This window comes from Podarcis muralis, chromosome 2 (genome assembly GCF_964188315.1).
Source record: "Podarcis muralis chromosome 2, rPodMur119.hap1.1, whole genome shotgun sequence".
NCBI classification, from domain to species: domain Eukaryota; kingdom Metazoa; phylum Chordata; class Lepidosauria; order Squamata; family Lacertidae; genus Podarcis; species Podarcis muralis.
Genome location: NC_135656.1, coordinates 121,205,721 through 121,277,049, shown reverse-complemented (window position 1 = coordinate 121,277,049; position 71,329 = coordinate 121,205,721). Strand labels below are relative to the sequence as shown.

At 43.7% G+C, this 71,329-nt stretch overlaps 3 protein-coding genes across 3 annotated transcripts; 2 read left to right on the top strand and 1 right to left on the bottom strand.

Moving 5' to 3' along the window:
* Window positions 1–22,232: 22,232 nt before the first annotated feature.
* On the top strand, window positions 22,233–25,108 carry LOC144326812 (vomeronasal type-2 receptor 26-like). The gene is made up of 3 exons (XM_077923651.1): window positions 22,233–22,289; window positions 23,109–23,235; window positions 24,201–25,108. Exons 1-3 carry the CDS (start codon window positions 22,233–22,235, stop codon window positions 25,106–25,108), a joined length of 1,092 nt encoding a protein of 363 aa, XP_077779777.1.
* A 4,766-nt stretch (window positions 25,109–29,874) lies between these two features.
* On the bottom strand, window positions 29,875–38,909 carry LOC144326811 (vomeronasal type-2 receptor 26-like). Its single transcript, XM_077923650.1, has 6 exons — window positions 38,683–38,909; window positions 37,962–38,253; window positions 35,861–36,655; window positions 32,169–32,396; window positions 31,232–31,358; window positions 29,875–30,785 (listed from the first exon to the last, which is right to left on the bottom strand). The coding sequence occupies exons 1-6, from the start codon at window positions 38,907–38,909 to the stop codon at window positions 29,875–29,877; spliced, it is 2,580 nt and encodes an 859-aa protein (XP_077779776.1).
* Window positions 38,910–45,327: 6,418 nt separating this feature from the next.
* On the top strand, window positions 45,328–52,812 carry LOC144326810 (vomeronasal type-2 receptor 26-like). Its single transcript, XM_077923649.1, has 6 exons — window positions 45,328–45,539; window positions 45,936–46,227; window positions 46,691–47,500; window positions 49,095–49,322; window positions 51,122–51,248; window positions 51,914–52,812. The coding sequence occupies exons 1-6, from the start codon at window positions 45,328–45,330 to the stop codon at window positions 52,810–52,812; spliced, it is 2,568 nt and encodes an 855-aa protein (XP_077779775.1).
* The last annotated feature ends 18,517 nt before the right edge of the window (window positions 52,813–71,329 follow it).

The following is a 71,329-nucleotide window of genomic DNA, read 5'->3' as shown; positions in this document are numbered from 1 at the left end:
GAGAGAGAGAGAGAGAGAGAGAGAGAGAGAGAGGCTGTGATTGCTGCAGGAGTCTCGGCTGCTTCAAAGGGAGTGGGGAAATGCCCCTTTCCTGAAACAGAGAACTCTTGTCTGTGGAATAGGGGATATAAGGCTGCAATCCCCACCCTGCTTATCTACTGCATCCTTAGCATTTTCTTTTCAGCAGGCATGGATTGCGCTGTCAACAAAAGTCCCTTTTAGCCCCACCAATGATGGGCAGGGCAGCTCTTTTCTGAAGCAAGCCATCAAGATACACTTCCTGTTCCCTTTCTCTGAGACTGTCTTGGGTCCATGAGATTAGCTGGCAGACACAGAAGTGAGGAAGGATCCTTAGGAATATGGTTCCATGCCCAGAGCCAAATTCAGTCCCAAGATGCATTGCACTTGACTGCATACATTACTTTGTATTGGGGCATTGGGGCGGGGGGAGTTCTTTTAGATTTGATAATGTTTTAAGAGCATGTATATAGTAGCTGTGTAACCAGCGGATTCCTGCAGCAGAACTTCAAGATCATTACTCTTTACCATTCCCGGCCATTTCTGAGTTGACAATGAAGAAAATTCGTTTCCCATACAGTTCTATTTACATGTTGTTTTTTATTGCCTCGGGTAATAATTCCTGCATTGCAGGGGGTTGGACTAGATGACCCTTGGGGTCCCTTCTAACTCTACAATCCTATGTCTCTATGATTATAAGAAGACAGTTATTAACAGTATATGCATAAAGTTAGAAGCTACTGTCATATCATGAGCTACACACTATAAACTAAGTCAAGTAGATTAAACCTTGTCTAAGTATTAAGTATGTATTAGAGTCTGCAGTCAATGAGGATTTTGTAGTCAAACTGCAAGCTTGACTCAGTCTGAAGGCTGAAAGGCTAATGGATGCAGCAGGCTATAAATCAGCCAACACACCCACATAGACACACAAACACAGACACACACACACACACACACACACACACACACACAGAGAGAGAGAGAGAGAGAGAGAGAGAGAGAGAGAGAGATTTATCCTTCAACGAGAAAAAGCTGGGGGGACGGACCCTTTCATAATGAGTCATGACAGATGTCTATATCCTTGACCTGTTTTCAGGAGGTCCACAGCTGGCCTTCTAACCCTGAACAGGAATCAGAGGATAAGCAAGAGACAGGCCCAAGCACAACTGATGCAATTAACACCCATATTTAAATGACACTAACATGACTAACATTGCTTTCAGCTACAGATAGGTAGCCGTGTTGGTCTGCCATAGTCAAAACAAAAAATTCCTTCCAGTAGCACCTTAAAGACCAACTAAGTTAGTTCTTGGTATGAGCTTTCGTGTGCATCTGAAGAAGTGTGCATGCACACAAAAGCTCATACCAAGAACTAACTTAGTTGGTCTTTAAGGTGCTACTGGAAGGAATTTTTTGTATTGCTTTCAGCTATAAAGGAGGGACCCACAGAAGGAAAGTTGCCTTGTAATTCATTTTTTAATCCCTGAGGAAACTGTTCTCTTCTCAATCTCATTATAGTTTTACACTAATTTTGCCAACAGCTTCCAGGAGTAAACTCCAGAAGGCGGAAGGGGAAAAGAATGACAAAGAATCTAATGCTCACCCAAATATCAGGAGAATATATTTGTAACTGTCACCCAAGTTCTTACACCTACCAACACTGTCTGGGTACCTGAGGGAACTTGATCCATTTTCTTTCCAGCTATTTTCCTATTAAACTTGGGGGTGCGTTTGCCAAAAATAGTCACCTTTGATTTTGCGTAATTAATTCTGAGTTGCTCTGATTGGCAAAATTCGTATAGTTTGTTCAAGTTTGTTACAATACTATTAATATAGAGGTTGAATAGGGGTGATTCTAGCAGACAACCTTGTCTGACTCCTATATTAGTCCTGATTTCCTTCGTCAGACCTCCTTCTGTACTGATCCTTACCCTTATGAACGTATTACTGTGTAACTCTTGCACATGTTACTTTTATATTCAGCACTTTTCCTGAAGACAGAAGGGAAACTTCACAGTATAATTTTTGGAAGGCCACAGGCTCTTCAGCCCTGAAATAGGGGCTATTTCCCTAGTAAATAGGAACCCATGGAGTGGAGATCCAGAAACATGACACCCACCAGCAAATACTTACTTACCCCTCAAGTCTGGTTAGCGGGGTGTCAGAAAATACATATGGAAGTTGCCTATGATAATTTCTTGGGGATATGATTCCGCTGATGAGGAAGTCTCCAGGCCGGTAATAATCGTGTGCTTCATTTTCATCCTTGATCAGATTCAAGGGGCATTTTGCCTCTGGGTTCTCACAGACTCGAAAGGGCATCAGCAGAAGCAGCAGAAGCAGAAGCAGCAAGACTCTCATTTTGGCTCTGCCTCCTAGACCTCCCCTGTGAGTGGCTCCTCTCTCCCCTAGAGCTAGCCAATCAGCAAAAGAGAAAAAGAGTTCTTACTCCACCCAATCTGCTGTGGTTTCACCAATACAGTTCTTCTTCAGAACCATTAAGCTACATGCATATCAATCTTGACTCAATCACACTTTTATTCTGGGCAATTATCTTCCTGCTCCCACCAGTACAGTGCAATAAGTAACCTTGTGCTACCCTTGCTTCTGATGTTTGTGCAATCCCTAGAAATATCTCTTGAGCTTTGGCAAGAATAAGGATAAATTACCATGATTTTGATAATTATAAAGGGGGAAGTTCACTTCTGCAACATCTTGGAGTCCTTGTGTGACTCAGGGGGTTGGGGCAGAGCTGGGAGGTGGGGGGAAACATGTTTGTGAGAAATCAGAGGTGTAGCTCCCAAGTTTAACAAGAGTCCATTGGAGTGGGGTGAGTTTGGGCTGAATTTAGTGTGGGAATGTTCAGGGTGGAAGAAGAGGACATCTTGTTTATTAATATCCATCCTTACTTGCACTAACAAGTTCCTTTCCTTATCAGAGTTTACATTCCCATTCTCTGGCACAGCAGAAATCTGGTTGCAGGCTCGTTAGAACCCCTTGTTGTTGTTGTTTAGTCGTTTAGTCATGTCCAACTCTTCGTGACCCCATGGACCAGAGCACGCCAGGCACTCCTGTCTTCCACCGCCTCCCGCAGTTTGGTCAAACTCATGCTGGTAGCTTCAAGAACACTGTCCAGCCATCTCGTCCTCTGCCGTCCCCTTCTCCTTGTGCCCAACATCAGGGTCTTTTCCAGGGAGTCTTCTCTTCTCATGAGGTGGCCAAAGTATTGGAGCCTCAGCTTCAGGATCAGTCCTTTCAGTGAGCACTCAGGGCTGATTTCCTTCAGAATGGACAGGTTTGATCTTCTTGCAGTCCATGGGACTCTCAAGAGTCTCCTCCAGCACCCTAATTCAAAAGCATCAATTCTTCGGCGATCAGCCTTCTTTATGGTCCAGCTCTCACTTCCATACATCACTACTTGGAAAACCATAGCTATAACTATACAGATCTTTGTTGGCAAGGTGATGTCTCTGTTTTTTATGATGCTATCTAGGTTTGTCATTGCTTTTCTCCTAAGTAGAACCCCTTACTATTATGCAATTCAATACCCCTCAGATTGAATTGTATGTTCCTGGTAAGATCCCTTTTCAAATCCCTCCTAAAAAAATAAAGGCACCACAGTCTTATTCATAAGCAATAAAAAGAAAGTTTACTCACAATCAGGCAGAGCACAGTGTGCTCCCTGAAGGCAGGCGTAATGTTACAAGCATATACAAACTGTTTTACCCCATATGTAGGTTGAACTAGTGACTGCAGTTAGCAGTCTGGGAAGTTTGCAGGACAAAAAGAAGATCCAAAAAGAGAGAGAGAGAGAGTGGCGGCATTCCTTGGCCTTTTACCAGGTCTGGAAAGGTCATGGCCACCCACTAGTCACATGCAAGGAAGGATGCTCCAGGCCAGGAGGAACAGGAAGGTTTGACTGGCTGGACCAAACATTCTTTTGCATGTCCACTCTAGGAAAACAAGGAATGTTGTATTTGACTGCTCCCAGTGGATTTCTTTATTTTATCCTGGGAAGTTTTGATATTTTTATGTGAAGTTCTGTCCTGCATTGAAGTGTCCACTCCATTCCTGACTTTCATGAGGGACCAATTTTCATATGCAAAATCCGTCAACCTTTCCATAAGTCCCTTATAAAATACTGGTTTGTCTTCCTTGAGTGCATGTACGCCTACAACCAAAATTTAATTTCCTTGGATATTAACTTCCATCTCAACATATCTACTTTGTTCATCAGAGAATATCCATTTGGGGCAGAACTGGGAATGTGTATATAAAGAACATCTCCATTTAGCCCCTTCAGTCCTGCAAAGATAAATTCCTCACCTAATCTTTTTTAATCAAATATCTGATACCCTTTTTCCTAATGTGTGTTTCTTGTAAACAAATTTGATCCAATTTCAGTGTCCCCCCCAAAAAAACACACGAAATACAGTGGTACCTCAGGTTACATACGCTTCAGGTTATAGACTCTGCTAACCCAGAAATAGTGCTTCAGGTTAAGAACTTTGCTTCAGGATGAGAACAGAAATTGTGCTCCGGCGGTGCAGCGGTAGCAGGAGGCCCCATTAGCTGAAATGGTGCTAAATACTTAACTTGAGTTACCACTGTATCTCTTTTCTCTTTTGAGGAGCATTTGCATTATTTATATTCCATGTTAAGTCTTGGTAATCCATAGCTGAGCAGAATTTTTTGTCACACCTGTACCTGCACCCCCCATGTGTGATTTGCTAGTGAAATCTCTTCATCCAGAAATGGAGGTGTAATTGAAGAGGTCAAGTATGGGAGAGAGGTTGGGGGAAATCCTTCTCAGCTTGAGATCTCAGGTAGCTCCTGTTGGTCAGAGCAGCCAATATTGATTTTTTTTTTTTTTGATAACAGCAAATTTATTTATATTATTTAATGCAGAAGAAAGCAGAATATTCATCCTTCCTCGGTTTATTTATTTTTTTAAAAAAGATATTTATTAAGATTTTACAAAAAGAAAAAAGAAAAAAGAAAAATACAAAGTAAGAGTAGTTAAAAAACAATTCCATCTTTCCATCACTTATTTTTCGTATGCTTGTTTCCCGGACCTCCTCACACTTCCCTTTTCTGTATTCCAATTCAATTTATTAGTTCAGCAAATCCTTTCCTTCTTTATTTATCCTAGTCTTTAATCTTAAAATATTATAACATTAAATTTTTACCTGTTAATAATCCATTTTTTCATATTCCTTATAGCGTTATAGCTAGCAACCACTTAACTTTTTATCCAACATCATTCTAACATTCATTAATTTTACAATATTTCTGTAGATAGTCTTTAAATTTCTTTCAATCTTCTTCCACCGACTCTTCTCCCTGGTCTTGGATTCTGCCGGTCATTTCTGCCAGTTCCATGTAGTCCATCACCTTCATCTGCCATTCTTCCAGGGTGGGTAGATCTTGTGTCTTCCAATACTTTGCAATAAGTATTCTTGCTGCTGTCATGGCATACATAAAGAAAGTTCTATCCTTCTTTGGCACCAATTGGCCCACGATGCCCAGGAGAAAGGCCTCTGGTTTCTTCAAGAAGGTATATTTAAATACCTTTTTCATTTCGTTATATATCATCTCCCAGAAAGCCTTAATCCTTGGGCACGTCCACCAAAGGTGAAAGAATGTACCTTCAGTTTCTTTACATTTCCAACATTTGTTATCGGGCAGATGGTAGATTTTTGCAAGCTTGACTGGAGTCATGTACCACCTGTATATCATTTTCATAATATTCTCTCTTAAGGCATTACATGCCGTAAACTTCATACCTGTGGTCCATAACTGTTCCCAGTCAGCAAACATAATATTATGACCAACATCCTGTGCCCATTTAATCATAGCAGATTTCACCGTTTCATCCTGAGTATTCCATTTCAACAGCAAGTTATACATCCTTGACAAAGTCTTAGTTTTGGGTTCTAACAGTTCTGTTTCCAATTTTGATTTTTCCACCTGGAATCCAATTTTTTTATCCAAATTGTATGCCTCCATTATTTGATAATAATGAAGCCAATCTCACACTTTATTTTTTAATTTTTCATAACTCTGCAATTTCAGTTTGTCACCCACTTGTTCCAAAATTTTCCAATATTTCGGCCATTTGGCCTCCATATTGGGGTTTTTCTGAGCCTTCGCTTCCATCGGTGACAACCACCTTGGGGTTTTATTTTCAAGCAAATCCTTATATCTTATCCAGACGTTAAACAGTGCTTTCTTGACAATACGGATTTTAAATGCTTTATGTGCTTTGACCTTGTCATACCACAGATATGCATGCCATCCAAATACATTATTAAAACCTTCCAGATCCAAAATGTCTGTGTTTTCAAGGAGTAGCCATTCTTTCAACCAGCAAAAAGCTGCTGATTCATAATAAAGTTTAAGGTCTGGCAGGGCAAATCCTCCTCTTTGCATCTGTTAATATTTTAAATTTTATTTTGGGCTTCTTGCCCTGCCAGACAAATCTAGAAATATCTCTCTGCCACTTCTTGAAACAATCCATTTTGTCCAAAATTTGCAGTGTTTGAAACAAAAATAACATTCTTGGCAATACATTCATCTTTATCGCAGCAATCCGGCCTAGCAGTGAAAGCTTCAAGTTTGACCAAATTTCTAGATCTTTTTTAACTTCCGACCAGCATTTTTCATAATTGTCTTTAAATAAGTTCCCATTTTTAGCTGTCATGTTAATGTGAGGGCGATCTGGCTGCGACATCTGTCACCCCATTGATCGCCAGGGTTGATTCGGCTGATCTGGCTGGCTAGGCGGGTGTCCCCTTCCTCCCTCACCGCTCCATGTGCGTCCCTCCCGAAGCTGCGCGCTTGGTGGAAGAGGACGACCATCCCAGATAGAAGGAGTGTACCGTTCTTCGGACAAGGGTATACGATAGCTGCGCTCCCCGGCTAGAACCTCCAAACAAGCAGCCAATATTGATTCTTGATGGTTCCATGTTCTTACTCAAGAAAGCAGGGCTGTGGAACCACTGGCCAAAGGTGGTCCTGCAAGCCTCTCTACCTGGTCCTCTGTAGGCCACATACCCCTCCCTAGCCATGCCCCTTACTGGCCCTGCTTTGTGACATTCTTGTGTGTTTTTGCATGACTGAAGTGCTGCCTTGAACTCTTATATTGCTCCTTGCCTGTCTGGATAAAAAGAGGATAGAGAGGGATGTGCATATGTATGTAGGAACTAGGCTGCAGCAGAAAAGGGCAAAGGGGGATATTCATTGTGCTTTCCACTTTTGCCTCTAGCAATACCCGCCATTGGCATATGCCCCCCATAAGGTTGCCCGGAAGGGACTGTGGCCTGGTTTCATGAGCTCAAAGTAGCTACTCCATGTTGTGTGTGTCTGTGTCCTGGCACTTATGAAGGTACTTGGTTAGTTCAAGGCCAAGCTGACCTTTCCCCCACACTGACCCATGTCAAAACCAGGGAGCTACATCTCTGAATTCTCATAAACATGTTTTCTTCACCTCTGCACCTGCGCCTCAAGCCACATCGAAAATCTATGGTGTTGCCAAGGTGACGTTTCCTCTCGTATAATTATCCTTACTCTAACCAAAGCTCTAGGGATTGAGCCAAAGACTGCCTGTGAGACAAGCCAGCTCAATATCAGAATCAAAGGCAAGGCAAGATAATTCATTGCATTATGTCTGAATTTCCTGGTGTGTTAAATAGCCCCTGTGCTGCTGAGAGTCTGTCTTGTCTATTCCCCAGTGCCACGAATGATCATGTTTGAGCATCTGAGGTCTAGACTTTGAGTTTTAATATTTCTTTTCAGATACATTGGGATGAGAAGTTTTCTTTGTTTCTGAATTTTGTCCCATCATATCCTCAGTAGTTATGCTAGTAAGAAAAATAAAGTACATGCTCTGTATCACAAACAAAAAGCAACCAGTGCTCCTCACTGCAAGTCTCACCCCTTGTTAGGATTGTGCTTGTCTTTAGGAATCCTCAAATGGGCTATTTTAGGGTGTCAACACAAACATTTTGGGGGGATCCATGAAGAAGGGGAGCTGGGTCATTCGAAGTGTCAGATCACCCACATCCACAGAGGGAAACACCACATCTGAGGAATGTCCACAGCGATGACACAGGCCAGATTTATTCAGGGACAGCCCCATGGAGGTCATGCTTTCCATGACGTCCTGAGCAGTCCCTTGTAAGATTGTGTCGGCATGCATGTTAAAATTCCCTTGGACCTCCAGATGAGGTGTTTCCAGGGGAACATCTGGCACAACCTGAAGCATCTCAAGCAGGGAGTCCTTGGTGCAGCAGGGAGGCTGGTACACCAATAGGAATCCTGCACTGCCCCTATTGCCAGAGTTCCAGAACATGCACTCAGAAAACTGTGTCCTCCTAATAGGTCGCTTGGTGAAAACTAAAGACTTCCTAAAAAATCACTGCAACCCCACTCCCCACCAACATGACCTGAGTTGCTGTGCGTAAGAGAAACCTGCCGGACAAGCAGTGGCAAGAACAGGGCAAGCTGCTGTGTCCAACCAAACCTGGGTTACTCATGCCAGGTCAATTCCCCCATCCATGATCAAGTCATAGATGGCACCAGTCTTATTGGTGGAGAAAAGGTTCACCTGCAAAAGAAGTATTAACTGAGGGTGGGTAGGGTGGGAGAAGCTCTGGAGCCAACTGACGATTCCCAGGTATTATCCTCCCCCTATTGTGTGGGCCTGGAAGCGAAAGGAAAGTCCAATGCTGTAAAGAAAAATATTGCATAGGAACCTGGAATGCAAGAACCATGAACCTGGGTAAGTTGGAGGTGGTCAAAAATGAGATGGCAAGAATAAATATTGACATCCTGGGCATCAGTGAACTAAAATGGACGGGAATGGGCGAATTCAGCTCGGGTGACCATCACATCTACTACTGTGGGCAAGAAACCTGTAAAAGAAATGGAGTGGCCCTCATAGTCAACAAAAGAGTGGCGAAAGCTGTACTGGGATGCAATCTCAAAAATGATAGAATGATCTCGATACGAATCCAAGGCATACCTTTTAACATCACAGTAATCCAAGTTTATGCACCAACTACTGGTGCTGAAGAAACTGAAATTGACCAATTCTATGAAGACTTACAACACCTTATAGAAGTGACACCAAAGAAGGATGTTCTTCTCATTATAGGGGATTGGAATGCTAAAGTAGGGAGTCAAGAGATAAAAGGAACAACTGGCAAGTTTGGCCTTGGAGATCAAAACGAAGCAGGGCAAAGGCTAAAAGAGTTCTGTCAAGAGAACAAGCTGGTCATCACAAACACGCTTTTCCAACAACACAAGAGACGACTCTACACATGGACATCACCAGATGGGCAGCATCAAAATCAGATTGATCGAAATCAGATTTCTCTGCAGCCAAAGATGGAGAAGCTCTATACAGTAAGCAAAAACAAGACCTGGAGCTGACTGTGGCTCATATCATCAGCTTCTTATAGCAAAATTCAAGCTTAAACTGAAGAAAGTAGGAAAAACCACTGGGCCGGTAAGATACAATCTAAGTCAAATCCCTTATGAATACACAGTGGAAGTGAGGAACAGGTTTAAGGATTTAGATTTGGTGGACAGAGTGCCTGAAGAACTATGGATGGAGGCTCGTAACATTGTACAGGAGGCAGCAATGAAAAACATCCCAATGAAAAGGAAATGCAAGAAAGCAAAGTGGCTGTCCAACGAGGCCTTACAAATAGCGGGTGAGAGAAGGCAAGCAAAATGCAAGGGAGATAGTGAAAGATACAGGAAATTGAATGCAGATTTCCAAAGAATAGCAAGGAGAGACAAGAAGGCCTTCTTAAACGAGCAATGCAAACAAATAGAGGAAAACAACAGAATGGGAAGAACCAGAGATCTGTTCAAGAAAACTGGAGATATGAAAGGAACATTTCGTAGAAAGATTACCATAATAAAGGACAAAAGTGGTAAGGACCTAACAGAAGCAGAAGACATCAAGAAGAGGTGGCAAGAATACACAGAGGAATTATACCAGAAAGATATGGATGTCTCGTACACCCCAGGTAGTGTGGTTGCTGACCTTGAGCCAGACATCCTGGAAACTGAAGTCAAATGGGCCTTAGAAAGCACTGCAAATAACAAGGCCAGTGGAAGTGATGGTATTCCAGCTGAACTATTTAAAATTTTAAAAGATGATGCTGTTAAGGTGCTACACTCAATATGCCAGCAAATTTGGAAAACTCAGCAGTGGCCAGAAGATTGGAGAAGATCAGTCTACATCCCAATCCCAAAGAAGGGCAGTGCCAAAGAATGCTCCAACTACCACACAATTGCACTCATTTCACACGCTAGCAAGGTTATGCTTAAAATTCTACAAGGAAGGCTCAAGCAGTATGTGGATCGAGAACTCCCAGAAGTGCAAACTGGATTTCAAAGGGGCAGAGGAACCAGAGACCAAATTGCAAACATGCGCTGGATTATGGAGAAAGCTAGAGAGTTCCAGAAAAACATCTACTTCTGCTTCATTGACTATGCAAAAGCCTTTGACTGTGTTGACCACAGCAAACAATGGCAAGTTCTTAAAGAAATGGGAGTGCCTGATCACCTCATCTGTCTCCTGAGAAATCCCTATGTGGGACAAGAAGCTACAGTTAGAACTGGATATGGAACAACTGATTGGTTCAAAATTGGGAAAGGAGTACGGCAAGGCTGTATATTGTCTCCCTGCTTATTTAATTTATATGCAGAATACATCATGCGAAAGGCTGGGCTGGATGAATCCCAAACTGGAATTAAGATTGCCGGAAGAAATATCAATAACCTCAGATATGCAGATGACACAACCTTGATGGCAGAAAGTGAGAAGGAATTAAAGAACCTTTTAATGAGGGTGAAAGAGGAGAGTGCAAAATATGGTCTGAAGCTCAACATCAAAAAAACGAAGATCATGGCCACTGGTCCCATCACCTCCTGGCAAATAGAAGGGGAAGAAATGGAGGCAGTGAGAGATTTTACTTTCTTGGGCTCCATGATCACTGCAGATGGTGACAGCAGCCACAAAATTAAAAGACGCCTGCTTCTTGGGAGAAGGGTAATGACAGGCCTAGACAGCATCTTGAGAAGTAGAGACGTCACCTTGCCAACAAAGGTCCGTATAGTTAAAGCCATGGTTTTCCCAGTAGTGATGTATGGAAGTGAGAGCTGGACCATAAAGAAGGCTGATCGCCGAAGAATTGATGCTTTTGAATTATGGTGCTGGAGAAGACTCTTGAGAGTCCCATGGACTCCAAGAAGATCAAACACATCCATTCTTAAGGAAATCAGCCCTGAGTGCTCACTGGAAGGACAGATCGTGAAGCTGAGGCTCCAGTACTTTGGCCACCTCATGAGAAGAGAAGACTCCCTGGAGAAGACACTGATGCTGGGAAAGATGGAGGGCACAAGGAGAAGGGGGCGACAGAGGACGAGATGGTTGGATAGTGTTTTCGAGGTTACCAGCATGAGTTTGACCAAACTGCGGGAGGTAGTGGAGACCAGAGGTGCCTGGCGTGCTCTGGTCCATGGGGTCACGAAGAGTCGGACACAACTAAACGACTAAACAACAACAACATTGTGTGGGCAGGTAGTCCCTCCCCCTACCTGGCCTGATCACCTTGGCAACGCCTCCCCAAGCGGGATTGGGCAACTGACTGAGGTAGGTGGATACCTCCAGGTATCCCATCTGGGGGGAGGCGAAGCCAAGCCTGTGCTAATGGTGCCATATAGGGTCCAGGGGGCTGCATGCGACCACCCAAAGGGTGACCCCCATTTAATGTGGGGAGCGGTCACTGGGGTTTTCACAAACCCTGTAGCCCTAACACATGTACTTTTATTCAGTTTTATTTTCCTAAATCGTTCCCGAAATATATGAGTTGAACAGGACACTCAGCCTCTATAAATTTCAGATACGCTAACTTTTGTCACCTTGCCGACAAAGACCCGTATAGTTAAAGCTATGGTTTTCCCAGTAGTGATGTATGGAGATGTATGGTAGTGATGTATGGAGTAGTGAGAGCTGGACCATAAAGAAGGCTGATCGCCAAAGAAATGATGCTTTTGAATTTATGGTGCTGGAGGAGACTCTTGAGAGTCCCGTGGACTGCAAGAAGATCAAACCTATCCATTCTGAAGGAAATCAGCCCTGAGTGCTCACTGGAAGGACAGATCCTGAAGCTGAGACTCCAATATTTTGACCACCTCATGAGAAGAGAAGACTCCCTGGAAAAGACCCTGATGTTGGGAAAGATTGAGGGCACAAGGAGAAGGGGATGATAGAGGATGAGATGGTTGGACAGTGTTCTTGAAGCTACCAGCATGAGTTTGACAAAACTGTGGGAGGCAGTGGAAGACAGGAGTGCCTGGTGTGCTCTGGTCCAGGGGGTCACAAAGAGTCAGACACAACTAAACAACTAAACAACAACAAACTTTTGTCACAGAGCATCTGGTTGTTCTTTGACAATGATCTCACAGGATCTGAAAGATTCCCCACCAGAGATTCATAATAATGATGATGATGATCATAACTGCGAGTCTCTGTTTCCCCCACAAATGTTTGGATATCACCAGCTTCCTGCTCCAGTGTCCTGCTCAGAATTTAAAGCCACAGCTGGGAGCTTTTTGCAAAGATGTTTTTCTCCAGCCCTGCACCTGTGCATGAAGAGTTTAGGATGCTGTGAAGGCAATGCGTCTTCCCCTTATAATTTTCAAAATCACAGTTATCATTTTCATCCTCTCAACAAAACTCCAGGTGTTTGTCCAAAGATCACCTTTGAGTCCATTAAAATGAACCTCAAAATTGAGAGCAATAATTGCATCTGAGCTAGAAATGCCTTCTTCACCTCTGGGATTTTGGGCTGAGATTTAGGTAGGTTGGACTACGTGGGTGTGAGGCTTCAGGTGTGAAGTCTTGGTTGGGCTCCATCCACATTAAGAATGCTACTGATCATTGAAGAAAGAGTTTGGCTTCATCTAATGAGTCTTTGAGAGGAGCAGTCACAAGGGAAGGGGCTGTTCCAGGAAGACACAGAATGGCACTGCTCCTGTGGCTGCTGCTGCTGCTGCCTTTTGCAGATTGTGTGATGGAGATGAAATGCCCCTTAACTTTGGAGAGAGATTGGCTAGACAGATTCAATTATTACAGGCCAGGAGACCACCTCATCGGTGGGGTCATCTCTGCCACAAGGGCTTTATTCAATCCACACAAATTCAATGAGCCTCCCTCAACCAGCTTTTACCAGTAAGTCGTTTTATAGGCATGGGTTTACTGCTGCTCCACTAGCCACCAATTACATGAGCCCCAAATACCAGGCTCTCTCCAGCTTCTCTTAAATCCCTGTACTCCTTTGGTGGATGCTACGACACCATCAGCCGCCAGCCTTTTCAGAAACTGCTGCTAGTAAAGTCCCTTTTCAACTGTAAAGCATAGTAGCATAGGACAATGCCATAAATTTCATCTGCAGAACAAACACCCAATTCATTGTTTTTCAGCCCAGTGAGACAGAGCCATGTGTCTAAATCCATTTTATATTGCTTTTGCGAGTAGAAAAATTCAGGGCACCGTAGGCTTTGCTGCAGTCCCTTCCTCCCCCAAATGCAATACTTCCATGTACCACCTATGTAAACAGTAAACTTTGCTCAATTCCAGCTTTTCTGTAGTAAAATAGGACCAGATTCACTATGAAGCTCAGACAGTGATCCCAGTTAATTTGACTGTTTTGCTGGAATCTTCTTCAGCACAACCCATAGATTAGAAAAATGACCACTGAATAACCGGGATCACTGTCTGTTGTTATTCACCTACCTCTTCGGCACCATGAACGCCTAAAAAAAGTTTTACCCCTTAGCCTACAGGATAGCGTCTATTACTTTGTTTCAACCATAGACTTATTATACTTCTGTGGACTTTCAAAGATTGGCAGACGTGTGTTCAATTGATTTCAAATATATTAGAGAATTTACAAGTGCACACATTTTGTTTTTGTTACTAAATCATGTATATTATGCAATAAGAATTACAGTGCTATCTAGTATACTGGTCTGCGTGTTGCTTGTATTGTTTGTTTGTTGTGTCAAGTTTGCAACACAGGGGGTTGTTGCTCTGTATTATATGACATTGCACCAAGCAATTGGGGAGTGATCCTTTCCTTCTGGAGGCATCACTAGCTTGATTTTTTTTAAAAAAAAGCAACACACCTGTACTTGGTCAACTCCTTAGACATGTAAAAAGGATGCTTAAGAGGCTGGGCTAGGATTACCAACTTAACAAAGCTACTGTTTTGACATCTTCAGCACTGTCCTCTGCTACAGTTTCCCATCTTACAGAAAAGAAACACAGGCTTGGAAGCAGCCCTGTTTAGAAAAGTTTTTAAGGTTTGATGTTTTATCGTGTTTTTAATATTCTGTTGGGAGCCACCCAGAATGGCTGGGGAAACCCAGCCAGATGGGTGGGGTATTATTAATAATAATAATAATAATAATAATAATAATAATAATAATAAGGACCAAAAGTTATTTTACGAACCAACTAACCTCCTGTCCCTGCCATCTCATGACATTGCAAAATAAAAATATAAAATAATTAAAAATAGGAAAACTAGAGGAAATATTAGCCAGAATGATCATCTGCCTTAGCTTTGTTTTCCGATGGATAATGACTATTGATTAGAAAAGGCTATCTGGCCTCCCAAACATTAAGTGAGGATTGGCTTTCACATTTACAGCTTTGTCTCTGGATCAGTAATATTCTTGAACTTGAATCCAGAAATTTATATTATCCGTAAAAGCTTGTAAAAAAAGAAAGAAAAAAGCCAGAGTAGAAACTTATCTATTCATTGAATGTTGGATGCTTAATATGTTGGAATATGTATGCTTTTGCAGGAAAGCATCCACAAAATATTGGCAACTCCTGTCCTTCTTGTTTGCCATTCAAGATATCAACCAGAACTCCAGGCTTTTACCCAACATCACTCTGGGGTACAGCATCCACGAGAACTTCTTTGATGGGAGGGTAACGTGCGAATCTTTGCTAGACCTGCTCTCCACTGGGCAGGCAAATGTTCCAAACTACAACTTTGGAGGACAGAATAACCTGCTTGCTGTTCTTGAAGGGGCTGACACTCAAAACTCCATCCAGATTTCGAACATGTTGGGCACCTATAAAATCCCTCAGGTAGGGACGGAGAGGGTGAGACATCTTCTGGCTGAGTGTGTGGTGTGGGTGTTAAATGAAAATGGAGACAGACACTTGCTTCTAAAACAGTATTGCAAAAGTAAATAAATTTATTTCCTTATTTGTATTGCAAAAGTGATTTGAGAGAGCTTTCACTGCTCCTGGAGGACAGCATACACCTTTCTTTTATCACATACTCATCATTACTCAAATGGGATACTCAGAATTTGAAAACAACACAAGGGAGCCTTCCACGTACCAGTTTACTGTGGACTTGATGCTTCTTATGCGTGAAAGATTTGTGTGCTCTTGACGTCCGGTTGTCCTCATCAAAATGATGAAGTCCTGGGATGTCAAGGCTCTGAATAACATCAGGTGGTTATGAGAATCAAAGGAAACTTATGAAACAACTATTATGAATATTGTAATGAAATGATCTGTGTTCCATTTCAGATAGAATCTGGAATAATAATAATAATAATAATAATAATAATAATAATAATAATAATAATTCTCAAGCAAAGACAGACACTGACAGTTTTATTTTAATCCCATTTCTTAATGATCCCTAGCATGGAATTTGTTTTTTCGCAGTTGCCATATGTTGAGTCAATATGAGCTACCTGCTAGGACCTCATGGTCTCCTTCTGTCAATGCTAGTTCAGACACCATGAGTGTATATAGGAGATAGTGGGTTTGGGATTGCAGCCTTGAGCCACATTGGCTTTTTTCATTGAATAAGAAAGGGAATGGAGAGCAATGCTGACCAAAGGCCAGCAGGGCTGTCTCCTTTGGGCAAAACAGCAGAATGGGAATGGTGATGACTCTAAGTATGCTGTGTGTTTGTGTGTTTGTAAAAGAGTAGAGCAGTGTTCCCCAACCTCGGGCCTCCAGCTGTTTTTGGACTACAACTCCCATCATCCCTCGCTAGCAAGAGCAGTGGTCAAGGATGATGGGAATTGTAGTCCAAAAACAGCTGGAGGCCCAAGGTTGGGGAACACTGGAGTAGAGGAGACCAGCCATAGTTCTGGTGGTTGTAGCCTTAATATTGGGGAAAATTGATACATTAACCCTAGTGAAACACTGAAAGTTTTGTAATAATAATAATAATAATAATAATAATAATAATAATAATAATAATTCACTAGATATTTTGGAAATCTCTGAATTATGTACAACATTAATATAGTAGCAAAATCATAAAAACAAAGGTACAATATAAATCCAGTGAAACAGTAGTATAAAAGTATGTAAAAAATAAATAAGAATAGGGATTTGAGGAACATGGTACTGCTGAAGAAAAATCTAGGCAAAAGAATTTGTCTTTACAAGGTAAATATTTGTTATTTGGGCTTTGATTCGAAATGTAACAAGCCAACAATCTTCCTTCTCTTGCCAGGTCAGTTATGCTTTTGTCTCTCATGTTCTGAATGATAAGAGGCAGTTTCCTTTTTTCTACCGGATGGTCCCCAAAGAAGAAGCCCTGTACCCAGGGATTGTCAAGCTGCTCCAGCACTTCCGATGGACGTTGATTGGCCTCCTTGCACCAGACACCGACAACGGAGTGAGGTTCATGAAGAGCTTGACGCCTGTGCTCATTGAGAGTGGGATTTGTGTTCCCATCTCGCAAATCGTCAAAGGAGGACTGAATTTTGCACCTATAAATTTTCTTTCATTCTCTAAGTGGAAACGAGTTAATCTATTTGTTTACTACGTAGACAATATTTATGTCTTAAATGGAATTTTTTTTATAGAACTGATGTACAAGTTGATAAAGCCCATTGAGGGGAAAGTCTTGATCACAACAGCAATGTGGGACATCTCATTGGAGTTGATGTATGGAGGCTTATCTTTCCAACCTATCCATGGTATTTTTTCTTTCTTAATTGAGACAAATAAACAGACAAACTATGCTGATTTCCCAGCCCTATTGTTCGCGATCGATGAGTTTGTGGAGGAAGGTTTTAATTGTTCATATTTAAAGCATGCACTGACAGTGAAAGGCTGGGCAAGATGCAGAGAGAGAGACAATCTGGAGATGCTGTCACAAGATGATTGGGCGGGAATCCTCTCTCTCAACAACCACAGGATCTACAACACAGTCCAAGCTGTGGCACATGCCTTAAATGCTGCAGATTCATCAAGATCTAGGCAAAGAGTGATGGGCAGTCTGAAAATTCAAAAGCTACAGCCATGGCAGGTATTTCCTTTCCCATCACAGATATCTCTACCAAATATGGAGATTGACTGTAAAGTCAATTGACTGTGGGGAGGTGAAATTTTGGAAACCCCTTTGTGAAGTGCCCTGAATTGGTCCCTCTTTATGCCCCCTTACACTGGCGTCTAAGGATGTGACCCCTCTGGCAACAAAGCCAAACATTGGCCTAACCACCTGCTTTGTCTGCTGTGACTCATTTTAATTAAGACCCTTGCCTTTTACATATATGTTCCTTTGTGAATGGAATATCATAACCTCAAACATTTCTCTGAGGAAAATAGGTAAAGGTAAAGGGACCCCTGACCATTAGGTCCAGTCGTGGCCGACTCTGGGGTTGCGGCGCTCATCTCGCTTTATTGGCCGAGGGAGCTGGCGTACAGCTTCCAGGTCATGTGGCCAGCATGACTAAGCCACTTCTGGCGAACCAGAGCAGCGCACGGAAACGCCATTTACCTTCCCGACGGAGCGGTACCTATTTATCTACTTGCACTTTGACATGCTTTCGAACTGCTAGGTTGGCAGGAGCAGGGACTGAGCAATGGGAGCTCACCCCATCACGGGGATTCGAACCGCCAACCTTCTGATTGGCAAGTCCTAGGCTCTGTGGTTTAACCCACAGCGCCACCCGCGTCCCCTGAGGAAAATAGGGAGGCCCTAAATAATAATAATAATAATAATAATAATAATAATAATAATAATACTCTGCCCATCTAACTGGGTTCCCCCAGCAGTTCTGAACAGTTTCCAACATATATGAAAACATAATTAAATATTAAATATTAAGAAGCTCCCCCATACTTGGGTGCATTCATATGTCTTCTAAAGGTTGTATAGTTGTGTACTTCCTTAGCTCCTTGGCTCCAGGGTCACATTCATCCATACCCTCCAACATTTCTCTGATGAAAATAAGTACATTCTAAGGGAAAGCATGAGGGACGCGGGTGGCGCTGTGGGTAAAAGCCTCAGTGCCTAGGACTTGCCGATTGAAAGGTCGGCGGTTCGAATCCCCGTAGCGGGGTGCGCTCCCGTTGCTCGGTTCCAGCGCCTGCCAACCTAGCAGTTCGAAAGCACCCCTGGGTGCAAGTTGATAAATAGGGACCGCTTACTAGCGGGAAGGTAAATGGCGTTTCCGTGCGCTGCGCTGGCTTGCCAGATGCAGCTTTGTCACGCTGGCCACGTGACCCGGAAGTGTCTCCGGACAGCACTGGCCCCCGGCCTCTTGAGTGAGATGGGCGCACAACCCTAGAGTCTGTCAAGACTGGCCCGTACGGGCAGGGGTACCTTTACCTACCTGACATTTGGAGATCAAATAAAAAAACCAGGACAGCTTCTGTAAATCCGGGACTGTGCCTGGAAAATAGTGACACTTGGAGGGTCTGGGATATGTCATTGCACTGGCTCTCCCTGAGCTATCTTCCCTCCTGACTGATGTGCTACTTGGGCACCTGCCAAGCTCCACTAAGCTCCATCCTTTCTCCTAATGGGCTGTGTGTTGCTGGAGCCTGAATCAAGCAAGTGTCTGGTTAGCTTAGGTTCTCATTATGTTAGTGTCTCATATATATGGATACAGTGGTACCTCAGGTTAAGTGCTTACCGTAATTCGTTCCAGAGGTCTGTACTTAACCTGAAACTGTTCTTAACCCGAGGTACCACTGTAATATTTCTGGTACCTTTACATTGTTGACCCATTAATATGCATTGAACTAACCTATCCCTCCTTTTATATATCAAATTTTTTTGTATTTGGTTTCATACCAAGCAGATGATAGCTATGTGCAGGGAATAAGTTTCGATCAAGGAGCACAATTTAATGTTGAAGCAAGAATGTCTGTCCCAACTACATAATAAGGACATCATATTTCACAGTGCAGGGATGCAGGTGGCACTGTGGGTAAAAGCCTCAGCGCCTAGGGCTTGCCGATCGAAAGGTCGTCGGTTCGAATCCCTGCGGCGGGGTGCGCTCCCGTTGTTCGGTCCCAGTGCCTGCCAACCTAGCAGTTCGAAAGCACCCACGGGTGCAAGTAGATAAATAGGGACCGCTTACTAGCGGGAAGGTAAACGGCGTTTCCGTGTGCGGCTCTGGCTTGCCAGAGCAGCGATGTCACGCTGGCCACGTGACCTGGAAGTGTCTCCGGACAGCGCTGGCCCCCGGCCTCTTGAGTGAGATGGGCGCACAACCCTAGAGTCTGTCAAGACTGGCCCGTACGGGCAAGGGTACCTTTACCTTTACTTATTTTACAGTGCTACCCTAAGACTTGTTACAGTGCTACCCTAAGACTTGTTGCTTGGCAGGGGGTTGGACTCGATGGCCCTTGTGGTCTCTTCCAACTCTATGATTCTATGACTTGCTCGCCAGAAGTCCCATTAAGTTCAGTAGGTTATGTTCTCAGATAAGCATGCGCGGGATGGGAGCCCAGGCTTTTTGACTGGGGTGTAAGCCCCATTGGGCGAAAACAGTGAAAAAGACACGGAGCTACTTGAGTCTGCGCAGTGTTGTTTCACATATTCTAAGCATGGCCTTTTTCTTGGCTATTCCAGCTCCACCATTTCCTGGGAAACGGTCAGTTTTACAATTCTTCCAAGGAGGGGGTGTATTTGGATGAGAATGGGGAATTGGCAGCCGATTTGGACGTTGTGAATTGGGTGAGGTTTCCCAATAAGTCCATCCTTGGAGTCAAGTTTGGGAATATCAAGAGACAGGGATCCCCACTCCTACCGTTGACCATCGACCAGGATGCCATTATGTGGCCCAAATGGTTCAACCAGGTGGGTGAAATAATCTCTTTCGTTTTATTGCATCTCCCATCTCCTAAGCTTTTATAATGATGCCATTTTTTTTTTTTGTGGGGCTACCTTCAAAGGCTTGTCAGCATCAAAATGCCATATTTCTTAACTATCTAATGGTGGGGTGCAATTTCAAGGGGGTTGTTTAATTTAGTAACTAGATGAGGTGTCCCAAAGCTTTCACACACCCTCTCCTATTTATACCGCAAAGAAAATATATCCCTCACACACACACAACCCCCCCCCAACCCTTTTCCCTTTTCTACCTCAAACACAGGTTGTGGGGGAACTTCACTTTATACTATTTATTCTTGAAGCTGTCCCAGAAACTCCAGCGGGTGCAGAATGCTGCAGCGAGGCTCCTCACGGGGTCTCTGCCATGGGAGCATATTCACCCAGTGCTTTTCAAGCTGCACTGGCTCCCGGTGGAGTACAGGGTCAGATTTAAAGTGCTGTTTTTGACCTTTAAAGCCCTTCACGGCCTAGGACCCTCGTACCTACGGGACCGCCTCTCCTGGTATGCCCCACGGAGAGCCTCAAGGTCCATAAATAACAACACTCTAGTGGTCCCAGGCCCTAAGGAAGTTAGATTGGCTTCAACCAGAGCCAGGGCCTTCTCAACTCTGGCCCCGGCCTGGTGGAACGCTCTGTCTCATGAGACCAGGGCCCTGCAGGATCTGATTTCTTTCCACAGGACCTGTAAGACAGAGTTGTTCCACCTGGCCTTTGGCTTGGAGCTAATTTGATTCCCTCCCTCCCTCCCTCCCTCCCTCCCTCCCTTTCTTTTCCTTCTCCTCCTGCAATGAGGCTACATTTTAATATTTTAATGTTCCATTATTTTAATGTTGTATTTTATTTTTGTTTTTAAGTTGTAATCATTCATCTTGTTTTTATTATTGCTTGTAAGCCGCTCTGAGCCCGGCCTTGGAGGGCGGGGTATAAATAAAAAATTATTATTATTATTATTATTATTATTATTATTATTATTATTATTATTAAGCGTGGCTAGCCCAGTACCCTTATCCAGACTTTTAGAAAGTTTCATGCGGCTCCCAAGAGCCCCCTCCTCCTTTTTTAAATAGCATTTATTGAAAAAGTCTTTATTAACTTCTCCAGTAGAACTACGGTTGCTATACTGCCCAAATGTTTTGTGATCCACGCCCAGCAAATAAAACTCCCTGGGTGAGTAATAAGGAAAGTAGAAAAATTAATTCCCATATTGGTGCCAATGCAACAGAGAAGGCCCTTCTCCATGTTTCAAGAGAAAATGCTATCCTATCCTACGTAGCTCAAAGATCATCTTTGCAGATATTGGGGAGGTCCTCCTCTAAGAATTGCGTTCTGGGCCATTGTGATCTTTATACGCACATACCAACATGCTAAACTAGACCGCAAGCATACAGTCTTTGTTTCTCTCTGGGTTCAGTTCTCCCCATTTCTCCATCAGCTTTACGTTTTTTGTTTGCCTGTTTGTTTTTAGAAAACTCATCGTCACCATAATTTTGGCACAACTTCCTCCTAACTTGCATGTTTTTATAGGCAATCCTAAAATCTCTTGGAGGATTGGTGATAAGTAATCCCATTTGGCTGCTTCCTCATTGAACAGCCCAGCAGCTGCATTTTGTACCAGCTGCATTTTCCAAACTGTCTTCAAAGGTATCCTGATTATAGGACAGCCAGACGGTTGTCAGAGCTTAGATAACAGAGACCAGACCTATCCTGTCCTGGAACAGCCATGGCAAGTGAAGCTGCCAGGCCCGGAAAGAGCCACTGTTTCCCACCGATACCATCTGGTCTCAAGCAACTATGCAGCATAGGTGCCATTTCACGCTGAAGATTGTGGGTGCCCACAACAAAGGGCTTCAGCTTTGCCCATTGACTTTGTAGCTGCCCAGCCCCGCAAATATATTATTGTGGGTGCTGAAGTGTCAGGAATGAGCCAGCTCCTAGTGGAACTTTACAGCCGGCTGCAGAACGCAGGCTGAACAGTGGTCAGTGCCCAGTGCTACTCCCCTACCCCTTGGAATGCCGGTTGCCAAGGGAATGACTGAGAGCATCAAAGCTCTCAGGAAGCTCAGACAGGTGGGAACAGACACAGAGATAGTCTGTCAGAACAGGAATAGGCTGGAGCTAATCCATTAAGTCCAAAGAGTTGGAGAATGGGAGGGCTGCTAGATAGGAAGCAAAACAAGAGACACAAGGGGCGATGGTTCAATATATTCTGCAGACACCGGAAGGAGTCTTCAGAAGGGTCATCTTGAGTGATAATGCCGGCGGCTGCATTAGAGCTGTCCGGAACTATCTGTTGGTTTTTGCAATAAATCCTCCTATTTAATTACCTATGCTTACTGTGGGTAAAAGCCTCAGTGCCTAGGGCTTGCCGATCGAAAGGTCGGCGGTTCGAATCCCCACGGCGGGGTGCGCTCCCGCTGCTCGGTCCCAGTGCCTGCCAACCTAGCAGTTCGAAAGCACCCCCGGGTGCAAGTAGATAAATAGGGACCGCTTACTAGTGGGAAGGTAAACAGCGTTTCTGTGTGAGGCTCTGGCTCGCCAGAGCAGCAATGTCACGCTGGCCACGTGACCCGGAAGTGTCTCCGGACAGCGCTGGCCCCTGGCCTCTAGAGTGAGATGGGCACACAACCCTAGAGTCTGTCAAGACTGGCCCATACAGGCAGGGGTACCTTTACCTTTACCTTTACCTTACTGTGTTATCAAGCTGGGAACCTGGACTCCTGCCACGAAGCACCAATGGCCCCCTGAAGTTGGCTCCAGTGCTATGCAGTTGTAGTTTTTAGTAACAAGCTTCAATTTAAATTGTGCCCTTCCCAACCCTGTGCCTCATTTCCATAGAAAAATTAGGCCTAACACATTTTCCTCGAAACCCCTTGTTTTTATATTCAGACCCTGCCTCCTTCCAGGTGTGTGGAAAGTTGTCGCCCTGGATTTGTCAAGATGGTTCAGGAAGGAAAGCCACTCTGCTGCTATGACTGCATTCCCTGCCCAGAAGGAACTATCTCTGCTCAAGAAGGTGGGTGGCTCCAGTGGCTTTTTATAGAGGAAATTTAGAACTGGCTATAATCCGTGCACAGAGTGTGACCCTCTACAACACACTTGTGCATTTTCCACCTGTGTGTGCATACATGCTTTCTTATTTAGAGTCACATTCCATGACCTTTAGAAATCTACACAGAGTTGGAGAGAATAATCAGAACTGGGAAATCGACAGCAAGGATGCAGAAGACTGTTCATCAAGCTTTTCACAGGAGGCATCATGCACTCCGACATGAGGCGTTATTTTCAGGCACAAATGTTTCATAGAATTCTGCCCCTTCCAGAATGTCATATTGGATATTTTTGGGATCAGGAGCCTATTCATAATATGGACATATTCTCAAGAAAGTTGACTTGGTGTTATATAATCATATCTTTCATATTAGAAACATTGGTGAATGCTGTGTGGAGAGTGGCAGTGCAGTCCACAGAAACTCAAGTTTTGATCTTCAACTTGGGAAAGCTGAGTTCTGCCCAAAGTTTCACGAGTTTCATAACTGTTCCATATTTTAAATTGTTGTCCTGATGATGATTTATGGTATTTCTTTGAAAATTGCTTGGAATGACAAGATAGAAATACATCAATATATAAATACCTGCTAAGCAAGGAACAGGGATGACTAGAAGACTTTAAAGCTAGTCCATTTTCCTTCCCTGAAACCACCTGACAGTGTTATTGTGACTTTAAAGGAGGGCCTTCTGCATTGTGGTGCAGGGAATGTCCTCCCTGTTGACTTCACAACTAATGCAAGACACACCTGTTGTCTGAGATTTTACCTGACACGTAATATTCGTAATACTGTTTCCTGATCCCATTCATCACATACGATTGTATTGGATTTTTTAATGTTTTCTAATAGTGTGAACCAGTTTGGCATTACTTTCTGAAAATGGAAAGCAATTTAGGAGGATATAAGATCGATCGTACTCTTGTTTTTACAGATGCAGAGCATTGTACCAAGTGTCCAGAGAATCAGCATCAAAACAATGACAAAGATCAATGTGACCCTAAGGTTATCACCTTCCTGACTTATGAAGGACACATGGGGATTGTCCTATCTTCCTTTGCCCTCTTCTTATCCATAACCACAGGTTTTGTGTTAGGAATCTTCATTACATACAAGAAAACTCCCATAGTCAAAGCCAACAACCGGGACCTCTCCTACATCCTCCTTTTCTCACTCCTGCTTTCTTTTTTGTCCTCCTTTCTCTTCATTGGCCAGCCAAGGAAAGTGACCTGCCTTCTCCAGCAAACAGCCTTCAGCATCATTTTCTCGGTTGCCGTCTCTTCTGTGTTGGCCAAAACCATCACAGTAGTGCTGGCCTTCCTGGCCACGAAGCCAGGGAACAAGGTGAGGAGATGGCTGGGGAAGACTCTCACCAACTCCATTGTCATTGCCTGCTCCAGTGTCCAAGTTGTAATCTGCACCATCTGGCTAGGCATGTCTCCCCCTTTCCCGGAGTCTGACATGCACTCCCAGCCTGCAGAGATTATCCTGCAATGTAATGAAGGGTCTGTTGCCATGTTTTATGGTTCCCTTGGCTACATGGGCTTCTTGGCGGCCATCTGCTTCACAGTGGCTTTCCTGGCCAGGAAGCTTCCAGGGTCCTTCAATGAAGCCAAGCTGATCACCTTCAGCATGCTGGTCTTCTGCAGTGTTTGGGTGTCCTTTGTGCCCACCTACCTGAGCACCAAGGGGAAGTACATGGTAGCCGTGCAGGTCTTCTCGATCTTGACCTCCAGTGCTGGGCTTCTGGGCTGCATCTTCATCCCAAAGTGCTACATTATTTTATTGCGGTCTGATCTGAATACAAAGGCATATATAACAACAACTAAATTAGAAATCTGATTATTCAAAGACCTTTCCCCCCAAAGGTGTCATTTCGTAAATTTAATGCCAAACCTCAGTGTTGTTGTTGCTGTTGTTTTACGTTAGAGAAATATCCTCCATCTTACCACTGTGTTCATACACTGTTCTAGGGCCTTTCCAGGAATTCATGGTTAGGCCGAGAAATAAGAGCTGAGTATCTTCAGCATCCTGATGGCACCTTGTTCCAAAATTCTTCTTTTTTTGCATAAATCTTTTATTAAATCTTTTTTTATGATACAACAAAATAAAAAGCAAAGTTATATAAAACAAAAGTAGAAAAAGAAACGGAAAGAGAAAGATGTACATGTTTAGGGGGAGAAGGGGAGAAGGAAAAAGAGAGAGCGAGAGAAGTAAAGCAAAATAATTTCTGATTCTCTGCCTGCCAGTTACATAAAAATAATTATTCAAACCATTTGCTTCATAATAACATCCCACTACAAACCAGTATTGTTCAAACTTAAATCCCAAATACCACAAGTTCATTTTCCTTTTCACACAAAAAGTCCAAAAGGGGTTTCTTTTAACAAATGTCAGCAAATGACTTGCTTGGCTCTTTGACCAGTGGCTGATAGTTATGTGTCCTGAAAAAGCTGGCTACATTAATTCAAGGGAACATACAGGTAAGAAAGACTAAGGCTGCCATCCTGTATATGCAGATCAGGGAACATGTTTCCCTGAACCTAAAATGACGTTTTGCTAGACCTATGTTAGTAGTGAGGGGAAACATGTAATTTTATTACACAGCAAGACACAACTCTCTTCCTTCCTTCAGCATCAAATGTGGGTTGGCTGAGTTAACTATTAGGTGTTATTGGAGCTGGTTGACTGACTGTACCGAAAGAGAGCTCACTAATGGTTCCTTGTCATCTTGAAAAAAAGTTAGAAGTGGGGTGCTGCAGAGTTCTGTCCTGGCCCCACTGTTGTTCAATATCTTTATAAATAATTTGGGTGAAGGAATTGAGGGGATCCTCATCAAATTTGCAGATGACATCTATGTGGGAGGGGTACCAATGCCACAGAAGACAGAATCGAGATTCAAGATAGCCTTAACAGATTGGAGAACTTGGCCCAAACTTACAAAATGAATATCAATAGGGACAAATGTCAGATTCTGCACTTAGGCAGGAAGAACCAGCTGCACAAATATAAAACAAGGGACACCTGGCTTGAAGCTATTGGTTTTGGTCCTACCCTCTGGAGAGGGGAAAACAAGCTTGATCCATCTTCCACGTGACAGCCCTTTAGAATCATAGAATCATAGAGTTGGAATAGACCACAAGGGCCATCGAGTCCAACCCCCTGCCAAGCAGGAAACACCATCAGAGCACTCCTGACATATGGTTGTCAAGCCTCTGCTTAAAGACCTCCAAAGAAGGAGACTCCACCACACTCCTTGGCAGCAAATTCCACTGTCGAACAGCTCTTACTGTCAGGAAGTTCTTCCTAATGTTTAGGTGGAATCTTCTTTCTTGTAGTTTGGATCCATTGCTCCGTGTCTGCTTCTCTGGAGCAGCAGAAAACAACCTTTCTCCCTCCTCTATGTGACATCCTTTTATATATTTGAACATGGCTATCATATCACCCCTTAACCTCCTCTTCTCCAGGCTAAACATGCCCAGCTCCCTTAGCCGTTCCTCATAAGGCATCGTTTCCAGGCCTTTGACCATTTTGGTTGCCCTCCTCTGGACACGTTCCAGTTTGTCAGTGTCCTTCTTGAACTGTGGTGCCCAGAACTGGACACAGTACTCCAGGTGAGGTCTGACCAGAGCAGAATACAGTGGCACTATTACTTCCCTTGATCTAGATGCTATACTCCTATTGATGCAGCCCAGAATTGCATTGGCTTTTTTTAGCTCCCGCGTCACACTGTTGGCTCATGTCAAGTTTGTGGTCAACCAAGACTCCTAGATCCTTTTCACATGTACTGCCCTCAAGGCAGGTGTCCCACACTTTGTATTTGTGCCTCTCATATTTGATGATGGCTATCAAATCTTCTCTCAGTCCCCTCTATTCCAGGCTAAATATATCAGAATTCCTCAACCATTCCTCATAAGGCTTGGTTTCCGGAACCTTCATCATCTTAGTTTCCCTCCTCTGAACACGTTAGAGCAGGGGTCTGCAACCCGCGGCTCCGGAGCCGCATGTGGCTCTTTTATGCCTTTGCCGCTGCTCCGGGGCAGATACTAGCGAGGGGAGGAGGCGCATTGTGCGCCCCGACACTCCCCACTGTGGCGGGTGCTGTACTGGCTGTGACGTTGCATGGGGGCAGTGCGTGCATTAGTCACGCACCGTCCCGACGTCACCTTCCCGCCCGCCCGCCCGCCCGCTACATTGTAAGGGGCATGTACGCTGGTCACTGCATTGAAAGGGGGCATGTACGCTGGTCACTGTTTTGAAGGGGAGTGAAGAACACACACACAAAAAAGGTAACTTGTTAATTTAACGTTTATTTCTATGAGGAGGAGTAATTCTGATGGGTCAAACAAAGAAATAATAAAAAAGTGACAAAAAAGTTATTTTTATAATGACGAGTTTTGCGGCTCCCAGTTTTGTTTTTCTTCGGAAACGGGTCCAAGTGGCTCTTTTTGTCTTAAAGGTTGCAGACCCCTGCGTTAGAGCTTGTCAATATGCTTCTTATATTGTGGTACCCAGACCTGGACACAGAATTTCAGGTGTGGTCTGACTAAAGTAGAAAAGAATGGTACTATTACTTTCCATGTTCTGGACACTATACTTCTGTTGATGGAACCTCCCCTCATGCATCACACTGTGGGCTCATATGAAGTGTGTGGTGGAGAAGCTGTTCAACAGTGAAACACACTCCCTCAGAAGGTGGCGGACTTTCCTTCATTGGAGGTTTTTAAGCGGAGGTTGGATGATTATCCATCATAGATGCTTTAATTGAGATTCCTACATTAGTGATGGTTGGACTAGATGACCCGCAAGGTCCCTTCCAACTCTGTAGTTTTATGATTCCTTGATTCTATTACTTTATGCTGCGAACGTCCCTGAATTTTTGGCTGAAGGATGGTATACAAATTTAATAAATGAAAATAATAAGCATTCCTGGCACATAGCTATTATCTGCTCTCTCTCAAAATACTTGAAACTCTGCTGCCTTTAAAGTGATTTTTAAAAGTTCCAACTAAACACCTATTTTTTATTTTTAAATAATTCAAACAAGATTTGTAGGCTTTTTAATTATCAAAAATCTTAAACAGTTTACAAAAAAATATAAAATATTATTAGTAGAATGACAATGAAAGCAACATCACATTGATCAAAATATCAATAAAGTCTGTTGTGTTAAAACACATACTATCTGACTAAATATACAAAAACAAATATAGTCGCACCTTGGTTGTTGAACCGAATCAGCAACCAAGGCACAGCTTCTGATTGGCTGCAGGAGCTTCCTGCACGCAATCAGAAGCTATGGAAGCCTCATCGGACATTCAGCTTCCAAAGAACGTTTGCAAACCAGAACACTCACTTCCAGGTTGCAGCGTTTGGGAGCTAAAACGTTAGACTCGCAAAGCAATTGGCTTCCAAAGTACGACTGTACAAGAAACTCTGAAATATATAAAGTGAAAAAGATAAATTGAATGCATATTAATGGAGCAACATTAGTAATATGTCAGAAATTTTACCAATGTATATAAATATTAAATGTTATCTTAATGAGCCCATGAGCCATCTAGACACAGGTTCCAGGACCACCACCCCCGAAAAACTAAGCTAAATGCCCAAATTGAACCCTGTTCTGGAAGGAAGACTTATGGAGAGTCTGTGCAACATCAGCTTCAGGGGAACTCTGGACATCAGGGGAACTCTAGGGTGCAGGTCTTACTCCAAACAGGCTATTACTTCCTAAAGGCCAGTAATGCCTGTGAAATGGTTGGGTCCCATGAGATAAGTTTAAGGGGGGGATAAAGAGACACTAACTTGGGGACCTTCCTCACATGTTCTCAAATTGTAATTCTAGGACAATGATTCTTGAATAGTACAATCAATTGTCATGTTCAGCAGAGATGTCTACGTTGGAAAAGGGAATACCTGCCATGGCTGTAGCCTTTGAGCTTCCAGCTTCATCGCCCTGCTGAGAATACGCAGCATTTAAGGCATGTGCCACAGTTTGGACAGTGTTGTAAATCTTTCCGCTGTCTAGAGAGAGGATTCTTTGCTAAAAATCTTGTGGCAGCTCCAGTTTCTCTCTCTCTCTGCATCTGGTCCAGCCTTTCACTGGTGATGCATGCCTTAAACAGAAACAATTATAATCTGTCTGCACAATCTTTTTCATAACAGGGGAAAGGCGAGGGAGAATATCATAGTTTCTCTATTCCTTTATCATAATAGGGAAGGATAAAAAAATGGATTTGTTGGAAAAATATGCTACTGTGCATTAAGTCCAATGCGAGAACTGTTAACATTAATGTCAGTTTGCCATTTCAGATAAATCTGTTAGTTTTAATATTCATTCTTCCACTGTTGGTAATGATGTGTCCTATCTTTGTGCATATAAAAGTCTCACAGACGCAATCATATATTACAACGAAGTTCCATAGTCTTTTCCTAATTATATATCCATACGTTCCAGCAGGAAGATTTCTGGTGTCATTATTTCTGTGCTTTCATCTAGATGAATATTTCCAATATATTTTATCTTTTGTCAGACTCTGGACAAGTATGTGAGCTTTATTACTACTATGCTTAACATAAAGAGTTAAAATTGAATACTTTAAAACTCAGGTATCATCTTTAGATGTTCTTGTCAGGTAATCTTTTGTATTCAGATCAGGTCTCAGTACAATAATGTAGCACTTGCGCATGAAGATGCAGCCCAGAAGCCCAGCACTGGAGGCCAACATAGAGAAGACCTGCACGGCTACCATGTACTTCCCCTTGGTGCTCAGGTAGGTGGGAACAAAGGACACCCAAACACTGCAGAAGACCAGCATGCTGAAGGTGATCAGTTTGGCTTCATTGAAGACTCCAGGAAGCTTCCTGGCTAGGAAAGCCACCGTGAAGCAGATGGCAGCCAGGAAGCCCATGTAGCCAAGGGAACCATAAAACATGGCAGCAGACCCTTCATTACATTGCAGGATGATCTGCCCAGGTTCGGAGCTCATGTCAGAGTCTGGGAATGGGGGAGAGGTTCCCAACCAGATAGCACAGATGATCACTTGGACACTGGAACAGGAAAGGACAATGGAGTTGGCCAGACCCTTCCCCAGCCATCTCCTCACCTTGTTCCCTGGCTTTGTGGCCAGGAAGGCCAGCACCACAGTGATGGTTTTGGCCAACACAGAAGAGACGGCAACTGAGAAGATGATGCTGAAGGCAGATTGCTGGAGAAGGCAGGTGGCTTTCTTTGGCCGGCCAATGAAGAGAAAGGAGGACAAAAAAGAAAGCAGGAGTGAGAGAAGGAGGATGTAGGAGAGGTCTCGGTTATTGGCTTTGACTATGGGAGTTTCCTGGTATTTTATGAATATCCCTAACACAAAGCCTATGGTTAAGGACAAGAAGAGGACAAAGGAAGATAGGACGATTCCCATGTTTTCTTCATAAGTCAAGAAGGTGATAATCTTGTGGACACATTGATCTCGGGCCTTGTTTGGATGTTGATCGTTTGGACATTTGACACAACGCTCTGCATCTGCAAAGAACAAGACTAATAACAGCCTTATATCTAACGGGACCTTTTTTACTTTAAAGAAGGAAATCTCGGGGCGGGGCATGCATAATGGTATCACAATTGAGAGTGTTCTTCTGCACACCTCACAATAACTCCATCAGTGATTTACAGCGAGAAACATAGGCTTTTGTGAATTTATGCATTCATTCCTGCTCCTCGGTGGACAGGCATTTATTGATTTATGTGTTTCTATCCTGCTTTTCAAGCAGATTGCAATATTAGCAAACAAAGAAAATACTAATCTGTAAAGAAGTGGACTGCAAACCAAGTCCATAAGAAAACTCTTCTGATAGATGGTGGCTATCCAGTGTTAATCCAACTCAGAAGAGATCATGAAAATAGACATAAGTAACCTCAGACCTATGCCCTCTTCCTGAAGGGTGGTCCTTTACACTAAAGTCACCCACCTTCCTGAGTGGAGATGGTCCCTTCTGGGCAGGGAATGCAGTCATAGCAGCAAAGTGGCTTTCCTTCCTGAACCATCCTGAGGAACCCAGGGTGACATCTTTCCACACACCTGGAAGGCGGCAGGGGCTAGACGTAAAGACAAGGAGTGCCAAGGGAAGTGTGTTAGAGCTAATTTATCTATTGAAATAAGGCACAGGGTTGGGAAGGATTCAATGTGGACTCCACAACCATGGTTTACCTATAAGCTTGTAAATGTGCAAAACTATAACAACTACATTGCCACTTGAGGTCTGTTCAGTGCAGGGCAGCCAAATGGGGTCACAGGGCCCCCGTGCTCCAAGAGCTGCATTGGCTGCCTGTTTGGTATGGAACCCAATCCATGGTGCTGGAACTTGTATGAAAGGTCCTTAAATGTTCAGGACCCAAGGACTTAAAGGAGATGTATAAGAAAAGCCTTGCTTGTATTCCAACAGACTAGCAGAACAATCTGCATGCTAACACACGACAGGGCCTTGTCTGCTGTGGCATCCTGGATGTGGGAATTCTAAGGAAGGGCAAGCTAAAAGTATGATAAATAATTATACTGCTTCCCTGTTCATTCCTGTGACCACTTCCCTTCTTATATTGATTCTCCTGGGTCCAATTTTAAAGTGCATACCTGTCCTCTAATGTCAAAATAGAGGTGGTCAAGGTGAACACAGTGGAAACTGCTATTTTCAAGTCTGCATTCAATAGAATTTTCCATTACCTATTTTACACACATCCCAAATAAACAGATACACTGCCCCAGCCTCACTGTTAGATCTTGAAGAACTGCTGGATGTTGGCGTTTGAAGGCATTTGAAGGAAGCCCCACCCACACAACCCGGTACACTTATTATATTAAACTTTGAGGAACTGGAAATATTGTGAAATGAAAGAGATGATTTGTCCCACCTTATTGTTCCATTTGAGCCATGCAATGGCTTTCTGGTCAATGGTGAACTGTACATCTGAGGATCCCTGTCTGCTGATACTCCCAAGCTTCAATTTAGAAATGGACTTATTGGTAAACTTCATCCAGTTCACAATGTCCAGGTCAGCTGCCAACTCTCCATTCTCATCCAAGTACACTCTGTCCATGGAAGAATTGTAGAACTGGGAGTTTCCCATGAAAGGGTGGAGCTAGAATGGCAAAGAGAACACCAGCATTTAGAAGGCAGGAACTCCAATGGATTACAAAAAATCTCTCAAGAAAGTAAATTAATGTTGAACCATAAAATATCTGAACAGGAAGTAGAAGGTGCCATTCAAAACATGCAATTGGGCAAATCTCCAGGACCGGATGGGCTGACTTCTAGATACTATAGATCTCTGAAAGAGTGGCTATTGCAACCTTTGAAGGAAGTCTGCAATGAAATATTGGAGGGGAAAAGGGCACCAGAGTCGCGGAAAGAGGCGTATATTACACTTATACCGAAAACAGAGACTGAAAAGACTCAGCTTAAGAACTACCGCCCTATATCGTTACTTAATGTGGATTACAAAATTTTTGCAGATATTTTAGCCAAGAGATTGAAAAAAGTATTGATGGAAGAGATTCATAGAGACCAAGCGGGCTTTCTCCCGGGAAGACACTTGTCTGATAATTTGAGGAATATAATGGATATTTCCCCTTCATGGATCACTGCCTTGCCATGGCGAAGGGGCTTGGTTTTCCCAGTAGTGATGTATGGAAGTGAGAGCTGGACCATCAAGAAGGCTGATCGCTGAAGAATTGATGCTTTTGAATTATGGTGCTGGAGGACACTCTTGAGAGTCCCATGGACTGCAAGAAGATCAAACACATCCATTCTTAAGGAAATCAGCCCTGAGTGCTCACTGGAAGGACAGATCGTGAAGCTGAGGCTCCAGTACTTTGGCCACCTCATGAGAAGAGAAGACTCCCTGGAAAAGACACTGATGCTGCGAAAGATGGAGGGCACAAGGAGAAGGGGGCGACAGAGGACGAGATGGTTGGATAGTGTTTTCGAGGTTACCAGCATGAGTTTGACCAAACTGCGGGAGGTAGTGGAGGACAGAGGTGCCTGGCGTGCTCTGGTCCATAGGGTCACGAAGAGTCGGACACGACTAAACGACTAAACAACAACAAATTGATATTTTGGAAAAATTAGAAGTGAACATAAATAATAAAGCAGTTTTGATATTTGTGGACGCGGAGAAAGCTTTTGACAACATCTCTTGGAGTTTTATGAAGAAGAACCTACAGGGGATGGGGGTAGGCCAAGGTTTTGAAAATGGTATAGGTGCAATATATTCTGAACAAAGGCTAAATTAATTGTAAATAATGTGGTGACGGAAGAATTTAAGATAGAAAAGGGGACACAACAGGGATGCCCAATCTCCCCACTGCTTTTTATATCGGTCCTGGAGGTTCTGCTGAACATGATCAGAAGGGACCGGTTGGTTAAAGGTATACAGGTCGGAGCCAAACAGTACAAACTAAGAGCATTCGCAGATGACTTAGTATTGACGTTACAGGAGCCAGAATCTAGTGCTAAAAGGGTTATAGAATTAATTCAAGAATTTGGTCAAGTGGCAGGATTTAAATTGAACAAGTTAAAAACCAAGGTTTTAGAGAAAAATTGAACACCGATTGAAAGAGAAAGGTTTCAGAATGAGACAGGATTGACTGTGGTAAAGAAAGTGAAATACTTGGGGATTAATATGACAGCTAAAAATGGGAACTTATTTAAAGATAATTATGAAAAATGTTGGATGGAAGTGAAAAAAGACTTAGAAATTTGGTCAAACTTGAAGCTTTCACTGTTGGGTCGTATTGCTGTGATAAAAATGAATGTATTGCCTAGAATGCTGTTTTTGTTTCAAACATTGCAAATTGTAGACAAGATGGACTGTTTCAAGAAGTGGCAGAGAGATATTTCTAGATTTGTCTGGCAGGGCAAGAAGCCCAGAATAAAATTTAAGATATTAACTGATGCAAAGGAAAGGGGTGGATTTGCCCTGCCAGACTTTAAACTTTACTACGAATCAGCAGCTTTTTGCTGGTTGAAAGAATGGCTGCTTCTGGAAAACACAGATATTTTGGACCTAGAAGGTTTTAACAATGTTTTTGGATGGCATGCATATTTGTGGTATGATAAGGTCAAAGCGCATAAAGCATTTAAAAACCATATTGTCAGGAAAGCATTGTTTAACGTTTGGATAAGATATAAGGATTTATTGGAAAACAAAACCCCAAGGTGGCTGTCGCCAATGGAAGCAAAAGCCCAGAAAAAGCTCAATATGGAGGCCAAATGGCCGAAATATTGGGAAATTTTGGAACAAGAGGGAGATAGACTGAAACTGCAGAGTTTTGAGAAATTAAAAAACAAAGTGCGAGATTGGCTTCATTATTATCAGATAATGGAGGCATATAATTTGGACAAGAAAATTGGCTTCCAGGTGGAAAAATCAAAATTAGAAACAGAACTGTTAGAACCCAAAACTAAGATTTTGTCAAAGATGTATAACTTGCTGTTGAAATGGAATACTCAGGATGAAACGGTGAAATCTGCTATGATTAAATGGGCACAAGATGTTGGACATAACATTATGTTTGCTGACTGGGAACAGTTATGGACCACAGGTATGAAGTTTACGGCATGTAATGCCTTAAGAGAGAATATTATGAAAATGATATACAGGTGGTACATGACCCCAGTCAAGCTTGCAAAAATCTATCATATGCCAGATAATAAATGCTGGAAATATAAAGAAACGGAAGGTACATTCTTTCACCTTTGGTGGATGTGCCCAAGGATTAAGGCTTTCTGGGAAATGATATATAATGAACTGAAAAAGGTATTTAAATATACCTTCTTGAAGAAACCAGAGGCCTTTCTTTTGGGCATAGTCGGCCAATTGGTGCCAAAGAAGGACAGAACTTTTTTTATGTACGCCACGACAGCAGCAAGAATACTTATTGCAAAGCATTGGAAGACTCAAGATCTACCCAAACTAAGTGGTCTCCAGCTGTAATGTTTTAAGAGAATATGAAAAAAAAGGGGTATAAATGGGTAAAAGCCTAATGGTAAGGATTTGCTGAACCAATGAATTGAAGTGGAATACAAAAAAGGGAGGTATGAGGAGGTCGGGGAAACAAGCTAAAGGAAAATAAGTAATGGAAACTCTGTTTTTATTTTGTATTTTTCTTTTTCTTTTTTCATTTAAAAAAAATTCAATAAATATCTTATAAAAGAAAAATAGAAGGCAGGAACTCCATTTTGCCCATTTCTTGCTTGGCTCTCCTTTGACCAGTGGCTGAGAGTTGTGTGTCCTTAAAACGTTGGCTACATTAATTCAAGGGAACATACAGGTAAGAAACACTAAGGCTGCCATCCTGTATATGCAGATCAGGGAACATGTTTCACTGAACCTAAAGTGACCTTTTGCTAAACCTACATAGTAATTTTATTACACAGCAAGACACAACTATCTTCCTTCCTTCAGCATTAAATGTGGGCTGGCTGAGCTAACTGTTAGGTGTGATTGGAGCTGGTTGACTGACTGTACCAAAAGACAGCTCGCTAATGGCTCCTTGTCATCTTGGAAAAAGTGACAAGTGTCTATGTTGGAAAAGGGAATACCTGCCATGGCTGTAGCCTTTGAGGTTCCAGCTTCATCGCCCTCTGCTGAGAATACGCAGCATTTAAGGCATGTGCCACAGTTTGGACAGCGTTGTAAATCTTGCCGCTGTCTAGAGAGAGGATTCTTTGCAGAACATCTTGTGGCAGCATCTCCAGTTTCTCTCTCTCTCTGCATCTGGTCCAGCCTTTCACTGATGCTGCATGCCTTAAATAGAAACAATTATAATCTGTCTCCACGATCTTTTTAATTACAGGGAAAAGGCGAGGGAGAATATCATAGTTTTTTTGTTCTTTTATCATAATAGGGAAGGAAAGAAAACCATGGATATGTTGGAAAGATATGCTACTGTGCATTAAGTCCAAAGTGAGTTCCCCCATAGCTGTTGTGATCAAGACTTTCCCTGCAAGAGGTTTTATTAACATGCCAAATACATATTGTATCATTCGTATTCCAATTAAGATATAATTCATGTCCACATAGTAAACAAAGACATGGACCTGTCTCCACTTGAAGAAGGAACGGAAACTGATCACTGCCCCATTCTTATTCCCCAGTGGGATATTTTGTAAGATGCCAACACAAATCCCCCTCTCAATGAGAACAGACATCAAGGTCCTCTTGAACCTCTCTCCGTTGTCAGTTTCTGGCACAAGGAGACCAATGAACATCCATCTGAAGTGCTGGAGCAGCGTGACAATCCCTGGGTACAGAGCTTCTTCTTTGGGGACCATCCGGTAGAAAAAAGGAAACTGCCTCTTGTCATTCACACCATGAGAGACAAAAGCATAACTGACCTGGCAAGAAAAGGAAGATTGTTGGCTTGTTTTGGCTCAAAGCCCACATATTTCTTAGCCCAGATAACAAACACTTCCCATGTAGAATAAATCTCCCCAGACCCAGAATATAGAAGCCTGCTTTTATTTGTATGGATTTCTTGAATTTCTGTTTTTATATGATTTTATACTACTTTCATCTTGCATTGTTGATTTAATGATACTGTTACTGTTTTGATGTTGTGCAACACATAGATATATTTAAAATACGAAGTGGATGTTTTTTTTTAAAAAAATGAAGTGAGTTATAAAAGTTTTAAATAAATAAAAATTCACTGTTTCACTCAGAGGAAACCAGTCCACTTTCCTTAGTAGTTAGATACACAGACACCTGTACACAATGTTTCTAGGTATCCATCTTAATCTGCACACAAGTTCAGAAGACCCAGAGAAGTGGTGGGGTGTCTAGTTATGAAGGAGATCTCAGAAAATACTTTTGTCCTGAACTCTTTTAATTGGAGCAGTCCTGCCACGCATGCCACTAGGTTATAATGTTTTGACAGCCTCTCCAGCATAAGGGGGAAGTACCCCTTTGTGCAAAAGATATTAATTGTGGTATGGAGTACCAGCCATGTATTATTTTCATGGAGGGTTCCCTAGTTTGAACCAAAGAATGCCCTGAAGCAGAGCTTTCTCTAAATTGCTTATTCTACATGAACTCCTCTATTGTGTTCTCAGTATGACTACTACTACTACTACTATTTTAATTATCCATCTTTTCCACTGATGAGAACATAAGGTGGTTTCCAGATAACAGAAGAACAGTTAAAAACACAGGGGGGGGGAATCATTAAAACAATACCTGTGATTTTGATTTGAAGTAAAAAGTTGCATTTAATAGAATTTTTAAAGAATATAACTAAGCCTTTTATGGGGCCCAAGGCACCCATAATAATTCAATCTAATGAGATTGATTGTCTTGTAGCTTCATTTTTAATAGATACGCAGAGAGGAAATGAATGTAGCAGGAACCTCAAAGCCACTGAAGAGGTATGTCTCCAAAGGAGTCTGCAGCACAACTATCGCCAATGGGATATCATCTTGTTCATTTTAATAAAGTCAGCATTGTGGTTCTGCTGCAAATTCTGAAAGAACTCCTTTGAGAATAGGTGATCATCCAAGAGAATCTAGATATGTGTCTGTCCACCAAGGGAAATCCCTCCCAAATCACTCTTCTGTCTCACTTTGCACATCTCTTTTAACCCCCCCCTTTAGTTCTCTGCAATGAGGCTCCTCCAGAAAATGCCATATCCCTCTCCATTCCTACCTGTGGGATTTTATAGATGCCCAATGTGCCTGAAAGCAAGATGGAGTTTTGAGAGTCAGCCATTTCCAGAACAGTCAGTAAATCATTCCGTCTTCCACATTTGTAGTTTGGAATATTTGCCTTCCCGGTAGACAGCAGGTCTAGCAAAGCGTCATAGGTCACCCTTCCATCAAAAAAGTTCTCATGGATGCTGTAGCCCAGGGTGATGTTGAAGGAGAGCCTGGCGTTCTGGCTGAACTCTTGAATGGCAAGCAAGAAGGAGAGCACCTCCCAGTACTTTGTGTTTCCTTTCCTGCAAAAATATACAGATTGTGTCGTCATCCTGCAGTTGTGATGGAGCAGATTTATCTGAGGGATTTTTAAGGCAAGCTTTAACCGGCGAGATAAAAACCTGGATCTTATTTCCAGAACTTTACTTGTGCTTACAGTGATTCAGAACCAAAGCCAACAGCTCAAAAGCTCACCTAATTATATATCATTGGATGAGAGAGAGAGGATAGCCTTTGTGAAGGAACTGCACTGCTAAAAAGGAATAAACGTATTATATTTATTTTATTTTGGGACATTTGGGGTTGATTTGTTTTCTAGAACAAATCTTGGTTGGCAGTCATCTGACTCTTCTTTGATTTTTAGTATGTTTATGGACCTACAGTCTAAAATCAAATGTATCTCGAAGGTATGATTGTGGGGAGAATAACTCCTTCCCCATAAAATATCTTACTGTTTAAAGCTGGTAGAGGGAGTCCTGTTGAAGGTTTGTTCATGAAATACGGCTTTTGTGGGAGAGATGATCCCACTAACGAGGTGGTCTCCTGGCCTGTAATAGTTGAATAGGTCTAGCTGACTCCTCTCCAAAGTTAATGAGCATTTTGCCTTCTGCATCTCACAGTCTGCATAAGGCAGTAGCAGCAGCAGAAGAAGAAGAACAACAAGAAGAATCACCGTCATTCTGGTACTGCCTGGAACAGCCCTCTCTGTTGTGTATTCTCCCCTCAGTTCATTAAATGAAGCCAAACCCTTCTTGTAAAGCTGATGAAGTCCAAACAAGACTTCACATCTGAAGGTATAGAAGACAAGCTCATGACTATATATTCTGACTCACCTGCCCTAAACCTCTGTCCAAGCTGTTGATGACATTTATGTCCCTGTCCTTTCCACCTTGAACGCACAATGTCACCTCACGTAGCTCTTGTTTTTGGTTTTTATTTTAATGGCATCAGATATGATCTTTGGACAAATCCCAGGAGTTTTGGTGTGTAGAAATGAGGAGGGTCACTACGATTTTGATAATCATAAGCCAGATAAGCATTGGCTCTGCAACATCCTGCAATCTTTACATGGCTCCATGCTCAGGTGCAGGGCTGGAGAAAAACATGTTTTTCAACAGCCCTCAGATATCACTCTAGACTCTAAGATGATGAAGGGAAGTGGCAGCTGAACATATCTAAACTTTGTGGAAAAGTACATTCACAAGAGTCGGGATCAACATTTGGTTTTCCGACAGTGGGGAGGAAACTCTGCTCTATAGGCCAGATTAGGCCCATCAGATTCCCCTCCCCTTTTGACCTGCATGACTGTTATGGTCAATCTGTGTCACCCCAACAACCCTTCACTGGACATTTCTTTTCAAGGGGTGCTCAAGGAAGTAATGAGGGTGAATCTTACTCAGTATGTCTTCTGAGAAGACCTACGAAGGCTTGCATAACTTCACTCTCTTATTCTCACTCACACAGAAAAGCAGCTCTCTACCATGTATACCTTGGTCAAGAAACCAGTCCTAAAGCTCACCCAAGTTCTGGTTGGTGCCAGGAGTGCCCAGAGGTTCTGCTGTCAATGTGAGCAGCAAAGATTGGCAATGCTGCTTGAAGCTCCTCTTTGCCAAAGAAGAGTCTTCTGGGACTGGCCAGAGACTCATGTAGTCCAGCATCCTGTTCCACGTTGGCCAAGCAGACACATCTGGGATGTCCACAGACAGGTCCTGAGCACAACAGTGCTGTCCCTTCCTACAGTTTCCAACAAAGGGAATTCAGAAGCATGCTGCCCGCAACAGTGGAAAAGCAGGGAGGTGGGGAGGAAGTTTCATACCAAATTTAGGGGACCTGCACAGGGGTCTTGCCCAGCCCTATAGGACTCACTACTCTAGGTCCTAGATTTCCCTCTTTTGGTCCCTTTGATTTCCATCTGAACTTCAATGTTAGTTTTGAACCTCCTTATTATGGAAGTGAGAGCTGGACCATAAAGAAGGCTTATCACCAGAGAATGGATGATTTTGAATTATGGTGCTGGAGGAGACTCTTGAGAGTCCCATGGACTACAAGAAGATCAAACCTACCCATTCTTAAGGAAATCAGCCCTGAATGCTCACTGGAAGGACAGATCGTGAAGCTGAGGCTCCAATACTTTGGCCACCTCAGGAGAAGAGAAGACTCCCTGGAAAAGACTCTGATGCTGGGAAAGATAGAGGGCACAAGGAGAAGGGGATGACAGAGGACGAGATGGTTGGGCAGTGTTCTCGAAGCTGCCAGCATGAGTTTGACCAAACTGAGGGAGGCAGTGGAAGACAGGAGTGCCTGCCGTGCTCTGGTCCATGGGGTCACGAAGAGTCGGACATGAATAAACGACTAAACAACAACAACAAATTGATTCAAGGGCCTAATGAACCCAAATATTTTGGGTGGTGTCATGTAAAATCTCTATGGTTCTGTCCTACTGCACCTGATCCTAAGAAGCAGGTTTCATGTCCTTCCTGACATCTATGGGCCCATGAAACATGGGGGTCCCTGCGGGGGGGGGGGACATTGCTTTGGAGTATCACTGTATGTCAGACAGTTAACAAAGGTCAGTAATACTATACTGCACTGGGACATAGTAGAACAACTATGTACAACACAGTTCTTTTAGCGTCCCTAGAGCCCAAGGAAAGTTGAAATTCACATTCAGTATTGTAGCTGAAAGTGATTCTACCTTTGTCTGCCTCTCAATCCGGACAGATAGTTTGAATGGTGCAACCAAGATTTTCCAGCAAAGCGTGTTCTCACTGAAAAGAGAGCACGTGTTGCGGATGGGGCCGGCCAAAACACCCTTAGTTGCCAGCCAGGTTGATACAAGGGGGCTTGTGTCAGATTGGTGGCTGGTGTTGCTGGGGTAAATTTGATGTTGCCAATTTAGGGGTGGGACCAGAGGTTATTTAAGCTAAGTCCACAGAAGGTTCCTTTCTCTTTTGCTCCCGCCCTCCCTTGATTGGGCTTCCGATTTGACCTTGCTATGCCTGTCATGGGGTCATCTGCATTGGTGCAGGGGCCTGGTAGGAATTTTTCCTTTGGCTGATTAGTGCGTGCCAATTGGGTTTTGCCTACTGCGTAGCAAATCGTCACAACTTGTAAGGTTGGCGGTTAGGCATTGGTTAAATTGGTTGGTGGAGGGGTATGGATAGGCTGGGCCTGCCCCTCCAATGCTGCTGCTGCATGGGAATTCCGTTAAAGGAATTCTGGGGCTTACCATCCCCTTGTCCAAACCCCTGGAATCGGGTGTGGGCCGCGTAAGACCCCAAAGAGCATGCGGGGAGGAACTGAAGGGTCTGTGTCGCAGCCCCAGTTGCCCTGATCTTGTTCCTCCACACTGACTCACGCTGGAATCCGGGAGTCAGTGCTATCCCCCAAAGGCGGGGGGGATAGCTAGTCATAACCAATGCCTAAGCAACCACTCACAATTTGTATGTTAATAAAGTTGTGGCCAAAATTATGCCAAAAACCTTAAACAAAAATTATGCGTAATGTGTGAGTTATTGGGGTAGGGGTGTTTTGGGGGACCTCAGCACGCAAAACTGTCCCAGCAAAACTCTCCCAGCAGAGATCCAGCACAGGAAGGTTAGGTTGCAGCTAAGCAAATGTTACCAACACAAGGCTAGTCATGCTCTCCTTTGCATTGATTTATTTGCCTCTGAATCACACCTCACAAGCTCCTTGAGCTTTTGACCTTGAGCTGCACGTGCAAGCATGTACTCTGAATTAACCCTGCCTTGGCTTTTTATCTGCAAGGATAAACTGACACACTCTGGCACATTCTGACTCTGCAGGGGCCACGGGTCCCCTGTGCATAATGTACTGCTTTCTCAGAGACAAGTCACAGAAAATACCTGATCAATCAAACCATTGCTACTAATGCTCCTCTGGGGTCACCTTGACTCGTCTTATTTGCTAGCAGATGATAAACCGAGGGACAGTTTTGCCATTGCAATATTCAGTCACATAGATGCACCTACAAGATGTTAGGATATAGTTCCATTCCACCTTAAAAGGGTACAGGCATGACATTTGTGTATCACATGCCTGTTTAGTCCCAGCACTGTCTGCTGGGAGATTCCGTTGTATGTTGCTTTTGTATTACGGCTGTTTTTCCTGGAGATGAAGGGATGCAGTCATGTTTTCCTTTGTTCCTGAACTATGCTGAATAAAGCTGTAAATATGCTCTCTCTGTATGCATCTTCCATTGTGGATGATTTATACACTCTGCTGACAGAGTGTGCACGGGTCTTGGAACGTACCTGAGACTCGTGTCACTAACTGACTGATGCTGTTCCACGGGAGACCGGTGATCGTCTGGAGCCAGCTGGGGGCCTACCTGATGCCCCCGTCTTCCTGGCAGTATCCCAACACAAAATTCCCCATGAAGGGGCCGAGCAGCCACAAATTGCACTGCCAGGGCCATCCATGCTGCATGGCACCCATGGCGTCGGGCACCCCCTATCGTGGCGCCAAAATGGCACTCCTCTTCAGTTGAGCCATTGTTGTAAACTTACAGATACTGTCAAAAGATCCAGTCAAACTTCATTTATGGTTGCCATCCAAACTTTCTTCTCTGCTTGATATGCTGCCTAACATTGACCTCAGAGAGCACAGCACCTCTACTAACCACCACCACTGGCCAAACCCTGTTTTCTCTGTAGAGGCCAATTTCAAGTAAGACCTGCTCACCTCCAACTCAAGAGCTCCCTTGGGCAGGGGAGGTGGTGTTGCAGAGGTTCCTCCTAAGACTTTCTCCCCCTTTGTTGGAGTGCTACTTTGGCCCTTAGCAAGCTCCACTAAGCTCCAGTCTTTGTTGAAGGATCTGTGTGTATTGCTGGAGTCTGAATTAAGTGTCTGGGTGGCTGATGTTACTGTTTGATTTGTATGGAGATTTGTAAAGTTTCTGTTCCATTGATACACATGAAACCAATCTATCACACCTTTTATATACACCAGCATTTCTTGTATTTCTTCTTCACTTTATTTTTCCATTTTCTTTTATTTGTCTTTCTAAAGATCAGGCATAGGCTGTGTGCTGGGAATATGTTTCTATTAACATGCAGAATCTGATGCCGAGCCAAGAAGGTATCTCCCAACTCCATAAGAAAGATATATTTTCTGGCACCACCCTATTAGCCAGATTTCCCATTACCTTCAATGGGACACACAGATAAGAATGTACTGAATGTGAACCTGGACTTACTTACCTGGGAGTAAGCCCCCTGGGCCACATGCCTCAATGAAAAAAGCAGTTCATAATTCTTAATCAATTAATGGTGAGTGGATTTCTGTGGGGGATCAGAGGTTTGCATGTCTCTGAATGTCATTTGTTGGGGAACAAGGCCACCAAAGGTCTTGTAGCAAAACTGAGGGGACACTTATACATGTTTGGTGGAGCTGTGAAAAAAGCAAAAGCTTCTGGAACACAGTATATGACGAGCTTAAAAAAATGTTTAAGTATAACTTAATGAAAAATACACAAGCTTTTCCATTGGGGGAATGGACACAGGTATAGCAAGAGAAGATCCGAAAATATTCCTCTATGTCACAATTGCAACAAGGATCCTAATTGTTAAAAACTGGGGAGGGGGGGGGGAGAGACTGTGCCAGCAAAAAAGGAATGTCAAGACAAACTGTTAGAGTATATTGAACTGGCTACATTAACACAGTGGCGTAGCGTGGGTTGTCAGCACCCGGGGCAAGGCAAGTAATTTGCGCCCCCTAACCCGTGGATTTGCGCCCCCTAACCCTAACCCCCAGATGTTGCGCCCAGTGCGGCCGGCCCCCCCTGCACCCCCCACGCTACGCCACTGCATTAACAGAGGCAATTAGAGATCACACTAGACAAGAGTTTCAAAAAGCATGGCGAAAATGCAGAGAATACTTCACGAAACAGTGCCCTAAAATACATACCTGTACTTGTTTTGATTAATGTCTGCAGGAGACTTTGTGGATATTTAACTTATAATAAGAAAAATCTTAATAATTATTCATAAAGGAAACAGTTAAACAGCAGCAGCAGCAGCAGCAGAAGAAGAAGAAGAAGAAGAAGAAGAAGAAGAGGAGGAGGAGGAGGAGGAGGAGGAGTTTGGATTTGATATCCCGCTTTATCACTACCCGAAGGAGTCTCAAAGCGGCTAACATTCTCCTTTCCCTTCCTCCCCCACAACAAACACTCTGTGAGGTGAGTGGGGCTGAGAGACTTCAGAGAAGTGTGACTGGCCCAAGGTCACCCAGCAGCTGCATGTGGAGGAGCGGAGACGCGAACCCAGTTCCCCAGATTACGAGACTACTACTCTTAACCACTACACCACACTGGCTAAATAAGGAGGCCTGATACAGGATAAAGGAAGTCTTTTATTTCGTTGTTTGTATTGTTGTATGTTGTGCTCACTGTATGTTATGTTCACGTTTAATGAAAGTGGATTGTGTATTGGGGGGTGGGGGGGTCATGTTATGTTGTAAATAAAATTCCAACAAAATTATTAAAATAAAAAGACCACCAAAGGTCTACTGCCCCCATGCCCTGCTTGTGAGCTTCTCAAAGGTGTGTGATCAGCCACTGAAATATACGGCATGCTGGACTAGATGGGACTTGGTCTGACCTGCCTCTAGAGCTTTCCTAATGCTGTTGAGGCCAAACTTGCTGTTGAGGCGCACACACACGTCAAACTTTGGCACTGCACCTGTGATTTCTTGTAAACATGTTTTTGTTCATCTCTGCACCTGCCACCCAAGTTGCGCAAGGACTTCAGGTTGTTACAGTGGTCAATTTTCTTCTCCTTATAATTGTCAAAATCATAGCTATTCATTCTTGCCAGGATAAGGATATATTTCTAGACATCACAATCAAGGGCAGCATGAGGTTATTCCCAGCTCTGGGATTGGGGAGAAAAGTAGATGCACAGAATAGCTGATATGTCAGAGACAGTCTGAATGAACAGCTGAGGGATACCTGAACGCTATCCATACTGGGAAAGTCACAGCAGTTTTGCTCTTGCAAGAGTTTTTGGCTTCTGATTATCTGCTTGGGGAGGAGAGAGAGGAGCAGCTACAAGAGAAGTGTAGGGGGTACAGGCAAAATGATTTCCCTCCTGCTTCTCCTGCTCATGCCGCATGGAGACTGCAAAAATCAAGGAAAAAGATGTCGAACGAATCTGATCTGGGAAGAAAGTAGAACAGAGAATTACTACCGGCCCGGAGACTTCCTAATTGCTGGGATCGTATCTCCAAGTTTATTTACTGATGTAGACCCATACATTTTTACCCAGACTCCCTCAAAGCGACTTGCATGGTAAGTAATTAGATGCCACTAGATGTCATGCTTCTCCAACACCACTGCAATAGTTTCTGTTTAATTAATCATAATAAAAAAATTTCCACCTTGAAGGCTGTGTGCCTCTCTGTTTTCTTTCTTTCTTTCTTTCTTTTGCTATGGAATTTGCAATCTCCCAGTTTTCATTTTTAAATGGCCAATAAATTTTCACCTTGTAACAAAGTGATCCTCAGATGAAGAGTGATATATAATCTTATTAAATAAAAAATAAAATATGTCTTGTCTCAGCCCAAACTACAAACATACATATCATTGTTTGGGGGTGAGATACTTTGATATTGATTAGAAATAACATTCGTTTTCTTTACACGGTGAATAGGTTTCTGACATTTTTAATTTGATGTTTCATTGCAGTTCTACACTTAGGTTCTACTGGCACATCTTGTCCTTCTTGTTCTCTGTTCAGGAGATCAACCAGAATTCCAGGTTCTTACCCAACATCTCCTTGGGCTACAACCTCTTTGAGAACTTTTTGGATGCAAGGATGACTTCTGATGGCATGATAGACTTGCTTGCAGGTGGTGAAAGCAATATTCCAAACTATAGCTGTGGAAGATGGAATAACCTTCTGGCTGTTCTTGAACGGGCCAATTCTGTCATCTCAAAAGTGATTTCAGTCATGTCAGGTATCTACAAAATTCCACAGGTACGCAGGGAAGGGACAAGAAGGGTCTATGAAAAAGTGAGAAAATCCTTAGCTATAGTAGATCTTTCTTCCACCATCCAGCAATCTGGCACTCTCCAAATGTTTCAGACTAAAACTGCAATCAACTCCAGCCAACACTCCCCCCACCCCCCAGATAATAACAGATAATAAGTACAGTGGTACCTAGGGTTACTTACGCTTCAGGTTACAGATTCCACAAACCTAGAAATAGTACCTCGGGTTAAGAACTTTGCTTCAGGATGAGAACAGAAATCGTGCCGCAGCAGGAGGCCCCATTAGCTAAAGTGGTGTTTCAGGTTAAGAACTGTTTCAGGTTAGGAACGGACCTCTGGAACGAATTAAGTACTTAACCAGAGGTACCACAGTAATAACAGACAATAAATACAGTATCTATTCCTTTTCCTGCAAGTCGAACAAACTAATCTCTTCCTTTCCGCACTAGATGAGTTATGGCGTTATGACTCAGACACTGGATGAGAAAACTGAAGTCTCCTTTGTCTACCAAATGGTCCCCAAGGGGGAAAGCCAGTATTGGGGGATTGTGCAGTTGCTCCTGAATTTTGGATGGACGTGGACTGGCCTCTTGGTTTCAGACAATGATAATGGAGAAAGGTTCTTGAGTGCCTTGACACCTCTGATGACGAACAATGGAATTTGCATTGCCTTATTAAAAAGAATACCAGAACATAACTTAAATCCATATCTCATTCCAAGTGAACCATTTATCATATGGGACAAAGTCAAAATATTTGTTTACTATAGAAGCAGTCAAGCGGCATGGATTGATCTCATGATAATACAAAAATTTCTGGAGAAACAAATTGGGGGGAAAGTTTGGATCTCAACAGGTCTTCAAGACATTAATGTTAATTTGAATAGTGATTCTGATCTTCTCCAGTACATCCATGGATCTTTGTCCTTCATAATGAAGCCTCAACTAAGGAAAAGATACCAACCCTATGATCCATCTTCCAAACTCCTTATACAGTTTTGGTATAAAGCATTTCATTGTTTATATAGAAAGCACACATTGGCTGGAAAAAGTCGGACAAGATGCACAGAGAATGAGAAACTGGAGATGGTGCCAGAAGAGGAGCTGGAGAGAGTTCTGTCTCAAGACAACTACATCACTTACTTCAGTGTCCAAGCTGTGGCTCATGCTTTGAATGCTGCCTATTCATCCAGATCAAAGGTCATGCTGATGGCGAGTGGAGGAGACAGGCTGGAACGTCAAAGGCTACAGCCATGGCAGGTATTTCCTTTTCCTTGTTGCAAATTGCAACTCATTTTCCCACCAGTGGATTCAGATTTAGGACTGAGATTTTTATTTCTTTTTGCTCATTTTGGTGGAAAATCTCATTAGTGAGTCTTGTGGCAGAAGCAGACCTTTCTGCCTATTCTGGCTATGTCAGAACAGTCCCCCACCATCTCGTTCTTCCTCTCTGATGCCCTGAGAGAGATGCAGCCATCATAGCAGAAGTTGGTTCCTCCTCAACTTCCACTGTGTCTCTTCTGGGACTTGAAGCTGCCCATCAACTGTAGAACAGAAGGAATTTTTAATTCTATATTTATATCTAAACTTTTACATGATAAAATTGGCCATTGTCAAAAGAATGCAGGGTGGTTTAACGACTTGAATAGTATGATAGACACTGTAAAAGTACAGAAAGAACATGAAAAGCAAAGAGCTTCTCAGTTTACTGGAAAAGCTGTTGAAATAAACATATTTTTAAAAAAGGATAATGGACGACAATAATAATAATAATAATAATAATAATAATAATAATAATAATAATAATAAATTTTATTTATATCCCGCCCTCCCCAGCCGAAGCCGGGCTCAGGGCGGCTAACAACACTAAAACAATGCAACATTATAAAAACATTATAAAAATTAATTAAAATACAAATTGATGGCAACCATAAACTAAAGTTTTGTGAAGATTGCCAAAGGAGGGAGTCAGGCTGCGCCCTGACCAAAGGCCTGGTGGAACAGCTCTGTCTTGCAGGCCCTGCGGAAAGATGTCAAGTCCTGCAGGGCCCTTGTCTCTTGCGACAGAGCGTTCCTTTGCCCTCCTTTGTGGTATTGTGCAAGTTCTACTGAAAGCAGCTACACTTTGAAGGGAAAGGAGAGACTACACATTTGCAGGCTTCTACATTATCTAGAATACTGAGCAACCAAGGGTTCAACCTCATGGGAGTAAGAATGTGCAAATTCCCCCTACTTTCAGATAATTTTACCAGGTAGGAGGACTACTCTGAACAGCCACACATTCCACACATATGCTCTTGGCTGCGAGCAGACCTGTGCAGGCCCTCTTGACAAATAACCTTCTCTAGTGATACAGTGAGCAGCTGAGGAAAGGGTGTTCTGTTCATAAGGGTATAACTGTGCACTAGGAGTGCCAACTTGGCCCCTGTGCCTGGGCCTGTAGGTGTCATGCAGCGTGCATGGCTCTGGCACCAAACTTTATGGATGCCCGACCCCTTCATGGGGAATTTGGTCGGTGCTTGGGCACACGGGGCCTCATGGAGTTGGCATCTATGCTGTGCACTGATTTGTAGGACCATCTATGTTTAAAAAGTTTGGTATTTGTGCTTTTTTATTTTTTAAAAAGTATTTTATTGTCTTTTGTATTTATCTTATTCTCTGGAAACCTTGTTATTTTATACAATGAGTTGCCTACAAATGTTCTAATAAAGAAAAAGGAATGGCTGCAAGGTTCATGACTCCGGATGAAATGTGCACAGACCCCAATTCCAAGGAGATTAGAACTCAAAGTGTAGAGGGCTTATATTCAACTTTTCTATTTCATAAATGCCGGTGTTTTTTCCTGCTGTTCCAGCTTCACCCATTCTTAAGAGGACTCCAGTTTTTGAATACTTCCATGGGCAGCCTCAGGTTGGATGAGAATGGGCAGATACCAGCCTACTATGACATTGAGAACTGGGTGATGTTTCCCAATAAGTCTCGTATAAGAGTGCCGGTTGGGAGTATAGGGAGAGACGGATCCACTGACATGAAGTTCACAATCAACTCACAAGCCATTGTGTGGCCCAAGTGGTTTGAGAAGGTATGGCATATTTTATCCCACATGACATCTGTAAAGCTCTAATCACTAACTGAATCATTCCAAGGGCACTTTGACTAGAGCCCTTTGCACACCTGCTGGGGAGTAAGGGCTCACTGAGACTTCCATTTGCCACAATGCGACTTACAGGTCCTGATCTGTTTTATGGTGTGTTTTTCTGCCAGCACTTTCCTGTGGAAACCTGATTGCCATTTGCTTTGATTCAGTGGTAAAATGTGGGTTTTCTTAGGGAAAGTACTGAGACAGACAGGAAGGAAGGAAGGAAGGAAGGAAGGAAGGAAGGAAGGAAGGAAGGAAGGAAGGAAGGACTGCTTTGAAATGGAGCTTTAAAGCATGGACCTGTGACTAGAAAGATGGCCCAAAAGGAAGTGTGGTTGAGCCATAATCAGTGGAGTGCAGGGTTTTTAAAAGTCAGCCCAGGGGGTGAATGAGAATCATGTCCAGATTTCAGGAAGTAAAGAGTGGAAAGGAGAGCTCTTGCTACTTGGAATCTTGATGGCATCTCCTGGCCTGAGTGCTTAGATGGTTAACAAGCATGGTGCCAGCTTAGTATGGTGTGGGGAGGGGTTGATTGGAAACTGAATGCCATACTCTTGACACCAGGGATGCCACCTTAAGCAATTAGCATTATTAGCAGCAGCAATGGCATTAATAGAGGGGTGGGAGACAGAAGGTCTAAGTGGAAGAAGCTGTTGCAAGAGACTCATCTCTCCATTCTTTGCCAAGACTCAAAACACTTTGGAAAAAGAATAATAATGTAACCATAATTGAGGAGGCACTTTTTGAAATTGGAGTCTTTAGGTGGTGGTATGTTTAACTGCTGCTCCCATTGCTCTGTCTCAGCTGCTGCCAACCTAGCAGTTCAAAAGCATACCAGTGCAAGTAGATAAATAAGTACCGCTGCAGCAGGAAGGTAAACAGAGTTTCTGTGCACTCTGGCACTCATCACAGTGTCCCATTGCACCAAAAGGGGTTTGGTCATGCTGGACACATGACCCGGAAAGCTGTCTGAGCATGAACGCCGGCACCCTTGGCCTGAAAGTGGGGATGAGCACTGCACGCCACAGTCAAATTTCACTGGATTTAACCATCTAGGGATCCTTTGCCTTTACCTTCATATATGTTTTATTGCTGCTGTTTTCTTATCACTGTCATTCTAGGGTTTTAAAATTCCTTCTTTAATGTATACTTTTGCTTAGAAGAAAGGAAAAGGTAAAGGAACCCCTGAACATTAGGTCCAGTCATGACTGACTCTGGAGTTGCGGCACTCATCTCGCTTTATTGACTGAGGGAGCCAGCGTACAGCTTCCAGGTCATGTGGCCAGCATGACTAAGCCGCTTCTGGCGAACCAGAGCAGCACACAGAAATGCCCTTTACCTTCACACTGGAGCAGTTTCTATTTATCTACTTGCACTTTGACGTGCTTTCGAACTGCTAGGTTGGCAGGAGCAGGGACTAAGCAATGGGAGCTCACCCCGTTGTGGGGATTCGAACCGTCAACCTTCTGATCGGCAAGTTCTAGGCTCTGTGGTTTAACCCATAGCGCCACTCGCGTCCCAACTTGCTTAGAATAGTCAGATATAATTGTCTGAAAAAATTGTCTGAACAGCAAGGAGTTTTCCCTGCCATGTTCTCCTGCATCAAAATGCTTCCCTGGAAAAGTGCCTGGGGTCAGTGGGAATAGGGACCCTTGTTAGGTCCATTCCAAACTCCATAAATGAATGACATAGACACAAATAGTCTTGACACTTTCTGTTTGATGCATGTTCTCTATGTTTAGACTGTACCTAGCTCCAGGTGCACCAAAAGCTGTCAACCTGGATATGCAAAAGTGGTTCAAGAAGGAGAGCCCGTTTGCTGCTATGCTTGTGCCCCATGTGCAGAAGGGACCATCTCTGCTCAGGAAGGTGGGTGAATATAAACGGGAGCCCTTTTGAGAATAGAAATTGTGGAAACATTCACTTAGGGACACTTTCTGTGAAGAGTCAAAAGACATTTTTGATTGTGTCTCCTTTTCTGGCTTCTCTATTTTTCTAAATGAAGCACTTGGTGGACTACAAATCAATAGATAAGATTTGGAAAAACTGATCTGTTTTTAACTGTTTTTACTTTGTATTTTCTTTTTTCTTTTTTCTTCTTTTTTTGTAAAATGTTGAAACTTTAATAAATATCTTTTACAAATCAATGATCATTGTGAGGGCATCCTCAGTAATCAGATATATTATTTATATAAGGTAAAACAATTTCACATGGGACAGGGCAGTATAAATTCAGCAAAAGCTGTACAAAAAGAACCTCTGTGGGAGGTCACTGCCTCTCAGCTTTAGCTATATCCCAAGTTTGCTTTGGTGATAAAATTGAGAAACTTTTCAAAACCACCTCTATTGTCATGGAGGAAGGCAACAGTATAAACATGAATAAGCAAATGAAATAAACAATTTTGTCCACTCCCTTTTTAGACATTCTTTTTTCCTGACACTCCCTTATATGGACACCTTTTCCCCTAAAATGTAATGGAACATAGATGGTTATGGATTTAAATGATGCTAAAGCACTCCTTTTTCCTCCTTAGATGCAAAACATTGCACCAAATGTCCAGAAGATCAGCATCCAAACAAGGGTCAAGTTCAATGCATTCCCAAACGTATCGCCTTCCTGACCTATGAAGAAACTTTGGGGAGTGTTCTAGCTTCCATTGCTATCTTGCTGCTATTAATGACAAGCATTGTTTTAGGAATCTTCCTTAAATACAAAGAAACGTCCATAGTCAAAGCCAATAACCGGGACCTCTCCTACATCCTCCTTGTCTCCCTCCTGCTCTCTTTTTCATCCTCCTTCCTATTCATTGGCCGGCCAAGGAAAGTGACTTGCCTTCTCCGACAAATGGTCTTCAGCATCATCTTCTCAGTTGCCGTTTCTTCTTTGTTGGCTAAAACCATCACTGTGGTACTGGCCTTCATGGCCACCAAGCCAGGGAACAGAGTGAGGAGATGGCTGGGGAAAAGTCTGGCCAACGCTGTTGTCATTTCCTGTTCCAGTGTCCAAGTTCTCATCTGCACCACCTGGCTGAGTACCTCTCCCCCATTCCCAGAGTCTGACATGCACTCCCAGCCTGCAGAGATTATCCTGCAATGCAATGAAGGGTCTGTGGCCATGTTTTATGCTGCCCTGGGTTACATGGGCTTCCTGGCTGCTATCTGCTTTGTGGTGGCTTTCTTAGCCAGGAAGCTGCCTGGGGCCTTCAATGAGGCCAAGCTGATCACCTTCAGCATGCTGGTCTTCTGCAGTGTTTGGGTGTCCTTTGTGCCCACCTACCTGAGCACCAAGGGGAAATACATGGTAGCCGTGCAGATCTTCTCTATGTTGGCCTCTAGTGCTGGGCTTCTGGGCTGCATCTTCCTTCCAAAGTGCTACATCATTATACTGAGACCTGATCTGAACACAAAGGAGCACTTGACAAAAAAATCCTAAAGATGGCATCTGATTCTCCAGTCTATATAAAGGGATGGGTTCTGCTTAAAACAGAATATTAATCAGAAACAATTGTTGTGAACTTAATTCAGGTGTGATACAGGACCGTGGGACATGTATTGGGCTTCAGGGTCCTTGTTATTATTCTACAATAGGTACTTACCGGTACATACTTTTACATAGCCTTTTTCCTTTTTCTTTTTTGCAGGAGTAGGTTCACTATATATATATATTAAAGCTTGTTTACTTGCTAAAAGTTAGTGATGATGCTTTGATGTTGCTTGAGCTGCCTGAAGATGCTTCCCTGGTGGCTTTTGAGGGCTAAGATTCTTGGAGGAATCAAGATGCAATGTGGCCACCCAAGGAGGAGAAACTTCTGAGCTTTATTGCAATATAAAAGAGGGACACTATTTTATCCTTTCTGGATTCTTAAAAGGGCAGCAAGGCTTGAAGTAATATAAGTACTTCTAACATGGTGTGGTATTTTCCTGTTTCTTTCCCATTAAACATTCATTGGTGGGATGCAAAGTGTGGGTTCCAACAAACGCTCTTTTCAGAGTTGAAGCATTTATCAGGTTTTTCTTCCATGAGGATTTTCTGATGAAAAGTAAGACTTGAGCTAAACCTGAAGTGACTTTCACATTTGAAACATGAATACATTATTAAAGCAGTATGATTATCATGAATAAATTTTTGCAATTTACATCTCATTGGTTTATGTCGCTTTATTTCCTTTAAATGTGCCATATTTTCTCATGTATAAGATGCTCCCATGTAGTGGTAGTAATAATAATAATAATAATTTTATTATTATTTGTACCCCACCCATCTGGCTGGGTTTCCCCTGCTACTCTGGGTGGCTTAAAGCACTTAATAAATTGTAAAACATCAAACATTAAAAACCTTCCTGTCTTCAAAAAGTCAGATAGTTGGATGATTGAAAGATGTGTCGCCTATACTGATGGCTGTGCCATTTATTAAAATATAACTTTTCATTTTCATTGTGAAAAATTATTAGGAGTGCTAAAATAAATTCAGTAAGGCACAGACCATAACCTCTCCTTCATCCCATGTTCCAATCCCGATTTTGGTGGGAGTGTGCTAATTGAGACACTCTGAGTCCCAGTACTATTGGTGTTCATATTTTAAGATTATAAACTTCCTTGGGTGCCTTGGATAAAAGGCAGTATTGAAAAATAATAAACAGAGAAACCATGTGCTGGAGAACATATGTTCATTCCCTCACGCGTAATGAAAGTTCATAAGTTATTATAACTTATAAAAAGGTATTAACAAGAAGTTATTATTAGTTGTATTATACTGGAAGCTATATACCACCCTACACACGTAGGTCTCAGGGCGGTCCTCAGAATAAATTCAGAATGTGAAACCTCAAAATACATATACATAATACATATACATAATACAAAATACATATACATATACATACAAAATACATAAATACTGATGTCTTTATATTTGATCCAGTCAGACTGAACAATTGTAGCAGTGATCTAGGCAGAGGAGTGTTGGGGTGAGGAATTGGATGACTGAAAGATGTGTGGCCTTTTCTCATTGTAAAGCCATCAGTCATATCAATAGGACCGCTCATGAATTCTTTAGGAGCAGTGTGGAAACATGTGAAAAGTCACGCTCTATATTTGCACCCTGGAAAGGGATTTTGCAAACCAGTGCAAACAACTTTCCCTTTCTCTTCTATTTTGATTATGTATTTTGAGGTTTTATATTCTGATTTTATTCTGAGGACCGCCCTGAGACCTGTGTGTGTAGGGTGGTATATAACTTCAAATATAATACTACTACTAATAACTTCTTGTTAATAACTTATAATAAGTTATTAACTTTCATTGCGTGTGAGGGAATGAACCTCTGTTCTCCAGCACATGGTTTCTCTGTTTATTTTTTTCCCAATACTGCCTTTTATCCAAGGCACCCAAGGAAGTTTATAATCTTAAAATATGAACACCAATAGTACTGAAACTCAGAGGGTCTTAATTAGCACCCTCCCACCAAAATCGGGATGATAACATGGGATCAAGGAGAGGTTACGGTCTGTGCCTTTACTGAATTTATTTTAGCACTCCTAAACATATTTCACAATGAAAATGAAAAATTATATTTTAAAAAATGGCACAGCCATCAGTATAGGCAATAAAGTAGCCTAACAAATCCAAGCATCAAGAAAGAGAGCAGGGGGGAGATAATGACAATGGAGGAGAGGTTTTTTTTGTTGGCTTTGACTATGGGAATGTCAAGGTATTAGAAGAAGATTCCTAACACAATCTCTGTGGTTAAGGACAATAAGAGCACAAAGGACGTCAGGAGGATCCCTAAATACTCTCCATAAGTGAGGAAGCTGATTACCTTGTGTCAGGGAACTGACATCAGAGCGAGAAGCAGAGGCAGGGCTCCCGAACGATGCTGGAGAGGGGAGCAGCAGGGGGGAAGGAATTCAGTGTAACACCAATAGGGAAGAGAGGGAGATGGAGGAATTGGTGACAGGGCTCCCAGACCCTTCACACGAATCTAGTGGAGAGAGCGCTGGCACGCCCCTGCCGTCCCCTTACGTGCGCAGACGCGTTCCGCGCAGGGAATTTAGGAGGAGACTTGGGGTCAAACAGCTCTTATGTTGGAAGAGGTTCAAGAGACACCCACTGACAGATTCTTCAAGTGACTAACAGGTCACGGAATGCGAGCTCTGACCCTAAGCATGGGGGAGCAAGCAATCTAACTAAACCTAAGGCAATTTACGCACAAGTAACCCCACATAACCATTACAGCAATCTGTCAGTCCTTGACGTTACTTGTGCACAAGCAGGAGAAACACGAGCCAGACTGGAGGCACCGGGGCAGCGGAGGCAGCTGCGGGGGTGCAGGACTTGGTGAAGAGGAACCAGGAGCTGGAACGGCACGTAGCCCTGCTGATGGCGCGGTTGGATGAGAGGCGCACCCAGGACGCACAGGTTAGTCCCACCCCAGTGGCAAAGAAGGTGCCAGGACTGGTACACAAATTTGGGGGGAAGCCCCAGGAATATAATGGATTCCGAACAGAAATAGAGTACGCCTTGCAGCTGCAGCATGATGACTTTGCCGACGAGGCAGCGCAGGTGGCGTATATCGTGGGGCACCTTGAGGGGAACGCGCGGGAATGGGTTAGACCCTTAATGGCCGCGCAGAACCCCGCCATGAAGGACGTCCGAAAGTTTCTTCAGGCGATGGACGCTATGTATTCCAGCCAATTGGGGGAGAGTCTGACCCAGCGGGAGCTGATGGAATGCAAACAGGGGGATCTTTCCGTTAGAGACTACTGGTCCCGCTTTGCGATGTTAATACACAGGCTTGGATGGGACCTAGATAGCCCCCCCGTAAGGATGCTTTTTGAGCAGGGGTTGTCCCCAACCGTGAAAGATGAGCTCGCCCGCGCGCCCCGCCCGGAGACTATGGATCAGCTGACAAAGGCTGCGATGGCGATAGGCGCTCACCAGGAAACGCGCGCTTTGGAAAGGCGGGAAGGGAGAGGAGAGCGCATGCCTTGACTACCGCATTCCTGAGATGCCAAAGCAGCCTCCCGACGGCGTGGTGCCAATGGAAATTGATGGGGCGCGCGCACGCGAGCTTCCGAGCGCTCAACAAAGAGGCAAAAGGGAAGGAAAGGCTGGGAAAAGCACCAAGAAATGTTTCCTCTGCCAACGGCCAGGACACTTTGCCAGGGTCTGTCCACAAAGAAAGGCTTGGCAAGGGATGGTGGGAGCCGCTGGAACTGAGGAAGAGGGGGCAGAGGAAAAGGTGCAGGGAAACGCCAGCGCTTGACTGCCCACAGGGGGGCGCATCAGCCAAGCGAACAGATAATAGAAGTGCCCCAACTGGACCCACCCAAGGTCTCTATAGCAATAGAGGTGGTGCTAGAACTCCCGAATGGACACCCAGTCAAGGTGAAGGCAATGCTGGACTCAGGCAGCTCCTGTAATTTTTTTAGTAAGGAGTTTGCACTGGAGCACCAGATCCACCTGCTGCCACTTGATTTCCCACTCCAAGTGACCACGATAGATGGCAGGAAGCTGCTGGGAGGGGAGGTAACACATCAGACCCCGCCAATGAGGATGAGTGTGTCCAGGCACACAGAAACCATTGCCTTTCACGTGGCCACACTGGCGGGACCCCCTATAATACTGGGCATGAGCTGGCTAGTGCTACATGATCCAGTGGTGGCTTGGCATCAACGGACAGTCACCTTCGGGTCAGCGCACTGTTTGGAACACTGTCTAGGGGGAGTGAAGCCCATTGTGAGGTTGGCCAGAGTGGCAGCAACTACACTGAAGCAGAGCACAGAAGTGCCGCCACAGTACGTGGACTTACAAGAGGTCTTCAGCGAGAGGGAAGCAGACAGGCTGCTGCCACATAGGCCCTTCGACTGCCAAATCAACCTACTCCCTGGGGCGCAGCTGCCGGTGGGTAAGCTGTATGCCATGTCGGACCGAGAGATGCAGGAGTTGCGAGACTTTATAGACAAAAACCTGAAAAGGGGGTTTATAAGAGAATCTAAGGCAGTGGGGGGCAGCCCTGTGTTCTTTGTGAACAAAAAAAACACGGATCAGCCTAGGCTTGTAGTGGACTTTCAAAAATTGAACCTCGTATCGGAACCCGTGACCTTCCCAATGCCCAGAATTGATGATATTCTGACTAGGGTAAGGAAGGGTAAGATTTTTACCAAGCTGGACCTTAGGGGAGTCTACAACTTGATTAGAATGAGAGAGGGGGACGAATGGAAAACCACCATGTTCACCCCCCTAGGGGCCTTTGAGTACCTGGTCATGCCCTTCGGATTACAGTCGGGCTCAGCCTGCTTTCAAAGCTTCATGCACCATGTGCTGGGTCCCCTGCTGTACAAGAACTGCGTAGCATTTCTGGACGACGTCCTGATCTATTCGGACAATGAAAAACAGCATGTCCAGGACGTCAGGGAAGTGCTGAAAAGGCTACAAGAACACCAGCTGTGGGTCAAGCTGGAAAAGTGCAAGTTTCATGCCAAAGAAGTGGAATTCCTGGGCTACAGGTTGTCAGACAAAGGCCTAGCCATGGACCCCGGCAAGGTGCAGGCGGTGCTGGATTGGAAGGCCCCCAAAACCCGGAAGGATGTACAGAGGTTCCTCGGGTTCAGCAATTTCTAGCGGAAGTTCATCAAGAACTTCGCCCACTTGACCGCGCCCATCACGGATTGCCTCAGTAGCAAAAAGAAGTTTGTCTGGACGGAAAGTGCCCAACGGTCCTTCGAAAGGCTAAAGAAGGCGTTCGCCTCTGAGGAACAGCTCCTGCACGTGGACCTGCAGAAGCCGATGAGGATAGAGACCGACGCATCGGACAAAGCCATAGGCGCGGTATTACTCCAGCCGGGACGGGGCCAACACACCTGGAGGCCGTGCGCCTTCTTCTCAAGGAAGCTGAATAAATCAGAATTGAACTACACGGTGTATGATCGCAAACTGTTAGCTATTTATGCGGCATTCCGCCAGTGGAGACATATCCTAATAGGGGCTCAGCACAAGATTCAGGTTTGCACTGATCACAAGAACTTGGAATACTGGAGAACAGCGCGAGTTCTCAACCAGAGGCAGATTCGGTGGGCTCAGGAGTTCTCCAAGTTCTTCTTTGAGATCAAGTATGTGCCAGGAGAAGAGAATGTGAGAGCAGACGCGCTTTCCCGAAAACCGGAGTACATGGAAGGAGAAGGACCACCAGAAGCTCGACACGTGTTCCCTGAGGAACGATGGGTTTGTGGGGGAGCGTTGGTTGGGAAACGGGAACTGACTGAGCTAATTCGCCAGGATGAATTCGCCCAAACCAAAATCAGGGAACTCAGGGGAACTGGGGGAGACCGGGGAGGTTTTGAGGAAAGGGAAGGACTGCTGTACTACAAGGGAGCAATGTGTGTGCCCGGGGAGGCCTTGCGGGAAAGGGTGCTCAAACAGCTTCACGACAACCCAACAGCGGGGCACTTTGGACAACACAAGACCATGTTACTGGTCACCAGGGAGTTTTGGTGGCCAAGGGTGAGGGAAGATGTACGAGAGTATGTACGGGGGTGTGACCGCTGCCAAAGGGCCAAGGGAGAGAGGGCAGCCCCGGCAGGACTACTGGAACCCTTACCCACACCAGGAAGACCCTGGGAGGTGGTGTCTATCGATTTCATGACAGATTTACCCAAATCTAGAGGGAAGACAGCGGTCATGGTAGTAGTAGATCTGCTAACCAAAATGTGCCATTTCATAGCGTGCTCTCATGCGGTGACAGCAGAGGAAACCGCCCAGTTGTTCGTGAATCACATCTTCAGGTTGCATGGGGCTCCTTCGAGGGTTATCTCTGACCGAGGGAAACAATTTACCTCGAGGTTTTGGAGGAGGCTTATGAACTTATTGCAGGTGGAGGTGGGATTCTTGACGGCGAGGCACCCGGAAACTAACGGGCAAGCAGAGAGGGCGAACAGCATTTTACAACAATATCTACGCTGCTACGTCAACGGGAGACAAAACGATTGGGTAGAAAAGCTAGCACTGGCAGAGTTTGCATATAACAATGCGGAGCATGTGTCCACGGGAATGAGCCCGTTCTTGGCCAATTATGGGTGTCACCCCAGGGCCTTTCCCGGGAGGGGGGAGGAAGGGTGGAGCGTGCCTGCCGCAGAGCAGTTCGTGGAAGAAATGGAAGCCCTGCACCAGCAGCTTAAGATGAATCTGGAAAGGGCCAAGGAGGCATACAAAAGACAAGCAGACAAGCGCCGCCGCGAAGGGGAGACTATTAGGGTGGGGGACCGGGTGTGGTTGTCCACACAAGGCTTACCCTTCAAGGGCGGGTGTAAGAAACTGAGGCCAAAACGGCTGGGACCATTTGAGGTGACACACCAAGTGAACCCGGTGGCATTCCGGCTCAAGTTGCCAGGCTGCATGAAAATCCACCCGGTATTTCATAGGTCGCTGCTCTCTCCGTACAGGGGGGAGCGGAGAGTCCGGGGGGTAGGAGGGGAAGGGCTCACACACCCGCTACTGGAAGAGAGGGAACACCACCACGAGGTAATGGAGATCTTGGACTCGCGCTGGCGAGGGCGCCAGGTGGAGTACCTATGGCTTGGGAGGGGGAACCCGAGTCAGAAAACACGTGGGTTCCAGCGGGGGAAATAGATGATGGATATCTGGTGGAAGAGTTCCACAACAGGTATCCGAGGAAGCCCAAACCCCTGGAGCTATTCTGGGAGGAGCAATTTGCCGCCACCGATGAGGAGGAGGAGGATTTCGGGGGTTTTCCAGCCTCCCCAGAGGAAGGAGGAGAATCGTCAGGAGAGGAGGAATCAGATTGGGAAGCCCCTCCCGGGAGAAATCGGAGTGGGTGGGAAGGGGGTTTGAGTCCTCCGACGACGACGGCAGCTCCTTTAGGGGGTTCCCTGCATCGTCGGCTGAAGAAGGGGACAAGGTCCCGTCACAGAGTCAGGCCGGGGGTGGAGGGGGTCCTGGGAGGGAGGTGGATGTCAGGGAACTGACATCAGAGCGAGAAGCGGAGGCAGGGCTCCCGAATGATGCTGGAGAGGGGAGCAGCAGGGGGGAAGGAATTCAGTGTAACACCAATAGGGAAGAGAGGGAGATGGAGGAATTGGTGACAGGGCTCCCAGACCCTTCACCCGAATCTAGTGGAGAGAGCGCTGGCACGCCCCTGCCGTCCCCTTACGTGCGCAGACGCGTTCCGCGCAGGGAATTTAGGAGGAGACTTGGGGTCAAACAGCTCTTATGCTGGAAGAGGTTCAAGAGACGCCCACTGACAGATTCTTCAAGTGACTAACAGGTCACGGAATGCGAGCTCTGACCCTAAGCATGGGGGAGCAAGCAATCTAACTAAACCTAAGGCAATTTACGCACAAGTAACCCCACATAACCATTACACCTTGGGTATATACTTATGCTGGGCCTTGTTTCAATGCTGATTTTCTAGACACTTGGTGCAATGCCCTGCATCTGCAACAAACAGGAGTAATGTTTAATAGAGTTTTTCAGCTTTTTCAGCAAGAAAGCTGCCTGGGGCTTTCAATGAGGCCAAGCTGATCACCTTCAGCATGCAATTTAAAATGCAGCCTCATTAAAATACATATATTTTCCTGCAGTACCCTATGCCTTGTTAGCCAGAATTCCCTTTAAGTTCAATGGGACACACAGAACCTGGACCTACTAACCTGGGAGTAAGCCCCATTGGGCCATATGCCTCAATGAAACAAACAGTTCATATTTTTTTTTATTAATATCGTTTTTATAGAATTTTTCATTTTAACGATCCAATCAGATCACATTAAATATTCCAAATTATACATATACATATCAAATAATGCAAATTTTCTGCGGAATTATAATTTTTTTGTTGGGGCTTCCCATGCTTCGAGTTCGGGGGGGGGGGCTCTGATCATCTCATATCTCTGCTGCTTTTGATAGTCGTCTCTAATAGTTCCTTTAAATCTTCCTGCTGTTTTCCTTCTTTCACTGCCTCCCTTTAAGTTGAATGGGACACACAGAACCTGGCCTTCCTTACTTGGGACTAAGCCCCACGGGGCATATGCTGTTGAGGCCAAACTTGCACACAAACACATACATGTCAAACTTTGTGAACTGTGATTCATTGTAAACATGTTTTTCCTCCAGCTCTGCACCTGCCACCCAAGCTTCGCAATGACTAAAGTTTGTTGCAGTGATCAAATTTATTCTCCTTATAATTATCAAAATCATAGCTATTTATTCTTGCCCAGATCAAGAGATATTTCTGGAGGTTGCCTAGACATCGCAATCAAGGGCAGCAGGAGGTTATTCCTCGCTCTGTGCCTGGGGAGAAAGGTTGATGCAGAGAATAGCTGATATGTCAGAGACAGTCTGAATGAACAGCTGAGGGATACCTGAATGTTGCCCACACTGGAAAAGCCACTGCAGATTTGCTCTTGCAAGAACTGTTGACTTCTGATTATCTGGCTGGGGAGGAGAGAGGAGCAGCCATAAGAGACGTGTAGGAGGTACAGGCAAAATGTTTTCCCTCCTGCTTCTCCTGCTCATGCCGCATGGAGACTGCGGAAATCAAGGAAAAGAATGTACCCTGGTCTGGGAAGAGAGTCGAACACAGAATTACTACCGGCCCGGAGACTTCATAATTGCTGGGATCATATCTCCAAGTATGTTGACTCTAGCAGACCCATACATTTTTACCCAGACTCCCTCAAAGAGGCTTGGATGGTAAGTGATTAGATGCTACTGGATGTCATGCTTCTCCAACACCACTCCAATAGTTTCTACTTAATTCATAATAATAAAGGCAATATTCCACTTTGAAGGCTGTATGCTTTCTTTCTTTCTTTGCAATGGAATCTCCTAGTTTTTATTTTTAAGTGGTAAATAGATTTACACCTTGTAACTAGGTGATCCTCAGATGAAGAGTGGTATATAATTTTTTTAAATACCGAAATAAAAAAATATATGTCTTGTCTCAGCCCAAACTACAAACATACATATCATTGTTTGGGGATGAGCTACTTTGAAATAACATTTGCTTTCTTTACATGGTGAATAGGTTTCTTACATTTTTAATTTGATGTTTCCTTTTTTTCCTCCCCAACAATTTAAACAGTACAAAAAAGAAAAAAAAAATACAATGCCAAAACACTACATAACACTTAACACATTAGACTAACAAAGCAAAACAAAAAAACACATCAAATCACATTGAACAACATCAAATCAACAACAAACAATTTCAATATCTTATCTTTCATTCACTTATTTCTTTTTTTTTAGAATAATATTTATTCAAGATTTTTGCCATACATAGAAAAAGCCCCTAGCCCAGAAAAAAGGGAAAAAAATTAAAAAGCTTTCTCCGTTTACAATCCTTATTTTCAATCACATATTTCCATGACTTCCCCACACCTCCCCTTCTTGTATTCCAATTCCAATTATTAGTTCAACAAGTTCTTGTCCCCAAATTTTTAACCTTATTATATTTAGTTCATTATTATATTTAGTTCATTTTATATAATCAATTTTAAGTTAATAACATCAATTTTATATATCAATACCCATTCTTAGAATCTTTTCCAGAGGTCGACCCCAATTCCCTTCCACGAATTCCCCATTTTTATTCTCCTGACAAAACAAAATAAAAAGAATCAAGATATAGCTATACACCCTTTGGATTCCCAAACCCCACCCCACCCTCTCCCGGTTTCGATCCCCAACTAATGTCCATCAGTCTATCTGCTATCAGCCTGGAGACCTCACGACCGAGGCTCTTAATTCTCTTTCAGCTTTTTTTTGATAGTCCTTTATATCAGACACCAAATCTCGGAGAAGCTCTGTCCCAATAATGTCCATTTTTCTTACAGCCAGACCTCCATATTTAAAAGTGGAGCTCAAATCTTGTTTCTTCATCTTTTTAAGTCCAAATATCCCAAAAGCTCCAACTTCCACCTTGGTCAAATTTGTGATCCATAGGTCTTCAGATCTCCACATAAGGAGATCTCTCCATTCTTCATTCTCCAATCTCTTCATTCTCCAATTCAAACCAGATTTTCATCATCCAGTTCTTATTTTCCTTTATATCCATCTTGACAGGCCTCTGGCTCTCCTTTGTCATCTGCAAGTTTGCAGCTCCTCCTTTCTTTCTCTCCAGGTCAGCATGTATCTCTTTCTCGACTTTCTCGAATTTCTCAGATTCCTTTTCTTGTTCAGCTGCATGGGTTTTTGGATCAAGTCCTTCCCAGCTTCATTGAGTTTATTTACTGTTGCCTTCAGGGTTGTAACACTTGTAGCCAAAACATCATTTTGACCTTGTAACTTTCCCAAGAGAAAAAAGACCCTGTCCAGCTCAGCCTGTATTTTTCCATCTGCAGCCATTCTTGTAGTGTCCCTGAACCCCCTCTAGAGGGATTCTGGTTACTTTGTATTCCTTCCACTTCCAACCCAAAAGTCAAGTTAACTTGTTTCAGTTCTTCTTTATTTTCGACAGTTTATAACCAAGTTGTAACAAATATAACTAGCAAAGACAACAGAAACAAAGTTCTCTCCCCCCCCCCCCCCGCTTTGGCAGCTAGTTTGACAGCTGTCAAAATCTTCTATGTCTCCTCAACAGGCTCTCTCACGGATCACTCCCGGGTCCCGGGGGGGTAGCACTTCAGCTCTCAAAATTAACTCTCTTCCTCCAGCAAAATTGCTTGTACAGCCAAAACGTGAAATTAATAACTTTTATCCACTAAAGAAGCAAATGCTCTCTCGACCTTAGTTATCTAGTCCTTGCTTTAAGTTGTTTACAAGGCGGGGAGACGAACTTCCTCTTTGCGCCTTCCCCGATCGTGCCTAATCCAAACAAGAATTTTCCCTTTTATAAGTCCAATTTCCGTATTACTCACGGGTTGTTACTTTTAGTCCAAATGTTCAAAGGAAGAAGTCAGCGCTCTCCGACCATGGCATGCGGCTTCACTCCGTAGGAGAAGCAGTCTACTCTCAGCACCACGCTGCTCCCTGTCCCCCGTTCTGAAGCCTTTAAAAAGGCTCCTTCTCGGGTCGGGAGGGGGGCGCAAAAGGTGCCCGCCGAGTCACCAGGTCCACAGGCTTCAGCGCCTGTGGTTTCTGAGGATCCCCGCGTCACTGCCGCGGCAGGACCCGTCTCCTATAGAGCCAATTCCCTCCGGAGCTCGGAGGGAATCCACCATTAGTCGATGGCGCTAACCCAGAAGTCCTTTCATTCACTTATTTCAACGCCCTCCTCACACCTCCCTTTTTGTGTTCCACTTCTGTTAATTGTTTCAGCAATTCCTTTCCCTCTTCCTCTGTTTTCTATCCTATAATTATCTTAACATATTCTAACCTTATTTTTTCCCTTAATACTCTATTAATTTTATACCTTGTTCCTTACAACATTTCTACTAAAGCCATATAACTTCATTCCAACATTTTTCTAACATTCATTAATTTTACAATGTTTCTGTTGTTGTTGTTTAGTCGTTTAGTCGTGTCCGACTCTTCGTGACCCCATGGACCAGAGCACGCCAGGCACCTCTGTCCTCCACTACTTCCCGCAGTTTGGTCAAACTCATGCTGGTAACCTCGAGAACACTATCCAACCATCTCGTCCTCTGTCGCCCCCTTCTCCTTGTGCCCTCCATCTTTCCCAGCATCAGTGTCTTTTCCAGGGAGTTTTCTCTTCTCATGAGGTGGCCAAAGTACTGGAGCCTCAGCTTCGCGATCTGTCCTTCCAGTGAGCACTCAGGTCTGATTTCCTTAAGAATGGATGCGTTTGATCTTCTTGCAGTCCATGGGACTCTCAAGAGTCTCCTCCAGCACCAGAATTCCAAAGCATCCATTCTTCGGCGATCAGCCTTCTTGATGGTCCAGCTCTCACTTCCATACATCACTACTGGGAAAACCATGGCTTTAACTATACGGACCTTTGTTGGCAAGGTGACGTCTCTACTTCTCAAGATGCTGTCTAGGCCTGTCATTGCCCTTCTCCCAAGAAGCAGGCGTCTTTTAATTTCGTGGCTGCTGTCACCATCTGCAGTGATCATGGAGCCCAAGAAAGTAAAATCTCTCACTGCCTCCATTTCTTCCCCTTCTATTTGCCAGGAGGTGATGGGACCAGTGGTCATGATCTTCGTTTTTTTGATGTTGAGCTTCAGACCATATTTTGCGCTCTCCTCTTTCACCCTCATTAAAAGGTTCTTTAATTCCTCCTCACTTTCTGCCATCAAGGTTGTGTCATCTGCATATCTGAGGTTGTTGATATTTCTTCCGGCAATCTTAATTCCAGCTTGGGATTCATCCAGCCCAGCCTTTCGCATGATGTATTCTGCATATAAATTAAATAAGCAGGGAGACAAAATACAGCCTTGTCGTACTCCTTTCCCAATTTTGAACCAATCAGTTGTTCCATATCCAGTTCTAACTGTAGCTTCTTGTCCCACATAGAGATTTCTCAGGAGACAGATGAGGTGATCAGGCACTCCCATTTCTTTAAGAACTTGCCATTGTTTGCTGTGGTCGACACAGTCAAAGGCTTTTGCATAGTCAATGAAGCAGAAGTAGATGTCTTTCTGGAACTCTCTAGCTTTCTCCATAATCCAGCGCATGTTTGCAATTTGGTCTCTGGTTCCTCTGCCTCTTCTAAATCCAGCTTGCACTTCTGGGAGTTCTCGATCCACATACTGCTTGAGCCTTCCTTGTAGAATTTTAAGCATAACCTTGCTAGCGTGTGAAATGAGTGCAATTGTGCGGTAGTTGGAGCATTCTTTGGCACTGCCCTTCTTTGGGACTGGGATGTAGACTGATCTTCTCCAATCTTCTGGCCACTGCTGAGTTTTCCAAATTTGCTGGCATATTGAGTGTAGCACCTTAACAGCATCATCTTTTAAAATTTTAAATAGTTCGGCTGGAATACCATCACTTCCACTGGCCTTGTTATTTGCAGTGCTTTCTAAGGCCCATTTGACTTCACTTTCCAGGATGTCTGGCTCAAGGTCAGCAACCACACTACCTGGGGTGTATGAGACATCCATATCTTTCAGGTATAATTCCTCTGTGTATTCTTGCCACCTCTTCTTGATGTCTTCTGCTTCTGTTAGGTCCTTACCACTTTTGTCCTTTATTATGGTAATCTTTGTACGAAATGTTCCTTTCATATCTCCAATTTTCTTGAACAGATCTCTGGTTTTTCCCATTCTGTTGTTTTCCTCTATTTGTTTGCATTGCTCGTTTAAGAAGGCCTTCTTGTCTCTCCTTGCTATTCTTTGGAAATCTGCATTCAATTTCCTGTATCTTTCACTATCTCCCTCGCATTTTGCTTGCCTTCTCTCCTCCACTATTTGTAAGGCCTCGTTGGACAGCCACTTTGCTTTCTTGCATTTCCTTTTCATTGGGATGGTTTTCGTTGCTGCCTCCTGTACAATGTTACGAGCCTCCATCCATAGTTCTTCAGGCACTCTGTCCACCAAATCTAAATCCTTAAACCTGTTCCTCACTTCCACTGTGTATTCATAAGGGATTTGACTTAGATTGTATCTTACCGGCCCAGTGGTTTTTCCTACTTTCTTCAGTTTAAGCTTGAATTTTGCTATAAGAAGCTGATGATCTGAGCCACAGTCAGCTCCAGGTCTTGTTTTTGCTGACTGTATAGAGCTTCTCCATCTTTGGCTGCAGAGAATATAATCAATCTGATTTCGATGCTGCCCATCTGGTGATGTCCATGTGTAGAGTCGTCTCTTGTGTTGTTGGAAAAGCGTGTTTGTGATGACCAGCTTGTTCTCTTGACAGAACTCTATTAGCCTTTGCCCTGCTTCGTTTTGATCTCCAAGGCCAAACTTGCCAGTTGTTCCTTTTATCTCTTGTCTCCCTACTTTAGCATTCCAATCCCCTATAATGAGAAGAACATCCTTCTTTGGTGTCATTTCTAGAAGGTGTTGTAAGTCTTCATAGAATTGGTCAATTTCAGTTTCTTCAGCACCAGTAGTTGGTGCATAAACTTGGATTACTGTGATGTTAAAAGGTCTGCCTTGGATTCGTATCAAGATCATTCTATCATTTTTGAGATTGCATCCCAGTACAGCTTTCGCCACTCTTTTGTTGACTATGAGGGCCACTCCATTTCTTTTACGGGTTTCTTGCCCACAGTAGTAGATGTGATGGTCATCCGAACTGAATTCGCCCATTCCCGTCCATTTTAGTTCACTGATGCCCAGGATGTCAATATTTATTCTTGCCATCTCATTTTTTACCACCTCCAACTTACCCAGGTTCATGGTTCTTACATTCCAGGTTCCTATGCAATATTTTTCTTTACAGCATTGGACTTTCCTTTCGCTTCCAGGCATATCCGCAGCTGAGCATCCTTTCGGCTTTGGCCCAGCTGCTTCATCAGCTCTGGATCTACTTGTACTTGCCCTCCGCTCTTCCCCAGTAGCATGTTGGACGCCTTCCGACCTGAGGGGCTCATCTTCCAGCGTCATAACTTTTATATGCCTGTTGTCTTTGTCCATGGAGTTTTCTTGGCAAGGATACTGGAGTGGCTTGCCGGTTCCTCCTCCAGGTGGATCACATTTGGTCGAAACTCTCCACTATGACCTGTTCATCTTGTGTGCCCTGCTCGGCGTAGTTCATAGCTTCTCTGAGTTCTTCAAGCCCCTTCGCCACAGCAAGGCAGTGATCCATGAAGGGGAATGTTTCTGTAGATAATCTTTAAACTTTTTCCAGTCTTCTCCCTGGTCTTGGATTCTGCCAGTCATTTCTGCCAGTTCCATATAGTCTGGTATAGTTGGTAGAGCGGTATATAACTTTATTAAATAAGAAATAAAATAAAATATGTCTTGTCTCAGCCCAAACTGACAAACATACATATCATTGTTTGAGGATGAGATACTTTGAGATTGATATGGGTTAGCAATAACATTTGTTTTCTTTACATGGTGAATAGGTTTCTGACATTTTTAACTTGATGTTTCATTGCAGTTTTACATTTAGGTTCTACTGGCACATCTTGTCCTTCTTGTTCTCCATTCAGGAGATCAACCAGAATTCCAGGTTCTTACCCAACATTTCCTTGGGCTACAACCTCTTTGAGAACTTTTTTGATGGAAGGATGACTTCTGCTGCCATGCTAGACCTGCTTGCAGGAGGGCAAAGCAATACTCCAAACTATAACTGTGGAGAATGGAATAACCTGCTGTCTGTTCTTGAAGGGTGCAATTCTGTCATCTCGAAAGTGATTTCAGACATGTCTGGCATCTACAAAATCCCACAGGTATGAAGGATAGGGACAAGAAGGGTCTGAGGAGAAATTCAGCTGTATAAATGTCCACTTTCTTTCGAGGAGAGTCAGTAAGGGAAATAAAAAATTGAGAAAATCCTTACCTATAGTAGAAGACTGAATTCAGGGATCTTTCTTCCAGCATCCACCAATCTGGCAGTCCCCAAATGTATCAGACTAAAACTGCAATCAACCCCAGCCAGCATATTTTTTTCAGACAATAACAGATAATAAGTAATAACAGCTGCTAAATACAGTATGTATTCCTTTTCCTGAAAGTTAAACAAATCACTAATCTATTCCTTTCTTCACCAGGTCAGTTATGGCTTTATGACTCAGACACTGGATGAGAAAATTGAAGTCCCCTTTGTCTACCAAATGGCCCCCAAGGGGAAAACTCAGTACTGGGGGGTTGTCAAGTTGCTCCTGAATTTTGGATGGACATGGATTGGCCTCTTGGTTTCAGACAATGATAATGGAGAAAGGTTCTTGAGTGCCTTGACACCTCTGATGACGAACAATGGAATTTGCATTGCCTTATTAAAAAGAATACCAGAAATTAATCTGGTTCCAGATCTCATCCCTAGTGAACCATTTACCATATGGGACAAAGTCAAAATATTTGTTTACTATAAAAGCACTCAAGCGGCATGGATTTATCTCATGGTTCTACAACAATTTCTTGAGAATCAAATTGGGGGGAAAGTCTGGATCTCAACACATCTTCAAGATGTTAATTCGAATTTGAATGTTAATCCTGATATCTTCCAATATATCCATGGATCTTTGTCCTTCATAATGAAGCCCCAACTAAGGAAAAATTACCAACACTATAATACACGTTCCGAATATCTTGAGCAGTTTTGGGTTAAAGCATTTCATTGTTTATATAGAAAGGACACATTGGCTGTAAAAGGTCGGACAAGATGCACAGAGAATGAGAAACTGGAGATGGTGCCAGAAGAGGAGCTGGAGAGAGCCCTGTCTCAAGACAGCTACATCACTTATTTCAGTGTCCAAGCTGTGGCTCAGGCTTTGAATGCTGCCTATTCATCCAGATCAAAGGTCATGCTGATGGCGAGTGGAGGAGACAGGCTGGAACGTCAAAGGCTACAGCCATGGCAGGTATTTCCTTTTCCTTGTTGCAAATTGCAACTCATTTTCCCACCACTGGATTCAGATTTAGGACTGAGATTTTGATTTCTTTTTGCTCATTTTGGTGGAAAATCTCATTAGTGAGTCTGGTGGTGGAAGTAAACCTTTCTGCCTATTCTGGTTATGTCAGAACAGTCCCCCACCATCTAGTTCTTCCTCTCTGGTGCCCTGAGAGAGATGCAGCCATCATAGCAGAAGTCGGTTCCTCCTCATCTTCCACTGTGTCTCTGCTGGGACTTGAAATTGCCCATTAACTGTAAAACAGAATGAATTTTCAATTCTATATTAATATCTAAACCTTTACATGCTAAAATTGGCCTTTGTCAAAAGAGTGCAGGGCGGTTTAACAACTTGTATAGTATGAAACACACTGTAAAACTACAGAAAGAAAATGAAAAGCAAAGAGCTTCTCAGCTTGCTGGAAAAGCTGTTGAAAGAAACAGATTTTTTTTTAAAGGATTTATATTTAAATTATAGTAACTGTGAAGAAATTTACCTCTATACCAATAAATTAGCACAACCGAATGATAATGGGAGACGGTGTCCTCCTTTGTGGCATTGTGCAAGTTCCACTGAAAGCAGCTACACTTTGAAGGGAAAGGAGAGACTTCAATTTGCAGGCTTCCACATTATCTAGAATACTGAGCAACCAAAGTTTCAATCTCATGGGAGTATGTATGTGCAAATTCCCCCTACTTTCAGATAATTTTACCAGGCAGGGGGACTACTCTGAACAGCCACATATCCCACTCCTATGCTCTTGGCTGTGAGCAGACCTGTGTGGCCCCTATTGACAAATAACCTTCCCTGGTGATACAGTGAGTAGCTGAGGAAATGGCCTGTAGGCATCATGCAGCAGGCATGGCTCTGGCACCAAGATTTGAGGGTGCCCGGCCCCTTCATGGGGTATTTTGTAGGTGCTTGGACACCCACGGCCATAGGGAGTTGGCATCTATGCTGTGCACTGATTTGTAGGACCATCTCTACTTAAAAACTTTGGCATTTGGCTATTTTCATTTTTAAGAAGTTTTTTTATTGTCTTTTGTATTTATCTTATTCTCCAAAAACCTTGTTATTTTATACAGTGAGTTGCCTACAAATGTTCTAATAAAGAAAAAGGAATGGCTGCAAAAGGCTCATGAGTCCAGACGAAATGTGCACAGACCCCAATTCCTAGGAGATTAGAACTCAAAGTGTAGAGGTCTGATAATTCAACTTTTCTACAGTGGTGCCCCGCAAGACGAATGCCTCGCAAGACGGAAAACCCGCTAGACGAAAGTGTTTTCCGTTTTTGAGCTGCTTCGCAAGACGATTTTCCCTATGGGCTTGCTTCGCAAGACGAAAACGTCTTGCAAGTCTTGCGATTTTTTTTTTGCTCCCCCCCCTTTTTCTAAGCCGCTAAGCCGCTAATAGCCTTTTAGTCACTAAGCCGCTAAGCCTTTAATAGCCGCTAAGCCGCTAAACCGCTAATAGCGCTAATCCGCTAAGACGCTAATAGGGTTGCTTCACAAGACGAAAAAACCGCTAGACGAAG

Bases quoted from the DNA above. Each gene is read 5' to 3' on its own strand.
- LOC144326812 (XM_077923651.1), top strand. From the start codon at position 22,233: ATGCCGGTTGCCAAGGGAATGACTGAGAGCATCAAAGCTCTCAGGAAG. The intron at 22,290-23,108 runs GTGGGAACAGAC...TTTTATATTCAG, and splicing joins CTCTCAGGAAGCTCAGACAG to ACCCTGCCTCCTTCCAGGTG. The intron at 23,236-24,200 runs GTGGGTGGCTCC...TTGTTTTTACAG, and splicing joins AACTATCTCTGCTCAAGAAG to ATGCAGAGCATTGTACCAAG.
- LOC144326810 (XM_077923649.1), top strand. From the start codon at position 45,328: ATGATTTCCCTCCTGCTTCTCCTGCTCATGCCGCATGGAGACTGCAAA. The intron at 45,540-45,935 runs GTAAGTAATTAG...GTTTCATTGCAG, and splicing joins CCCTCAAAGCGACTTGCATG to TTCTACACTTAGGTTCTACT. The intron at 51,249-51,913 runs GTGGGTGAATAT...TTTCCTCCTTAG, and splicing joins GACCATCTCTGCTCAGGAAG to ATGCAAAACATTGCACCAAA.
- LOC144326811 (XM_077923650.1), bottom strand. From the start codon at position 38,909: ATGACGGTGATTCTTCTTGTTGTTCTTCTTCTTCTGCTGCTGCTACTG. The intron at 36,656-37,961 runs GTAGGAATGGAG...TTTTCTTGCCAG, and splicing joins GCATCTATAAAATCCCACAG to GTCAGTTATGCTTTTGTCTC. The intron at 31,359-32,168 runs GTGGGACAAATC...CTTTACGTCTAG, and splicing joins GGCTCAAATGGAACAATAAG to CCCCTGCCGCCTTCCAGGTG.